The sequence below is a fragment of the Sorex araneus genome, chromosome 9, assembly GCF_027595985.1.
Source record: "Sorex araneus isolate mSorAra2 chromosome 9, mSorAra2.pri, whole genome shotgun sequence".
In the NCBI taxonomy this organism is placed as follows: Eukaryota; Metazoa; Chordata; class Mammalia; order Eulipotyphla; family Soricidae; genus Sorex; species Sorex araneus.
This window is the reverse complement of record NC_073310.1, coordinates 46,495,751-46,567,839: the sequence shown is the minus strand read 5'-3', so window position 1 is coordinate 46,567,839 and position 72,089 is coordinate 46,495,751.

Sequence of the window (72,089 nt, the reverse complement as noted above, 5' to 3'; positions counted from 1 at the left end):
TACAAAATGAAGTGTCACGAATAAAGGATTCTGTAGAAATTAAAAATGCAGTGGGTACCCTCAACAGTAGAATGGCTATAGCTGAAAACAGATCAGTGAGCTTGAAGTTGAGCTGCAGGAAGCTTACAGGCAACAACAAGCAACGGGAAAATACCTCAAAATAGCTCTTAGGTGAATCAGAGACCTAGGGGATGACTTCAAGAGGAACAACATTAGAATTATTGGAGTTTCAGAAGGACAGGGAGACAACCCCCAATGAAAAAGCCACAGTTAAAAATATCATTGCTGAAAAGTTCCTGGAGCTGGAGAAGGCAGGCATCCAGATCCAAGGAGCCCGAAGAGTGCCAGCTATAAGAGACCCAAGCAAAAAGACTCCAAGACATAGTCAGAATGATGGATGCCACGGATAAAGACACAATATTACAAACAGCAAAGTCAAAAAAGGAAATCACATATGAAGGGGCACCTTTAGATTTACAGCAGACCTATCAGAGGAAACCCTCCAAGCCTGAAGACAATGGTGGGATATAGTGAAAAAACTCAATGAAATGAACACCTCACCAAGAATACCTTATCTGGCTAAACTCTCACTCAAACTTGAAAGAACGATACACTATTTCATGGATAAACAACAGCTCAGAAACTTCATAATCTCAAAACCAAAGTTAAAAGGACTAAAGGGGCTACTGTAAGACAAGAAAAACCCCTACAAGCACAACAAACCTATACAGAAAGATGGCACAAAACCCCATGACAATAATCTCCCACAATATCAATGGTCTAAATGCACCAATTAAGAGACACAGAGTGGCAAAATGGATTTGAAAACTAAACCCAACATTCTGCTGCCTATAAGAAACACATCTGAACAGTCAGAGCAAACACAGACTCAAAGTCAAAGGATGGAAAACAATCCTGCAGGCAAACAATTCTCTCAAAAAAGCCGGGGTGGTCATACTAATTTCTAACAATATAGATTTCAGGTTGAAAAAGATTAGAAGGGACAGCGAAGGCCATTTTTTACTAATCAAGGGATATGTACAGCAGGAAGAAATCACACTCCTAAATGTGTACGCACCTAATGAGGTACCAGCTAAATACTTAAAATAACTGCTAACAGATTTTAACAAGGACATTGCTAGGAACACAGTAGTAGTTGGAGACTTCAACTCTGTCCTATCACCTCTAGAGAGATCAACAAGATTAAAACTTAGCAAGGAAACACTGGTTTTGAAGAAAGATATAGAAGAGAGAGGGCTAATAGGGCTTTGCATACCAAAAAGAAAGAATACACATTTTTTTCCAGTGCACACGGAACATTTTTCAAAATAGACCGCGTGCTAGGTCACAAAACATACGTCAATAGAATCTGCAAGGTAGAAATTGTACCAACATCTTTTCAGACCACGATGCACTGAAGATAGAAGTTAGTCACACACAGACACGGAGAACCAAATCAAACAACTGGAAATTAAACAATTCAATATTGAACAATGAGTGGGTCAGGAAGGAAATCAAGGAAGAAATCAAATGATACCGGGAACAAAATGAGAATGAGGACACGAGTTACCAGAATCTATGGGATACAGCTAAAGCCATGTTAAGGGGGAAATTTATAGCTCTGTAAGCATTCCTCAGGAAGGAAGTAAAGCTTACATAGTTAATTTGACGTCACAGCTCAAGATCTTAGAAAAGGACCAACAAAAGGAACCTAAACCAGGCAGAAGGAAAGAAATAACAAAACTTAGAGCAGAAATTAACGACCTAGAAACAAACAAAAAAATCAGAAATATCAATGAAACCAAGAGATTGTTCTTTAATAAAATAAACAAGATTGATAAACCACTAGCAAGGCTCACAAAGAAAGAGAGAGAGAGAGAACACTAATAAACTGAAACAGAAATGAAAAGGGAGACATCACAACAGAAACCAAAGAAATCCAAAAGATCATCAAAGACTACTTTGAATGGCTCTATGCCACAAAACAAGAGAACCTAGAATAAATGGATAAATTCCTGGATTTCTATCATCTCTCACAGTTGAATCGAGAAGATCTGGAATACCTGAATAGACCGATTAATATCAAAAAAATTGAAATAGTAATCAAAAGTCTTCCAAAAACCAAATGCCCAGGTCCAGATGGATTCACTAGTGAATTCTTCCAAACATTTAAAGAGGACCTATTGCCAGGTATTCTCAAGCTTTTCCAGGAAATTGAAGAAACAGAAACTCTCCCAAACAGTTTCTATGAGGCACATATCTCCCTAATACCAAAAGCAAATAATACACACACACAAAAAGAAAAAACTACAGGCCTATATCCCTGATGAACATGGATGTGAAGATCCTCAACAAAATATTAGCAAATAGAATCCAACAACTCATCAAAAAGATCATTACATCACAACCAAGTGGGGTTCATCCTGAGGATGCAAGGATGGATTAACATTCAGAAATCAATCAACATAATCCATCATATCAACAAAAGAAAAGATAAAAACCATACAATCATATCAATAGATTCAGAGAAAGTATTTGACAAGATCCAGCACCAATTTATGATGAAAACTCTTGCCAAAATGGGTATAGAAGGGACTTTCCTCAATATAGTCAAAGCCATCTACCACAAGCCTATGGCAAGTATCATCGTCAATGGGGAAAAAAGAGCCTTCCTTCTAAGATCAGGGATGAGGCAAAGATACTCACTCTCACCACTTCTTTTCAATATAGTACTGGAAGTACCTGCAATAGTGATTAAGCAAGAAAAAGATATTAAGGGCATTCAGGTAGAAACCAAACAAATTAAACTCTCACTATTCGCAGATGATATGATACTATATTTAGAGACCCTAAAACCTCTGCCAAGAAATGCCCAGAAACAATAGACTTCTATAGCAATGTTGCAGGCTATAAAATCAATACTCAAAAGTACATGGCCTTCTTATATGCAAATAACGAGAGAAGAAAGTGACATGAAAAAGCAATCCCATTTACAATTATGCCCCAGAAAAATCAAGTACCTCGGAATCAGCTTAACTAAGGAGGTACAAAGAAAACTACAAAAAGCTGCTTCAAGAAATAAAAGAGGACATGAGGAAATGGAAATATATCCCCTGCTCATGGATTGGGAGAATTCACATTGTCAAAATGGCAATACTCTCCAAAGCGTTATACAAATTCAATGCAATCCGTGTAAGGATACCCATGATACTCTTCAAAGAAATTGAGAAAACACTCCTGAAATTTGTATGGAACAATAAGCACACAAGAATTGCCAAAGCACTTCTGGGGTAAAAGAAGATGGGAGGCATCATCTTCCCCAACCTCAAACTCTACTACGAAGTGGTAATAATTAAAGCAGCATGGTACTGGTACAAAAGCAGAGCTGCAGACCAATGGAGCAGGATTGAATATCCTGACTCACACCCTCAAATATCTGATTATCTAATCTTTGATAAAGGAACAAGAAATGTGAAGTGGAGCAAGGAAATCCTCTTTAACAAATGGTGTTGGCAAAACTGGACAGCTACATGTAAAAAAATTTGCTCAGACCTCTACCCAACACCATGCACAAAAATCAGATCAAAATGGATTACAGACCTCAACATCAGATCAGAATCTATCAGGTTCATTGAAGACAAGGTTGGCGAAACCCTCCACGACATTGAAAATAAAGATATCTTTAAAGGTGTCATACCATTGACCGAGCAAGTGGAAACAGAGATAAACAAATGGGACTACCTTAAACTGAGAAGCTTTTGCACCTCAAAAGATACAGTGACAGAATACAAAGACGGAATGGGAAAGAATATTCACCCAATACCCATCTGATAGGGAGTTGATGTCAAGGATTTACAAGGCAATAGTTGAGCCCTACAGAAGAAAACATCCAACCCTATCAGAAAATGGGGCGAAGAAATGAACAGAAACTTTCTCAAAGAAGAAATCTGAATGACCAAAATACACATGAATAAATGCTCCTCATCAGTAACCATCAGGGAGATGCAGACAAAAACAGCAATGAGATACCTTCTTATACCACAGAGACTGGCTCACATCCAAAAGAACAAAAGCAACTGTGTTGGCATGGATGTGGGGAGAAAGGGACCCTTCTACACTGCTGGTGGGAATGCGACTGGTTCAGCCCTTTGGAAAACAGTATGAACGCTTCTCAAAAAATTAGAAATTGAGCTCCCATTTGACCCAACAGTACCACTTCTGGGAATGTGCCCCGAAGATGCAAAAAAATATAGTAGAAATGACATCTGTACTTATGTGTTCATTGCAGCACTGTTTATAATAGCCAGAATCTGGAAAAATCCTGAGTACCCAAGAACAGATGACTGTTTAAAGAAACTTTGGTACATCTACACAATGGAATACTATGCAGCTGTTAGAAATGATGAAGTCATGAAATTTGCATATAAGTGAATCAACATGGAAAGTATCATGTTAAGTCAAATGAGTCAGAAAGAGAGGGATAGACATAAAAAGATTGCATTCATCTGTGGAATATAAAGTAACAGAATGGGAGACTAACACCCAAGAACAGTAGAGATAAGTACCAGGAGGATTACTCCACAGCTTAGAAGCTGGCCTTGCATGCTGGGAGAAAAGGCAGCTCAGATAGGGAAGGGACCACCAAGTAAATGGTGCTAGGAGAGCCCATTTGGGATGGGAGATGCGGACTGGAAGTAGATTGTAGACTGAACATGATAGCCACTTAATACCTCTACTGCAAACCACAACACCCAAAAGGAGAGAGAGAACAAAGGAGAATGCCTTGCCACAGAGGAGAGGTGGGATGTGGGGAGGTCAAGGGGGTGGTGGGAGGGAGGATGGGACCATTGATGGTGGAAAACGGGCACTGGTGGGGAGGGATGGGCACCCCGAACACCATATGACTGAAATGTAGGCACGAAAGTTTGTAAGTCTGTAACTGTACCTCACGATGATTCACTAATACATTTTTTTCTTTAAAAAAGCTCTTTAATAACAAATTATTTTGTCCAGTAATACATTTATTGCTCTTAAAAAACAAAAATTGGGAACTAGAATGATAATTTAGTGGGCTTAGCATTTGTTTTACATGTAGAAGCGTCGGTTGAATTTCTAGCACTGCATGGTCCTAGAAGCACCACTGGAAGCGAACCTGATCACAGAGCAAAAGGTAGGCCTTGAACACAATTTGGTATAGCTCAAAAACCAAATTAAAAAGCCCAGACCCCAAATTTGTTCGGAAATAAAGCATTACACTCTTGAGATCTGGATTTAATCTCCAACACCCCATATTACTCTTACTAATGCTCACACTCTCAGTGACCACCAACGCAATTTCCTGTCATTCTATATCTTCCATCTTTATTTTCCTAAGAACCTCTGCTTCCTGTATTCTGGGGTGATGTGCCTTAACTCCAATATGTTTCTTTTCACTTGGGGGTGCTCGGTCTTTATTTGTGGCTCTCTACTCAGAGAAAGCCTCCTGACAGTGCTCAGGGAGCCATATTTTGTGCATGGGATCAAGCTCCTTGAGCACTGTTTGTAAGGCAAATGCCTTACCCCTGTACTATCTCTCTGGCCCTGTTTACTCTTTCTTATTTCCATTTCATCTATTATTTTTGTACAAGTTTAGACTGTTCTATTAAATGTCTTACAGTTTAATCTAACTTTAGAGTGTTTTCAGATTTCCCCCCTCCTTTCTTAAATATACATTAAAAAGAAATCCTTGCTTTTCCTCATTCTGTACTGAATAACTACTTCCTTTCCCATGTGTCTTCTTTTTTGGATGATTTCCTATCCATCTTCAATGCCTTCTCTTTGCTCAGAAAAGCTCTTAACAATGAGCGTTTCTGTTCTGTTTGGCTTATTGCAGTCATCCAGACCAGGTCTTGGCACTACCTCGTTTCTGTCACCTAGATTAGATTGATTTGGGAGGAAGGTGACTAGTTCCTCGTTTACTACCAGAGGCACTCTAAGAGGTTGGAACTAAATCTCTAACACTTTGATTTAATGCTTCAGAATGAACTTGAACCTTGGCCAAACTCCCCAATTATTTGGCTTAGATGCATAAACCTGAGCTGCATTTAGCTTTGTGCTATCCCAAGAGTCCTGGGGTAGAATTTTCTTTGTGGGTGAAAACCAGAGATCATTTGTGGTTGGGACTCGGTAGAGTTACTTTTTATGGTTCATGGTAGAGGGCAAAGGATAGGAGTAGGGGGCTGTGGAAGGTGAGCATTCTCTTCCTCTCTTCAGCTTTCACAAAAATCCTACTACTGCTTTTCTTCTTCAAGTCTATTCTTTCTTGAAAGAAAGGTCGTTTCATTTTGGGCTTTTTAACTATTGGAGGTTTCAAGCCAAACTTTTTAGTTTGCTGTAGACTTTTATTTGGCCATTATTTTTTTTTAAAAAAAAAAACAGTGCTAGAAAGAGCATTGAGCTTTCTGTGCTGGTTTGATAATATGTGTTCATTATAAAAATAATGAAATTATTCAAAACAAAAGTTATGTTTTCCTTACCACTCAATTAATTGTCCTGAAAACTCCATGACAGACCTAGCTTACATGTATTTAGATAATTTAAAGTTTTGTATCAATTCTCAGGTCTCAACACCCCTGACTTCAATTGCTGTCAAACTGTCTTCTACAATACTTATTTTTCTCCCATGAAAAATGTATTCTGATGACTCTCACTGTCAAAGGGGCTGTCTCAGAAGGCACATATCATGTCTGTGCAAACTCAGCGGGTTCGCCCTCTCACTGGTTCTTGTCTCACTACACAACTATTTGCTGCCAAATAAGTCAGCAGGGACATTCTGGCAGTTTGGAAGTGATATTTATGTAGAACTATACTAGAGATTCCCAGACACAATTGAATTAAACCAGGAACAGTATTAGACAATGTTGCCAAATTTTTATTAAAGTGAACAAGGTCACTGTTCATTCCTTTACGTTGTTTTGGTAAAATCTGATTTAAGACAAAAATCCGTTTAAAAAAATTTCCCCTTCTATTCCTTCTCCTACCTTTATTACCTTTATTTTAACAAAATTGTATTGATTTAGGATCTGGCAGGTTAATAAGGTGCTTTTTATGTTCAAATGAAAATAATCCTAAACTTATTATTATTGCTATTACAAAATATTGGTTTCGCTCTCTTGGGATGTTACATAACTACCTTCATTTTTAACTTTTAAATTGTTTAAAATGCAACTTATTTTAAATATTCATTTTATATTTATAATGCTTTTTAAAATTTCTTCTTTTTTTTGCTTTTTGGATCACACCCAGCAATGCACAGGGGTTATTACTGGCTCATGCACTCAGGAATTACTCCTGGCGGTGCTGAGAGGACCATATGTGCTATCACTCCAGCCCCTTAAAATTTCTTATTAATTTAAATTACTTATCTGTAATTTCAAGTTATTCATAATTGTCAATTATTCTCAAATGAAGATTAAAATTTTTGTGCAATTTTTAAAGTATGGTGACGTTATTAATTATATTACCCTATACATATGTTTAAGATAGCCAGGTTAATGTTGAATTGAAAAATGGTAGAAATTCCAGTTTTGTTCTTATTATCCTTTAGAATTTAGCCACCATCAATAATTCTTATTCATAAAACTTTTAAACTGTTTTAAAACTACTTATTTTATTTTCAAAATAGGTTATTAAAGTATCTGCAGCATTTACTAGTTTCAGTTGTTTATGTTTATGTTTATTTTATAGTATTTTGATGAGGTTTCAAATGCTTTTTGAATTGTTTCAATTATCTCAATTTTATTTGTTGCATTGTATGGTGATTTTATAGTGTTTATGAGATTTAAGATATACAATAAACAGGCTGTACCAAAATCATTTTGTATCTCTTTGGGAGGGGGCTACCTGAGATGCTGAGGGCTTATTGCTGGCTCTGTGTTCCGGGATATCTGCTGACCATACTTGGGTGACGATATGCAGTGCTGGTATCAAAATAGAGTAGGCTGTCTGGTGAGGAAAACACCTTAACTCCTGTCCTATATCTCTATCCCTCATTCAGTTTTCAGCTTGAGTTTGGGGAGGCTACTGTGATAGTCTCAAATCTGACCTGAAATCTCTATTAATGCTAATTCATTCAGAAAGTTTAGGAGTTTCACCTTTTCCCACACCTGAATTCTATGGCTGATTCGATGGTTTCCGTCTCTTATCGTGAAGACTCCCTTTGCACCAGCCCACATCCTCCTCAGGATCTTATTTGGACTATGATCATTGGTGTTCCAGTTTTATATGGAAATTTTGACCAACTTTTCCCCTCCTTTTCTTTGTTTTAATTGCTTTTTCATTCGGCTTATTAAACCCAAAGGTCTGGAGCCAATATGCTGATTCCTCAGAGTGACTGTGAATCTTTGACATCTTGAAAAGGGGGGGAAAGAGAGAACTTCTTTGAATTTTTAAGCTTTTATCAATTTTTGTTTTGTATTTATTCTCTTCACTTTTTTGTTGCTTGGCTATTATTAAGAATATTTAAAAATATTCCAACCACTTTTAGAACATTGTCTAAAGAAAGTTCTATTGTGTATGCTTCATGAAATGTAAGTCCCTCTGTAATAACAAAAGAAAAGCAGAAGATGATATACTCAGTCTTATAAGTTTTGTCTCTTACATTCCCATCTGTCAATAATCTTGAAATCATATATTTTCAATTTCCTTTATTTCTAATGAAAATATAATTTAATTGTTATGTTTTCTACATTTCTGTAAGGGTAGGGTTTGTGTGAGAAATAGAAACTCAGAACTTGATATATGATACATTTATGACATTATTCTATGGAGTTAAACCTCAGAAGCATTGAGAGAGAAGCAGTATAAAGCATAGGAATCCGAGGCCTGAACAGCAGTACATTCCACTAAAAGCTCCATCTGACTCTGGTATGAGTTCTAAAGATAGGATAAAACATCAGAGTTACCTTTAGTTGAATTGAGAGGATTGGGATTTTATACTCTTATAATCATTGCATGTCGATGTCATAAGAATGGGGATAAGATTGGGCAAGGAAGACTTCTGCAGTGGAGGCAATCTTCAGAGATATTTTGTGCTGGCAACCCTCCCAGAAGATAGAAAAGTAACATTTTTATGTAACTGAAAGGGGCTCTGGAGTCCTGAGCTAAGGAATCTTATATACTACACATGTTAATAACTGAATCACTGCCATCCTTGTTTCTGGCCTCATCTTCTTCCTCATGTTTGCCAATAGTCTTCCATGGCTCTTAACCTAACGGTGAATTTTCCTTATCACTTTTATTCATCCCAAGTTACCTTTTATTGTTTAATTTACTAATTCACAATCATGGTGAGCTTGTAAAAGGAAAATTATGGTTGACTTGACACATTAGAAATTCAGTAGTAGAAAAGATTTTTCTAGCCATCTGTAGCAGAAAACAAAAGTTAAATTATCATCATTCTATACACAAGTTTTATTTATACTGGATAATGCACATATTTATTTTAGAAAGATGCTTCAATTCTCTTATAGACTGCCAAAAACTGATTAAGAATAGAAATACTTTAAATTATATTGTTTAAATATTATCATCATTATCATTATCCCATTGATTGTCGAATTTCTCGAATATGTCTCAGTAATATCTCCATTCGTCCTAACCTGAGATTTTAGAAGCCATTCTTTATTCGTCCTTCCCAACGATGCTGTATTGGAGGCTCTTTCAGGATCAGGGGAATGAGACCCATCATTGTTACTGGTTTTGGCATATGAATACACCATGGGGAGTTTGTGAGGCTCTCCCATGTGGGCAGGAAACTCTCGGTAGCTTGTCAGGTTCTCCCATAGGGAAGACTAGGCTATAAGATGTCCGGGATCTTGGTTTTAAGTTTCTGGATGTTGGCCGTTGGTGGAATTACACTGCACCGGGGGCAGTCCCTGGGTGTGACCACCAAGCTACTGGAAAATGGGAAATCTGGGTGGAAGAGGCCCAGTCCTGATCCAAGCAGGCTTGGAGGTCTCAGCCCAGGGTCCCCACAGCTGGGTTCCTCTGCCAGTAGCTTCATGCGTGAGGCTCGTCCAAACATGTGGAGAGGGGCCTTGAGCATGGCTGTGGCTAGGTTCTGGAGGTCTTCGGCCTCGGGAGCTCTGCTTGAGGCAGGGAGGCAAGCTGAAGCCCACCCCTTCCGTGGGTCGCCCCCCCCGCCCAGGGAAGATAGCCAGGTGCGCAGTCAAGAGACTCTTAATAAATATATTAAACAAAATTTGTGAACAAAGGTTATTTGATTTAGAAAAATGAGTGAAAGATATTTTAGGATATTTAAAATAAATAAATAAATAAATAAATAAATAAATAAATAAATAAATAAATAAATAAATAAATAATCGGACTAAAAACTGCGTTAGAGGTACTCCATCCTTGAATCTCCTCTACTCCTCTATTCTGGGTATCAATTTCTCTTTACTATAATGCATGCTCCATTTCTGGGCGTGCATATTTCCCAAATTTGAGGTGTGTGATTCCTTTCTTTCACTTTACTGATTCTCTATTTTCTCCCTTCTTATACTTTCTAAATAAAACAAATTTAGAACTTTATGAAACAAAAAAAAATCACAAAAGAACAGGGGCAATAGATGAGCAGATATCTGCTCAAAAAGTCAGATGGCCAAAAGGTATACGGGAAAAATGCTCTGAATCACTTATCATCAGGGAAGTGAAAAAACAATGAGATATCCTCTCAAAGCAGTGATACTGGTACCGCATTGCGAAGAATGACATCAACTGGCGTGAACCAGCGTCATGAGGTTAGGGTGGTGGGGATGGGATTGAATGGTACCTGATGAAGGAAGAAAAGTAAAAGAGCACATTGGCTGCAGTACTGCAGAAGTCATTGCAAAGATAAAGATAATGTCTGTTTATTGTAGGGTAAGGATGGAACCAGCATTGGGAAAGAAAAAAAAAATCCCCCAATGGATTTAAAGAGACTGAGAATGAGTGTGAAAATGAAGCCCTCCAGGCCCTCTGTCACCAGATGATCTCATCAGACCCTTGTCTCTCCAATTTATAATTTAAGATTAGTGAAATAATCTTTCCCTTAAAGACTAAATCCTGGGACTAGCAAGCCATGTGTGGTCCCTTACAGAGCAGTTTCTCAGCTTGCTAGAGCCCTTTTGGTCCTGTGGAAACAGCTCTTTGTTTTCCAGAGTCATTTGTTTTGGAGGCTGGGCCTCAGGTGTTGGTCTTAAAAGTTGGGTGTTTTGATCTAGAACAAAAATCCATTGTTCATCAGGAAAAGAGAGACTCTCCTGTTTGTGAGTAACTGTTGAGGTGGGTTTCTGGTGAGTCTATTTCTCAGCCTCCCTTTCCACTTATTGGGGGCTTTTTGAATGAATACTGATATGAAAGAAGTTCCCCGTAGTTGTCATGTTTCCCCGGCCCCTCGCCACTACTCCAGGAAAAAATTTTTGCATATGTACCATAGATCAACTGTGTCTGTGGAAAAAATGTGTCCATTACATTCCTACCTGGCCATCTAATTCTTTTTAATTAAATCATCATTTGATACACAGTTACAAAGTTCTTCATGGTTTAGTCTCAGTCATACAATGTTTCAACACTCATACCATCACCAGTGCACATTTCCTATTACCACTGTCCCCAGTTTCCCTCTTGCCCACCTCCCCTTGCTCTACCCCTCACCCCTTACCCCACTTAGCTTGCCTTTAAGGCAGACAGTTCTCTCTGTCTCTGTCTCTGTCTCTCTCTCTTACTTTCCTTTTAGGCCTGCCTGCCTCTTGACCTGCCCTGTTTATCTTAAGTAGTTGCGTGTTTCTTCTTTTATTTTTTTAATTTAAATTTAATTTTTTTCTAATATAATTGTGAGATATAACAATTTTTACAAATTTTCTTTAACTGAAATAGTTTATGTAATACCATTTAACATTTTTTTTACTTTATTTATTTTTTTAATTAGTGAATCACTGTGAGGGTACAATTACAGATTTACACATTTTCGTGCTTGTGTTTCCCTCATACAATGTTCAAGAACCCATACCTCCACCGGTGCCCATTCTTTACCACCAATGAACTCAGTATCCCTCCCACCTCCAATGCTATCCCCCCAACACCACCCTGCCTCTTTGGCAGGGCATTCCCTTTTGTTCGCTCTCTCCTTTTGGGTGTTGTGGTTTGTAAAAGGGGCATTGAATGGCCATCGTGTTCAATCGATAGTCTACTTTCAGCACGCATCTCCCTTCCCGTACAGGTTCTCTAACCACATTTTACTTGGTGTTGCCTTCTCTATCTGAGCTGCCTTTTCCCCCAGCATGTGAAGCCGGCTTCCAAGCCATGGAGCTAACCTCCTGGTACTTTTTCCTACTATTTTTGGGTGTTAGTTTCTTACTCTGTTATTTTATATTCCACAGATGAGTGCAATCTTTCTATGTCTGTCTCTCTCTTTCTGACTCATTTCACTTATGATACTTTCCATGTTGATCCACTTACATGCAAAGTTCATGACTTTATCTTTCCTAACAGCTGCATAGTATCCCATTGTATAGATGTACCAGTTTCTTTGACCAGTCATCTGTTCTCGAGCACTCGGGCTTTTTCCAGATTCTGGCTATTGTAAACAGTGCTGCAATGAACGTATAAGTGCAGATATCATTTCGATTATACTTTTTTGCTTCTCCGGGATATATTCCCAGCAGTGGTATTTCTGGGTCAAATAGGAGCTCAATTTCTAATTTTTTGAGAAGTGTCCATATTGTTTTCCAAAAGGGCTGAGCCAGTCAGCATTCCCACCAGCAGTGTAGAAGGGTCCCTTTCTCCCCACATCCTCGCCAACATCGGTTGCTTTTGTTCTTTTGGATGTGAGCCAGTCTCTGTGGTGTGAGGTATCTCATGGTTGTTTTAATCTGCATCTTCCTGATGATTAGTGATGCAGAGCATTTTTTCATGTGCCTTTTGGCCATTTGTATCTCTTCCTTGGGAAAGTTTCTGTTCATTTCTTCGTCCCATTTTCTGATGGGGTTGGAAGTTTTCTGCTTGTAGAGTTCAACGCATGTTTCTTCTTCTAATAAACATACAGTAACAATCTTTCACACTTCCTTTTTCTATTTTTCTTTTCTTTTGGCTTTGGAGACACACATGGCTGTGATCAGGGATCACTATATATTGGGGACCTATATTTTGTGCTGGAGGAGAAACCTGCATCGGCTGCTGGAAGACAAGCATCTTACCTTTGGACTATTTCTCTGGCCCCCAATTCCTTTTCCTGAAAGCAGAAACTTGGCTTTTGTGACATATCAGTCTTTTTATTCCAAATCTCTTACCTTGCTTTCTCTATTATTTTCTGGCCATTACCTGCTACAGGCCATTATCTTCTACACTGAATCCAAGCCTAGTGCCATTATACATCTTCTTACTTTTCATTAATCTATCTTTAGGTGATTATATAATTGGTTAGTTTTAAAATTTGTGCAAAATTCATTAAAGCTTCTATATAATTTGCTTTTCATAAAATATGTCCATGTCCCAATTTATAGTATGAGTAGTAGTTTATATATATCTGCTAATATATATTTATTATGTTATTATGCATTTCATAGATACATAAAAATTTCTATATTAATATTAATTGACACTTGGATAACAATTTTGTCTTAAACTTGAACCACTGGAACTGTAACTAATTTAAATTATTCTTGGTTTTTATTATAATTTAGTGAAACATTTGCTCTTATAAATTTATTATCTAGAGAAGAAAAATTCTTATATTTTTCTTCAAGTTTCTTATTAAAATATGAATCAGAATTAAATTGAAGAAATCTAAAGAAATTTTATTTCATAAAGGTCATCATTACTTCATCAAGAAATATAGACTTAGCAATGTGTCATCAAATGCTGCTTTAGCCTCCTTGTCTTAACCATATCATTTCTCATAATGAAAAAAAGGTAAAATTTCCAGTGATATGTTATTAATCATTTAATGATTTTATAAAGCATTTAGGTTACTCTCTCTGAGTATCTCATTTTATTGTCCACACTTCATCACATAGATGGTTTCCTCTGTGGTTACAAATGACTGTAGCACATCATCTGGATAAAATAATTACTAGTGGCAGAAAATGGGCTTAGTTTTATATCTTTTGTGTCAGTAAGAAAAAACAATTCATGCTGAATAGATTTTCTCTTGTGGTTCATTGGCCTGCATTTGGTCACATTTTTATCCTTATACCAATCTTTGGCAAGAATATCCTTATGACCACTGGATTCCTTACATTCTTCCTGACCCACTGGATCTGATAGGTCAACTTTCTCAGAAACATATGTACAGGAAGACTGGAAATCTTAAAGCATATTGACTTACAACAATTACAGAAAATGCTGTGTAGCCAACAGGGTTTATTCCATTGCATTTATTGACCTATCTATGCTTTTACTAGTTACAATTGCCTATTGCTCATGATCATTTTCAATGACTAATTTTGTTCAGTTAGTAAGATGGCGTTGAGATCAGGTCACAGGGTCTCTGGTAGAGAGTTTGCTTTTTAGTGTATTTTGGTCAAACCTATGCTTATGTCACTCAAGGCTATTTTAAACTTGTTCACAGGGATCATTCTTGACAATGCTGCGGGGTGCATCTGGTACCTAGTACTGAAACCAGATCTCCTGCATGTTTCAGATGTAGCATAGCATGGAAATTCTGTGTATGATTCTCAGAAGATGCTAACTTTACAAACCTATATGAATTGGATTTGTTGTTTAACTATTCTATATCTGTTTCCATGAACATAAAATTTAAAGATAATTATAATGGTAATACTGTGGTAGTCAAGGGAGGGTCCCTTGTAAATGCATTTTAGGAAGTCATAAAACCAAGGTAAAATCTGAGAATTATTTATCCTTCCACATCTCAGACTTAGATGGCACAGCAAAATCCTAAGGTGTGATCTTATTAAGAGAGAATTCAGCAGAAACAAAGGTCCTGTTAAGACTATGAAAAAAGACCACCAGAATTCAGAGCCCTTGACGATACTCAAGCAACTAACTTTTGTAGGTACAGAAGGTGCTCAGGCAAAGGCAGCTCAGAAAAAGTTGGTATAATCAGCTCCATAAAGCAATCGCTGTGACTCCATTTTGAAGTCCCCTGCACCCACTGACACTCATTCGGGAATCACTACATTCCACTGGGTGGTGTGTAATTTCTCTTCCTTTGGCTTCATGGAACTCCATTTTGGAATCACCTGAACATACCAAAGCAGGGAGTATTATTTCTTTACTTCATAGGATTCTCTATTCTCATATTTACTATGAAATAAATACATTATTATCAAGAAATTATTTTATTAGTGATAATATAAGATTAATAAAATTATTCTGATTCATGATATATGTTCATTTGAATTACTTTTGCAAGACAAACAATGAATGTAAGAAAATCCAAATGCGGGTCAAGATTGACTTTTCCTTTTCCTGCAGAGTTTAATCTCATCTCCATCTAAGAACCAAGAATTTGTCATTGTTCAATACTATCTGTTCTTTTGTCTTGTTTCTTGCTATACCACTGGTGAATGACATTTGTGAAGAACAAATATTGAAACCCTTGTATGTCTATTCTTAGGAACATAAATCACTTCAGTGAATAAAATGAGTAATATTATAAATAAAACTTTGAGAGAGGTCTACTTGTTAGGTAATGGTATATAAGGTGAGCAAAAACTCATGAGTTTTAATCACTTGTATATTGTTATTTTCCATCTATGTACACATATTCAAATTATGAATACTAGATTGATAGCTCATATAAATGAGTCTGGTTGAAATTTTAAAATAAAATGTAAAAACATATTCATAGATAGTCATAAACTAAGTGAACAAATTCAAAGTATATAAAGAATGGATTGTCTATGAACTATGTACCTCTCAAAAAATTCAGTTTTGCTTTCTTGTCAACTCAAATTTTTATTATTTGGCAATAATGTAATTATTTTACTTTAATTTTGATAACTCTTTTCAAAAGGAACAGATATTTTTTAATAACCTGAAGAATTGGACTTTATCTGATTTTCTTTTATTCCATATATGTTGTCTTTTGAGGTGATTGTGGTAATGATCATCAAACAAATCTTAAATATTTAAAAAATTAGTTTGAATTGTTTTTAATTTTTATTGATTCCAGCTGAAACCTCTGTCTTGTTTCACTGCAACTATCTGTTAACATTTGTTCAAAATGCCCATGATGTTTTAAGCCAGCTGCAATCATGACAACTTCATAGCTATGTTGTATTTTTCACTCAAGAAACAGTGAAGAGTATACTCATTGTTAGCCTCAAAGTTCATTTCTAGCCTCTGAGTAATATGAGGCTAAAAATACAACTGTACATAGTCTTGGAATTATATGTCGTGCCTTCTGCACCTGCTGCCTTAGTGTCCAGGATAGTGGCAGCATCTTCCCAGTTACAAATTTACTGTGGGATTTCAGCACCCACATTGTTTGCCTCTCTCAGATGGTTCTGTTGACCTAAATTCTGTGATACGAATATTATATAAAAAGTTGCAATCTTTACCTGCTATATTATGCCCATTTGAAACTATATTTAGGGATATGCTTCAAGATATCATGAGAAAAATAACTAGCCTCCCTCCCCCATCCCCCCACGCGAGTTTTGGTATTTCTAGCTGGTTTTGTGGTATATAGGATTATCCTGTGGTGAGAAATAAAGCTGAACAGAGTTAACATTTGGTTGATCAGTTATGAAGTTGGCTTCTGGGATTAAACATTCTTTAAAATTCCATAAAAGGCACTGAAATAAGGACACAGTTTTCATACCAGTTTGTGATCTTCCACCTACTTTCTAAAAAATTATAAGTGTGATACTTAAAATTTTTTAGTAAGTGTGATACTACTTTGATATCAACATGTAAATTAGTCACAGACTTTTCAAATTATTCACAACAGACAAGATATTTTGCTTTCCCAATGTTTACAAGAAACCAAACATACATTTACAGTGGTTGCAACTAAGAACTGGAACTTTTTCAGAAATCATTTGGTGTAATAGTTTGACATTTAAAACACTTAAAATGTTATTTCTTCATAGCTACAATAAAGTATTGTTGTACCGTATTTAGCCTATGTGTGAGTTTTAACCTTTGAAGACATACCTCTGTGGAATGCGTACCCCATACTGAGAGAATGAATCAGCATTAGAGGATAACGTGGCATGTAGAATAAGCAAGGGGAATTTGAGTCCTGGCTATCATTATCACACTTTCTTGTTTTCTGATTTTTAAGTACATACTTAGTCCTCTGAGTTAATTCTCTGTTATACTTGAAGGAATGAATGAGACAATATATTTTGAAGTATGAAGTAATTTCCCTACCTATAGAAGGCACTAATGTAATCAATCCATTGCTATCTATAGTATTAGGCATTCGAAAATAGCCTTTTTGTTATACCCAGCTATTCAATGAAACTTTTATTTCTCCTCCCATAAGTAAACTGTTTGAAATTGATCATTATTTGAAAAAAAATTAGTTTCCATGTTGTAGACCAGTCTACTAAATTCAAGGTAGGGTAGCCATTTAGAAACCGATGGCATAAATATTTTGGATTTGAATTATATGGTTGCTTTCTCTGCAACTCCAACAGTTTCTAAGTGAAACATTTGTAGCAACATTTACCCATTTGTGGTACAGTAGAATCAGTCTCCTGCAAGAAGTTAAATTTTTGAGCTTGTGAAATTCCCCAGTAAGAACTGCTGACAGCTTGAGTGGACAAAGAAAAATCCTATCTGAAAAGGTGACTGTTTGGACCATGGCATCTTCCTTTTCTGGTAGTAGCTTGACAGACAAATGATGGTTGATCTGCTCTCATTTTTTGTTGGATCCTGTCTTACAACTGACGTGAAGTGACATCTCTAATCCTTGCACACTTTGGGTTACAGCCTCATATGTCAAAATAAAAGTCAGCAGGGGTGGTTAGGAAGTCTTACAAAACATCTTCACTCTGTGATCCTTCTTCCTGCAGACTGGCCATCCTTGCCTGGGGCAGCTACACTGAGAGGGCAAACAGCTGGTTACCAGCGCGTGCAAGTTGAGTTTGGGCTCATATGGATCCTTAATGAGCTGTCAAAAGTCACATGAGATCCAGCATAGGGGCACCATCTTCCCAGTTACAAACTTACTGTGATATTTCAGCAGCCACATTGTTTAGCTCTCTCAGATGGTTCTGATTATCTAAATTTTGTGATACTAATACTATAGTTAAAAGTTGCAGTTATTACCTGTCATACTGTTCCCATTTGAAACTATATTTAAAGATATGCTTCAAGATATCATGAGAAAAATAAATACTGCCCCCCCACCACTATACAGACATTTTGGCGTTTTTACTAGTTTTGTGATATCCAGGATTAACCTGTGGTGAGAAATAAAGTTAAACAGAGTTAACGTTTGGTTGATCAGTTATGAAGTTGGCTTCTGGGATTCAACATTCTTTTAAAATTCCAAAAATGGCATTGAAATAAGGACTTATCGTGGGTGATTTGAAAAGTTTGTGACAAATCTACATGTTGGTATCAGAGTAGACAGGATAACACTTATAATTTTTTTAGAAAGTTGTTGGAAGATCACAAATTGGAACGAAAACTGAGAGTAGATCGACCATCATTTGTCTGTCAAGACACTACCAGAAGGGAAGATGCCATGGTCCAAACAGTCACCTTTTCAGATAGGATTTCTCTTTGTCCACTCAAGCTGTCAGCAGTTCATACTGGGACATTTCACAAGCTACAAAATTTAACTTCTTGCAGGAGACTGATTCTACTGCACCACAAATGTGTGTGTGTGTGTGTGTGTGTGTGTGTGTGTGTGTGTGAGAGAGAGAGAGAGAGAGAGAGAGTGAAAATCATGTTCTGTGACTCAATATTGCAGCACCATATTGAAACTGCTATGACTTTCATTGGCAAATGGAGGAAAATTTCTTTTGATGTTTCTTGTATTCTTTGTTATCCACTTCCAGAAGAAATAATTCCAAAGAATAAAGGATACCTATGTCATTCTAATTAGCATTGACATTGTTGTTTGTGGTTTTCTTTGGCTGCAGATTTCTAGTTCAGGTGAGGCAAGATTATTTATTTTTTTTTAAGTTCCCATTTTCTTGAGTTTGACATAGGACTACCCAGGGCTGAAATATAAGAGGGAGAAAGCTAACTCTTCAAGAAGATTTGAAAGCTAATCTACATATAAATAATCAGTTAATAATAATACTGATGATGGGAAAATTATCAGAAACTCACGTCTTTTCATCATTCACTTTGTGCTGGGAATTTTTTATATATTTTGGGCTACACATGGCAGGTTATGACTCTGTGCTCAAGAATGACACCTAGAATTTAGGGAATAATATATGGTGCCAAGGATTGAACCAGGGATTGGATGCATGCAAACAAGTGCTTTACTTCTACTTCTATCTTTTCCAACCCTGTGCCCAGAATGTTTTTTGCTTGTATGGGGCCTGCATTCAGCCATACTTAGAGATCACTCTAGGCAATGCTCAAGAGACCGTATGAGGTGCTAAAGATCAAACTTAGATTGGATTTGTGCAAAGAAAGTGCCATATCCATTTTATTCTCTCTCTGGCTCTGTTACCTGATACTTTTAAAATGTTCATTGTTTTGTTATTGATAAAGAAGGCACAAGCACCTACTTTCAGAGATTTCTGTAGAGATAAAGTTAGCTCTGATAGAGCACCTAGAATAGTGCAGGACAAATAATCTGAGAGCTGCCACAATTGTGAATGAGTTCATTTATTCCTTATTTAACAACTCTGTGAAGTCGTTGCCATCATTGACATCATCTAAAGAATTAACTGAAATGCAGATGAAATATTGCTTGAGTCATAAGAGTAAATCACAAGAGTAAGTAGCAGAGTCAGGATTAGGTGCCAATAGTCTGGATCCTGACTAAACCTGCTCATGCTGTTTTGAGTTCCTTTGTTTCACTGGGTAAATCTTGTAATTCCAGGAATTAATGAACTAGAATTGTTTATACTACACATGATTAAGGTTCATGGAAATCTATGAATAACTGACTGGATTTGGTCAAATCACTCTAGATCATTGCATTTTAATCCTCATCTGCAAAATAAGGGGGATGAACTAAACTATCTCTAAGGCTTTTCCAGAAGTAGATGCACTTTAGAAGACTATGAAGTTTACATATACTCTCAAGCAATTCACAACTTTTCACTTGACCTCCAGACAAAGAGAATTGTACCAGAAGGATTTTTTAAAAATTTTTATTGAATCACTGTGAGGTAGTGACAAGCTTTCATGTTTGGGTTACAATCACACAATGATCAAACTCCTATCCCTCCACCAGTGCACATTCCCCACCACCAATATCCAAGGTATACTCTCCCTTTCCCACCCTCTCCCTGCCTCCTTGGCAGACAATATTTCCTATACTCTCTCTACTTTTGGGCATTATGGCTTGAAACACAGACACTGAGAGGTCATCATGTTTGGTCCATTATCTACTTTTGGCACACATCTTCCATCCCAACTGATTCTTCCAGCCATCATTTTCTTAGTGATCCCTTCTCTATTCCATCTGCCTTCTCTTCTCCGCTCGTGAAGCAGTCTTTCACCTATGGGGCAATCCTCCGGGCTCTTGTATCTTACTGTCCTTGGGTGTCAGCCTCATGTGATGTTATTCTATACTACACAAAGGAGTGCAGTCCTTCAATGTTTGTCCCTCTCTTTCTGACTCATTTCACTTACCATGATACTCTCCATGTCTATCCATTTATAAGCAAATTTCATGACTTCATCTCTCCTAACAGCTGCATAGTATTCCATTGTGTAGAAGTACCAAAGTTTCTTGAACCACTCATCTGTTCTAAGGCACTTGAGTGTTTCCAGATTTTGGAAACAGTTCACTATTGTGAACAGTGCTGCAATGAATATATAGGAACAGATGTTATTTCTACTGTGCTTTTTTGCATCCTCGGGATATATTCCCAAAAGTGGTATTGCAAAGTAATATGGAATTTCAATATCTAGGTTTTGAAGCACTGTCCATATTGTTTTCCAGAAAGGATGAACCAGTCGGCATTCCCACCAACAGTGAAAGAGCGTTTCATTTCCCCCACATCCACAACAGCAGTGGTTGCTTTTGCCCTGTTAAATCTGAGCCAGATCTCTGTGGTGTGAGATGATATCTCATTGTTGTTTTGATTTGCATCTCTCTGATAAATAGTGAAATGGAGCACTATTTCATGTGCCTTTTGGTCACTTGTATTTCTTTTTATTTTAATTAATTTATTTTTTGTTAGTGAATTACCATGAGGGTACAGTTACAGATTTATACATTTTTTGTGCTCATGTTTCCCTCATACAAAGTTCAAGAACCCATCCCTTCACCAGTGTCTATTCTCCAGCACAAATAAACTCAGCATCCCTCCCACCCACCCCCAATCCCATCTACTCCCACCCCACCCTGCCACTGCAGCAGAGTATTCCCTTTTGTTCTCTCTCTAATTAGGTGTTGTGGTTTGCAATAAAGGTGTTGAGTGGCCATTGTGTTCAGTATCTAGTCTACATTCAGCACACATCACCCTTCTCTCCTGTAGCCTCCAACCACATTTTACTTGGTGATCCCTTCTCTATCTGAGTTGCCCTCTCCCCAGAATGTGAGGCCAGCTTGCAAGCCATGGAGTCAACCTCCTGGTACTTATTTCTACTACTCTTGGATGTTAGTCTCCTACTCTGTTATTCTATATTTCACAGATGAGTGCAATCTTTCTATGTCTGTCTCTCTCTTTCTGACTCATTACACTTAGCATGATACTTTCCATGATGATCCACTTATATGCAAAGTTCATGACCTCATTTTTTCTAACAGCTGCATAGTATTCCATTTTATAGATGTACCAAAATTTCTTCAACCAGTCATCTGTTCTAGGACACTCGGGTTTTTTCCAGATTCTGGCTATTGTAAATACTGCTGCGATGAACGTATGTCATTTTGACTATGACATATGTGCAAATGTAATTTCTACTATACTTTTTTGCTTCTCCGGGATATATTCCCAGCAGGGGTATTGCTGGATCCAATGGGATCTCAATTTCTAATTCTTTGAGAAGTGTCCATATTGTTTTCCAAAAGGGCTGAGCCAGTCAGCATTCCCACCAGCAGTGTAGAAGGGTCCCTTTCTCCCCACATCCTCTCCAACAGTGGTTGCTTTTGTTCTTTTGGATGTGTGCTAGTCTCTGTGGTGTGAGGTGGTATCTCATGGTTGTTTTGATCTCCATCTCCCTGATGATTAGTGACGTAGAGCACTTTTTCATGTGCCTTTTGGCCATTCGTATCTCTTCCTTGGGAAAGTTTCTGTTCATTTCTTCGTCCCATTTTCTGATGGGGTTGGATGTTTTCTTCTTGTAGAGTTCAACAAGTGTTTTATATACCCTTGATATCAACCCCTTATCTGATGGATATTGGGTAAATATCCTTTCCCATTCTGTAGATTGTCTTTGTATTCTGGTCACTGTATCTTTTGCGGTGCAGAAGCTTTTTAGTTTAATGTAGTCCCATTTGTTGGTCTCTGTTTCCACTTGGTTGGCCAGTTGCATGTCATCTTTGAAGATACCTTTATCTTCAATATCGTGGAGGGTTTCGCCGACCTTGTCTTCAATGTACCTTATGGATTGTGGTCTGATGTTGAGGTCTTTAATCCATTTTGATCTGACTTTTGTGCATGGTGTCAGGTCGAAGTCTAAGCCCATTCTTTTGCATGTGGTTGTCCAGTTGTGCCAGCACCATTTGTTAAAGAGGCTTTCCTTGCTCCACTTCACATCTCTTGCTCCCTTATCAAAGATTAGATGATCATACATTTGGAGTTGTGTGTAGGAATATTCCACCCTGTTCCATTGGTCTGCGGCTCTGCCTTTGTTCCAGTACCATACTGTTTTAATTGTTACCGCTTTGTAGTAAAGTTTGAGGTTGGGGAGGGTGATGCCTCCCATACTCTTTTTCCCAAGAATTGTTTTAGTTATCCATGGATGTTTGTTGTTCCATATGAATTTTCGGATTGCTTGATCCGTTCCTTTGTAGAATGTCATGGGTATCCTGATAGGGATCACGTTGAATCTGTATAATGCTTTGGGGAGTATTGCCATTTTGACAATATTGATTCTCCCTATCCCTGAACAGGGTATATGTTTCCATTTTCTCATGTCCTCTTTTATTTCTTGGAGTAGCATTTTATAGTTTTCTTTGTAGAGGTCTTTTACTTCCTTGGTTAAGCTGATTCCGAGGTACTTGATTTTCTGGGGTACGATTGTGAATGGGATTGCTTTTTTCATGTCCCTTTCCTCTGTCTCATTGTTTGTATATAGGAAGGCTATGGATTTTTGGGTATTGATTTTGTAGCCTGCAACTTTACTGTATAAGTCTATTGTTTCTAAGAGTTTCTTATTAGAGGCTTTAGACTTCTCTAGATATAGTATCATATCTTCTGAAAATAGTGAGAGTTTGATTTCTTCCTTTCCTATCTGGATGCCCTTAATCTCTTTTTCTTGTCTAACAGCTATTGCAAGTTCTTCCAGTACTATATTGAAGAGAAGTGGTGAGAATGGGCATCCTTGTCTTGTGCCTGATCTTAGAGGAAAGGCCCTTAGTTTTTCCCCATTGAGGATAATGCTTGCCATAGGCTTGTGGTAGATGGCTTCGACTATCTTGAGGAAAGTTCCTCCAAAACCCATTTTGGTGAGGGTTTACATCATGAACGGATGTTAGATTTTGTCAAATGCTTTCTTTGCATCTGCTGATATGATCATACAGTTTTTATCTTTTCTTTTGTTGATATGATGGATTATGTTGATTGATTTCCAAATATTAAACCATCCTTGCATGCCTGGGATGAATCCCACTTGGTCATGGTGTATGATCTTTTTGATGAGTTGTTGGATCCTATTTGCTAATATTTTGTTGAGATCTTTGTATCGGTGTTCATCAGGGATATTGGTCTATAATTTTATTTCTTAGTGGTGTCTTTGTTTGCTTTTGGTATTAGGGAGATGTGTGCTTCATAGAAACTGTTTGGGAGAGGTCCTGTCTTTTTAATTTCCTGGAAAAGCTTGAGGAGAACTGGCACCAGGTCTTCTTTAAATGTTTGGAAGAATTCACCAGTGAATCCATCTGGACCTGGGCTTTTGTTTTGGGGGAGATTTTGATTACAGTTTCAATTTCCTTAATATTAATGGGTCTATACAGGTATTCCAAGTCGTCTTTGTTCAGTCTTGGGAGATTGTAGTAATCAAGGAATTCATCCGTTTCTTTTAGGTTCTCTTGTTTTGTGGCGTATAGACCTTCAAAGTAGTCTCTAATGATCTTTTGAATCTCACTGGTTTCTGTTATGATGTCCCCCTTTTCATTTCTGATTAGATTTATTAGGGTTCCCTCTCTTTCTTTGTGAGTCTTGCTAGTGGTTTATCAATCTTATTTATTTTCTTGAAGAACCAGCTCTTTGTTTCATTGATCTTTTGGATTGTTTTTTTGGTTTCCATGTCATTAATTTCTGCTATAATTTTTATTATTTCTTTCCTTCTATCTGATTTGGGTTCCCTTTTCTGGTCCTTTTCTAAGGTCTTGAGCCATGAAGTCAAACTATCTATGTGGGCCCTTTCTTCCTTCCTGAGAAATGCTTGGAGAGCTATAAATTTCCCCCTTAACACGGCTTTTGCTGCATCCCATAGGTTTTGGTAGCTCGTGTCTTCATTCTCATTTGTTTCTAAGTATCTTTTGATTTCTGCCTTGATTTCCTTCCTGACCCACTCATTGTTCAACAGTGAGTTGTTTAATTTCCAGGTGTTTGATTTGGTTCTCCGTGTCTGTGTGGGCCACTTGTATTTCTTTTTTTGAGGAAACTTCTGTTCATTTCTTCTCCCCATTTTTTGATGGGGTTGGAGATATTTTTCTTATACAATTCTACTAGTGTCTTGTATATCCTGGATATTAATCCATTATCAGATGGATATTGGGTAAATATTCTTTCCCATTCTGTGGGCTCTTTCTGTATTTTGGTCACTGTTTCTTTTGAAGTGCAGAAGCTTCTTAGTTTGATGTAGTCCCAATTGTTTATGTTTGCTTCCACTTGCATCGTCAGTGGTGTTTCATCCTTAAAGGTGCATCTAGCTTCAATGTCATGGAGAGTTCTGTCTACATTTCCTTCTTTGTACCTTATAGATTCATGTCTGATATCGAGGCCGTTAATCCACTTTGATCTGACTTTTGTGCCTGGTGTTAGACAGAGATCAGAGTTCATTTTTTTGCTGGTAGCTCTCCAGTTTTCCCAGCACCACTTGTTGAAGAGGCTTTCCTTGTTCCACTTCACATTTCTTGTTCCTCTGTCAAATATTAAGTGGCCATATATTTGGGGGTCTGTGACAGGATATTCAACTCTGTTCCATTGGTCTGCAGGTCTGTTTCTAGCCCAATATCATGCTGTTTTAATTACTACTGCTTTGTAGTAGAGTTTGAAGTTGGGGAAGGTGACGCCACCCATCTTCTTTTTCCCAAGGATTGCTTTAGCTATTTGTGGGGATTTATTGTTCCGTATGAATTTCAAGAGTGTTTTGTCTATTTCTTTAAAAATTGTCATGGGTATCCAGATAGGGACAGCATTAAATTTGTATAGTGCTTTGGGCAGTATTGCCATTTTGATAATGTTAATTCTCCCTGTACATGAGCAGGGGATGTGTCTCCATTTCCTAGTGTCCTCTTTTATTTCTTGAAGTAGTGTTTTACAATTTTTCTTGTATAGGTCCTTCACCTCTTTGGTTAAGCTGATTCCAAGTTACTTGATTTTCTGAGGTACTATTGTGAACGGGATTATTTTTTAATGTCTCTTTCTTCTCTTTCATTATTTGTATATAAGAAAGCCATGGACTTTTGGGTGTTGATTTTGTAGGCTGCAACTTTAGTATATCTAACCTATTGTTTCTAGGAGCTTTTCTGTAGAGTCTTTAGCGTTTTGTAAGTATAGTATAATATCATCTGCAAATAGTGATAACTTGACCTCTTCCTTTCCTATCTGTGACCAGAAGGATTTTAATTTTTATTAAGAGTATTTTACTGGTAATAAAGTAGTGAAACACCAAAGAGGGGAGCCTTGAAAGCTCCTTGCCTAAAGCACAATGGGAAGGTTGGCTCCACTACTAGGAAATGTCAGTGGATTCTTTCTGCCTAGAGGCTGAGCATAGACTAGGTTATAGATTTCTTGTAGCCCACTGGTTCTATTTTTCAATGATGTTCACTCCACAGTCACTGTTAGCATTTACACTCCTAGCTAAATAATTAGCCTCAGCATCAAGCTGGAAAATTAGTGTTGATGCTGAAAAATAAGCAAGTAGGGCTCACATTCTTCACTTCTAGAGAAGAGGCAGATTCTATAAATCAGAGTGCTTTGTGGACTGCAAAAAAAAGGAAGCATATCAGGAAAATCTTCTGTGACCTTGGGATAACTTGTGAAACACTCTGGGCTTCCTTCAGGACCCTCTAGGACATTGAATACTATTCTCTGTGCCTATGAACAAGAATTCCTCCCACAGTCCTGAGAGCATATCTTTGCTTTCCTTCCTTCCTATACCTATTCCCTTGGGTCCAACTCCAACAAGAAAAGCCCAGGGTGGTTTAAGGTGTATTATCTTTCAGGAAATACTAGTGTTTCATAGTTTCCTTGAATATGTAGTCCAGAAGGCTAAACTGAGGGGAGAATTTTAGACAAGAGATCATCTTGTATAAAGCAATTTTCTTGAGTAGGAGACTAATGACTATACAACAAACAAATAAGTGATTGATTTTAACTTAGGAAGTTGGATTTATTCTGTTGAGGTAGCTCTTTGTTATATTTAGCTCAAACAAAGTGACTTGAGGCAAACCCATAATAATGATCCTCTCCAGTCCTCTTACCACTATTAGCTTTGTTTTAGGGGAGAATTGCAGGGCTTCAACCACCTGTTTCTGTGGGATGCATGGACCATGCATGAGCTTCAGAATTTATTCACATCATACAAAAGCACAGACACTCTATAGAGTTTGTTTTTATCTAATACTCAGGAGTTAAAGAATACTTTCTTTTTTTCCTCCTTGTCATTTTGTAGTCTTGTTTTAATTAATTTCTCACACATTTTCCAATTCTTTCTACACCAAATGCATAAGCCGATAGACTTTGGCTGTGGCAAGAAAATCTAATGCCATTTGGACGGAACACTACGCTATTTCCTTTGAAAAGTTCATATATCTGAACACTCATTTAATTCAATCCTTAATTAGGCAAATGGTAGACGTTTATGTTATATAGGGACACATTAGATAACTTAAGACACACTTCAGAAATATACTTGTTGAAACAAGTAAGTTGACAAAATTCATTATCACGATCACTAAATCCCGTTGATCGTGGAATGGCTCGAGAAGTCTCAGTAACCTCTACATTCATCCTATCCCTGAGATTTTAGAAGCCTCTAAAGGATGCAGAGTCAGGGGAATGAGATTCAGCTAGTTACTGGCTTTGGCATATAGATACACCACGGGGACCTTGCAAGGCTGTCCCATGTGGGCAGGAAGCTCTCAGTAGGTTGCAAGTTTCTCCCAGAGGGAAAAGTAGGTTATAAGATATAGCGCCACGCTTCTGGGAGCTTGCTTTTAAGCCTCTGGATGTTGGCCATTGATGGAATTACACACACCTGGGTTCCTCTGCTGGTACCTTCATGCATGAGGCCTGTCCAAACGTGTGGAGAGGGGCCTTGAACATGGCTATGGATAGGTTCCGGTGGTCTTCTGTCGGGAGCTCTGCTTGGAGCAGGGAGGGAAGCTGGAGCCCATCCCCTCTGAGGGGTCCTGGGGAAGACAGCCAGCCATGCGGGCAAGTTGACAAAATTCATTATAGTTTTTTAAAAACATTTACTTAGTGCTACCAAAATCTTGCCATATTAGTTTGGCAAATTTACATCACATCATTATTTTCAAAAGAACAGCTCTAAGTACTAGATGGTGCATATAAAAGAAAAGTCTGAATTGTTTTCTTATCTACTGAAGAGAATTAATACTTATTTCAAAGAACATATTTTTACAAATCTTTGTAAGATTTAAGTAATGACATTTAATTATTTTTACTTTTCTTTTTTTTCAATATGAAGTGTTGTTCATATTATATATGTATAATTATTGATAGGAACTTATCCCTGGTAATGACTATTTCTAGAAATTTGCTTTTCTATAAGAAATGTTCAGGGAATAGGGAAACATTAAAATGTGAAAAATTGGGGGCCGCACGCATGTGCGGCCTCTCCACAGCTGCACGAGCGTGAATCCAGACCCAGCAAAACCTCTTTCGGTATGGGCAACTCCTCGAAGAATGTCTCCAGCCTGAGAACTAAGCCTCGGCCCCGTGCCCGTCCAGGAGGGGAAAGGTATTTCTCTCTCTCGCCTCTTTCTCTCCGGGGATGAAGGGCGCGGTGTCCGCCATATTATGATGACCACAGATTGGATTTTCAAGCCTGCAGTGATCCAATATCTGGAAGAAATCTCCCTGGACTTAGTTGTTAAAGTACGGAAATTCAAAACCGCGTGGCCACTAGTGTGGCCGCGCGACCTCATTTGTCTTCACTGTAGGTCTGAATCTAGTGGGGTACTCCTAACAACAATAGTGAGGTTTGTGTTGAAATACTGAATTTAACCAAAGTAAACAGAAAGTAAAATGGAACTTATCAGTTACAAGGGGGGGGGGCGGGATGGGAGGTGTGTGTGTGGGTTTTTGTTTTTTTTTTTTTTTGGTGGTGGTATATGGGTGCTGGTGAAGGGACTGTTGTTTCAGCATTGTATAACTGAGACCTAAGGCTGAAAGCATTGTAATCTTCCACATGGTGATTTAATAAAATAAAATTTTTATTTTAAAAAAATAAATAAAATGTGAAAAATTATTTTCTTTAAAATGAGGGAGGCAGAGGAAACAGTAGGCCCAAACTTCTACTCATTACCAAGTCTTCGTTTTGTTACTTTCAGAGGATCACAGTTTGTTGCCCTGAGTCCTTTTGCAAAAGGGTTTCCCAAGGTCACCCAGGAAACTAACCTTTAGTAAAGAGAGACAGAAGAGGGCAATTTGCTAATAGAGCAGATCCTGGTGAGGGCTAGAGGAGGGAAAAGACAAAGAGAGTCATGGGCCCTGACTCACTGGTTGAGTATGCCAAATTAAAGAAGAGAAAATTAATTAGCAGCAAATCTAGCAGGAGATTGAGCTGGATTCTGGAGTAATTAGCCTTTGCTCTAAATCCACTTTTCCTGTCACAGTTTGTCTCTGTTGTGCTGCTCGGCTAATGAATTCTCCTCACTTCCCGCCTCCTGCCTGATTTCCACTTTATTTCCAACAGACTCAGGAGCACCGTGCCATTTTCACATGGTACCCAAGCCTGTTGGTTTTTTCTTGAGCTACTGTAACTTTGAGCTGTTTAGTAGTTAAAGGGATAAACAGGCTTGAGAGACAGCTCTTAGTGTTAAAAGCCAAGCCTTTGCAGGGATCCTTATGCGAATACCCAAATTTGAAGGCTGAATGGCATTTAACTGGCACCAGGGGAAAAGAACAAGACAAATGAGGTTATGCTTCTTCGTTTTAAAATTTATCTATTGTGGGGGCCGGAGCGATAGCACAGCGGGTAGGGCGTTTGCCTTGCACGCGGCCGACCCGGGTTCGATCCCCAGCATCCCATATGGTCCCCCAAGCACCGCCAGGAGTAATTCCTGAGTGCAAAGCCAGGAGTTACCCCTGAGCATCGCTGGGTGTGACCCAAAAAGCAAAAAAAAAAAAAAAAAAATTATCTATTGTTTCAAGAGAAATAACCCAGGTTCGATTCCTCCGGCCCTCTCGGAGAGCCCAGCAAGCTACCAAGAGTATCTTGCCTGCATGGCAGAGCCTGGCAAGATACCCGTGGTGTATTCGATATGCCAAAAACAATAACAAGAAGTCTCACTTGGAGACATTACTGGTGCCTGCTCGAGCAAATTGATGAGCAATGGAATTTCAGTGATACAGTGATGCTTTTTTAAATTTAATTTTTTTATTGAGGCATGAGACTTTCCAACAGTATTGAAACCATTGATTTACTTTTAGTGCTACTACACAGTCTCTCTACCACTGTGTCTCACACTACCTTCGCACTGCTACGCTCCTAAACTCGTCCATTTGTAGTTCTACTGAAAATGTCTCAGCTCTGCTGCCATTGAGAATTGCCTAATTCTTTTCTTTGATTTTGCATATTATACATGAAGAAGATCATTTGGCGTTTACCTTTATTTCCCACTCACTTCAATTAGCATAGCACCCTTCAATTCCATTCAAGCTGCAGAAAACTTCAGCTTTTTATGTTTTCTGATAGCTAAAGTAGTATTCTATTATGTGTATATATTATAATTTTCTCATCCACTCTTGATGTTGGGCACTTATCTTGTTTCTAGATCTTGGCTATTTGCAAGATCTAGTTGAGCATATAAACTGTGATGAGCATAGATATGCATATGTTCTTTCAGATTTATTCTTAAGTGTGTTCTTAGGGTAGATGCTTAGGAATAGCATCACTGTGTTCCACTAGGTCATATGAATATTGGGTCAAAAAGTCACCAGGTCATATAAAAATTCTATTCATTGTTCTAAGACATTTTCCAAACCATTTTCCAAAGACTCTGAACCATTAAATAATCCCACAAACAGTGAATGAGAGATCGTTTTTTCTAACTATGGTTGTATTATTACCTTTTTACTATTACCGACTAGTACATGGGAAGCTATGGATTGTGTGCCTGTGGGTATATGTGTGTGTGGAGGGGATAATGTGCGTGTGTGTATGTGTGCACGCACGCGTGTGTGTATGCATGTGTGTGTGTGTGTGTGTGTATGTGTGTGTGTCAGGGGCTTCCAGGGACAGTGGAGATAGTCATTCTACTGATAAAATGGTTCAGAGATTTCTGACTAAATTTGTTTAGACAGTTATGATTTAGATATAAGATAGGTCTTGTAAATTATTTCAGACAACTTGAAATAACCACAAATAACTTAAAATATATAATCAGAAAGTCAAGCAATGTAGTATATCTTCCTATATAAAATCAATGAAACAGAAACATTTAAAAGAAATAATCCCATTCACAATTGTGCCTCAAATATTTAAATGTCTGGTAATATTCACCTTAACAACAGAGGTGAAAGACTTGCATAATAAAAGTTGTATTTCACTGTTAAAAGAAATATAAAAAAAGACATAAGAAAATGAAAACATATCCTTGCTCATGGATTGGAAGGATTAATATTGTCAAAATGACAATCCTACCCAAAGAAATATGCATATTAATTTCAGTTCCTAAGATATACCCATGATATTTTTAAAGACACAGACTAGATGTTATTCTGGAGTAACAACCCCCACCCTCATAGCCAAAGCAGTCCTAGGAAAAAGGAAGTTCTTTCCCCTACTTAAAATGATATTATAAAACCAAAGAGTAAGAGCCCAGAGATATGCCTTTAAATATATTGTCATGTAATCTTTGGCAAATAATCTAAAAATTTGAACATAAACCCTTTCAGCAAATAGTGTTGGGAAAACCAGTTAGTCACATTAAAAAAAAATCTCAGACCCTTTTCTCACCACACACACAAAACTTAACTCAAAATGAATTAAAGAACTAGACTAAAGTCTGTAAAATATACTAATTAACATATATTTTGCAGATGTAGGCAGAGCCCTTCATGACATTAAATCTAAAAGAATCTTCAGTGAACCAAAGCCACTGGCCAAGCAATGGAAGCAAAGAAAAACAAATGGCACTAAATCAATAGAAGCTTCTGCAACACAAAATTAATGATGACTAGAAAACAAAGGACTGGAGCGATAACACAGCAGGTAGGGCATTTGCCTTCCATGTTGCCAACCCATGTTCTATTCCTCTGCCCCTCTTGGACAGCTCGGCAGGCTACTGAGAGTATCTCACCCGCATTGCAGAGCCTGGAAAGCTACCCGTGGTATATTCGATATTCCAAAAACAGTAACAAGTCTCACAATGGAGACATTATTGGTGCCCGCTCAAGCAAATCAATGAACAACAGGATGACAGTGCTATAGTACTACAGTGCTAGAATACAAAAACACCCATAGACTGGGAGAAAAGATTTGGCCACAAATCATCTACCCATGATATATTAAAACACTGACAAATGCTTAGTTTTGGGGCCACATCTGGTGTTGCTCAGGGCTTCCTCCTGTCTCTGATCAGAGAAGGGTTTGATAACCATATGGAGTGATAGTGATAGGGATAGGACATCAGTAAACATCACGTAAAGCAAGTATCACAGCCACTGTACTATCGCTTTAGCCTCAGCACTTGTAAATATTAACAAAAAACAATCAACCCCATTAAAACATGTGGAGAAGATATGAATAGAAAATTCCTCAAAGATGAGATGCGAATGGTCAATAAGCATATGAAAAAAATGCTCTTCAAAACTTATCAGCAGGAAGTGCAAATCAAAACAATGTGATATCACCTTACACCAGTGATACTGTCACCTATCACAAAGAGGAAAAACAACCAGTGTTGGCCTGGATGTGGAAAAGAAGAAATTGTCATTCACTACTGGTACTGGTGAGATTGTTGACTGCTTCAACATTTTTGGAAAACAATGTGGACACTTTTTCAAAAAGAGTTGAACTTCCATATGTCTCAGCAATTTGACTTCTTGGTATCTCCCCCAGAAGCCCAAAAATTCCATTCAGAAAAGACATTTGTGCTCTTTTGTTCTTTGAGACTTAATAGCCCAAATATGGAAGCCCAAGTGTTCAAGGAAAGATGACTGAATATAGATACCATGGAATACATGCAGAGTGGTATACTACTTGAATATAGGAAAACACTCAATTTGCTGCTATGTGGATGGAGTTTGAAGGTCTCGTGCTAAGTGAAGTCAGCCAGGAGAGAGAAACAGAATAATATCTCTTATATGGAAAATAAAGGAACATAGAAGGGGAATACCAAATAGACAAAGGAATCTATAGAACTTTTCAATAGAACTGAGCTTACCATGGCAGTAAGATGTGTGGTGTGGGGAGGTAGGTGTTGAGACTGGGGGAAGGGGAGAGAAAGTGAGATGGAGGAAAATGGACACTCTGATGGGGCATGTGGCACTAGAATGTTGTATTCATGAAATCTTATCATTGACAATATTGCAAAATGGCAACTTATGGTAATTATAAAATAAAATTAAGTCTAATTAAAAATTCTTCATAGTATCATTGACTGAAGTACTTCCATGTTGTTCTAGCTTGATGCGTTACTAAAGCAATCGTGTCTTAAAATATCAGATATTTCAAGTGTGTAATGTGCCAGCTCCGGCTGATTGATTTTAGAATCATGCAGTAACTCTCTTCTTTCCTCTCATGAAAGTAGAATGTTTTTTTCCATGAATGCCTCAGAAAATGTCTAATTTTCTCAAATCATATCATAGAATTCTTGAAACAAAATCATTAGAATGTGTTAAATTATAAAATCAGTATTTTTCTGGTGTTAGACAACTTTAAAAGAAGTCTGAAATATGACAATGTCCAAAGGGCTAATGAAGAAGACAGGCAGGCAAGGAGCTGGCAGTAAGTTCCAGGTGGATTTCAAAAAGTTCATCTTAAATCCAGCAAGGACTCATTAATGGATGATTAAACAGGCCATCCTCAACAAGACCTTCACAAAGGACCCCATGACAGGGCATCTTGAAGTTTTGTATAAAATACATACAAAACCAATTTTGGAGAAGTGGTGAAGTACGTACCATCTTATCTCATAGTTACCCACACCTGTCTAATCTGGTATGCTACGTCATAAATCTCATGAACCACAAAGCCATATTTACTGTGTAACTCCACAGAAGATCTCTGACTCCTGATTGTTGGTGAATTAATGAAAATATGTTAGTTTGCATCAATTATATGGTTTATTGTTCCTTGTGAATTAAACTACATAATTGTTGTTGTTGTTGTTGTTGTTGTTGTTGTTTTGGGGTCACAATTAGCTGTGCCCAGGCCTTACTGCGCTCAAGGATCACTTCTGCCAGTGCTTAAGGGAGCATAAGTGATGGCAAGAATAGAACCTGGGTCAGGTGTGTGCAAAGCAAGCACCCTACCCACTGTACTAGCTCTCTAGCTCCAAGCTAAATTATCTTAAAACATTCAAAGAATAGAAGGAATAATAGCTTTCCAAAAAGTAGAATTCCTTATCTAATGCTCCCCTTCCCCCTTCAGAATTTGGTGGTACATGGACTAGACTAAAATTCTTTTTTCATTTTTTTTATTATAATATATCTTGCTGATAGTTTAAAGCCTTTGATGATAGGGATGATTTCAATAGAATTCCAATTTTTCACTTTCATTTGTTTGCCAAATAAACACAGTTTAAGAACTAGATTAAGCTGACTTAGTTGATCAGAGGTAGATTTTGTAGCTTACCACTATGAAATTCCTCACTGGTGTGAAATATCTCTGGAGAGTCTTTGTCTAGAGATTTTCTTTTAAATGGCAAACTTTTTCACATGCTACCACTAGATTTAAGAAAATATTGATAAATCCAGGCCATAAAGTAGTTGGTGGACTTTTACTCAATATATTAATTAAAGTTTTTGTTGACTGGCAGGACACAAGGTCAACAGTATGTAGCATCTGTTTGACTACATAAATTCTCCATTCCTCTTACGTTGGCACAACACAGTGCTGTAAGATCACTATTATCAACCTAAGGCCTGAGTCTATGTCAGTTACTTCCAGTTTAGGCTTTAGTCATATTACTTCACTATTTTGTGCCTCACTTTGCCTCATCTGTACAAAACAATGATTATAGCGCCAACTCATATGTAAAAGTCAAGAGGTTACAATAGAATATACAAAATGTGAAATATTACTATGATTAGCTTTTAAAAGGAATATCAGAACCAAATAAGAGTCTTTTAAAAGTAATTGTATAGCTCCTTGAACAAATACTTTTTCATTTTTCTATAGAGATTATAAATGAATTCACACTTATGGGTAATAAAGAGCTCAAATGCAAGACTTTCTTTTTTTCTGTAGGCAGAACAATTCTCTCACTCTGTAGGTTTAGGAAATTTCTACAAAGAATCATGTACGAAGTTTATGTTTTATGTACACTCTCTCAGCTCAGGCAGCACCTGGCACATTTTCCCTAAGTTCACAAAGGAGATTGATTCCCTGACAGAAACGGGAAGTCAAACAAGTCAAAACATTGCCTCAAAAGCTTGGTTGAGGTTATCCTGTTGTCAGACATACATGTTTTTACCTGTATCATCTCCCCCCAAAATATGCAGGGTGATACATTTAACCAAGGTCTTGGATAAGGTAAGATAGAATGGCAGTTCAGTCCAACAGATTCAAAGAACCAATATTGCAGTGTATACTTTTTTTCCAGGGTTTCTTTTTTTTCTTCAAATATCTTTATCACAGTGTAACACAACATTTTACTGTGAAATCAGAAAGGCAAGTGTTAAAAGGGTCAAAGTATGGCACCTAGAGAGAATGAAAAATGTGAAACAGAAGTCTTCCTGTTGGAACCTGCAAAGACACACCTTGAAGCATTACTTAACGCCATCTCTCAAAGGATTTTATTTTCTCAAAGGAGTTTTCATGATCGAATGTAAGTTCTATGGCTACAGTATCAGGTGAATGGATCTCAAATTTAAATATATAACAATGAAGCATCTAGCTAGGAAAATGAATGGCTGGTTGGAATGCAAAACCAGTTTTGAAGATCAATTTTAAGGGAAATAATCCCCTTCCTCCACAAAGTTTTTGAAGGCCTACTTCCTGTCGCTTTTGTTTCTCCCTTTATATTACAGTGAGTTTCTTTCCTCACAGTGGGGTTTTAAATTAATTTATAATTATACACACTTGCATGGGATGAGAGAGAAATGACCTAATTATAGACCAAATGGATACCCTCTGGCTATCCTGCAATTAAAGCTACCGGGGCAGTAGCTGGGCTTTATCCTGCTTTGAGTGGATTCAGTGGTTAACGGGCAGTGAATGTGGAATTCGCTTCTCATAGACCTCATAGACCGGGACTCTGTCAAATTGGGGCGAATTATTTGGAAGAGAAAAAAAATAAACATAAAACTAAACTTGAAAAACGTTTGTAGAACTGAAACTTCTCTTGCTCAGAACAGATAGAAGCACAAACTGTGACCATCAAGAGAGGAAGAAAAAATAAGCAAAAGAGTTTAATGCTCCCTCTGTATTGAACTAGATTCTAATTAGTTTCAATTAAGCTGCCAGGGAATAACAGCTACAGTGACATTGAAAAAGAAAATGCCCACTTCTAACATAATTCCCATCATTTCTTTAGATTTCTCTCTCTCTCTCTCTCTCTTTCTCTCTCTCTCTCTCTCTCTCTCTCCCTCTCTCTCTCTCTCTCTTCTCTCTGAGATTTAGTTAGAAACCATAGAGGAAGCAAGAGGTCTTAACAGGTATCTGACACAGTCATTGAAGCAGCAAATTCCTTTTTAGTAATTCTTCGGCCTTCTTACTTTCTTCTCTGTACACTCTATAGCAAGGGGAATAATTGCTTTTATACTGTCTACACAATTCTTTCCCCCTCCTAGCCAAGAGTGCATTTCCCTGCCTGTATTTTTTTTCTTTACCAATCCCAAACACTATATCTAACCTATAATTTTAAAAGAGCCATGTTCTTTGTCTAGTTAACAAAAATATTTGGGTTTGTATAGCATTCCTGAAGCCCATAAAAAAACTAGAAAGTTATATGAATGATTTGTCATTGAGTGGAAAGACAAAAAAAGCAGTAATGTATCTTTTTATGGGTTATGAGAAAATTACCAGAGAAGAATATTGTCTTGGCTATGCAGATTATAGCAGTGAGGTGATCAAATGTGGCCTAGGATATGAATACAGAAATGGATCGTATGTGTTTGACTATAGACTGCATAAGGCAATTTTATTGAGTAACAATTGATTAATTATTTGTTGCCCCTCCTTTTTTTATTGAATCACCATGAGATAGCCCACTACAAAGCTGTTCATGACTGTGTTTCAGTCATATAGTGTTCCTACATCCATCCCTCCACCAGAGTACATTTCCTAACACCAATGTCCCCAGTTTCCCTCCCTTCCCCCCTACCCCACTCCCTCCTTCCTGCCTCTTTGGCAGGCACTTTTCTTCTCTCTCACTCTCTCTCCACTTCCATTCCCCAACCTTGTTTTGGGTGCTGTGAATTTTTCCAATATAGATACTGAAATGTTATCATGTATATCCTTTTACCTACTTTCAATACTCAGTTCTTGTCCAGTGTTATCATTCACAATTATCATTGTCATACTGGTCCCTTCTCTGTCTTACCTACCCTCTGTCCCCACACACTTGTGGTAGATTACAACCATTGACCAGTCCTGGCCCTTGTTTTCCTTCGCCTTGTATATTAGTCTCATAACATATTCTTAATGTGCCATAATGAATGCAGTCACTTTATATCTGTCTCTCTCCTTCGGACTCATTTCGCTCAGCATGATACTCTCTATACCCATTATTTATAGGTAAATTTCATGACTTCATTTTTCTTAATAACTGCATAGTATTCCATATTATGGATGTACCATATTTTCTTTCCAATGTTCTTTTTTTTTTTGTTCTCTTCTCTGACCTATGAAAACATTTAAAGCTATGGTATAGTCAGTACTTAAGTGTTAAATGTTTTTAATGACATCATTTATTTGATTTTATTTTAAACAAAATGCTGAAAACTTAAAACAATAAAATACACATTTTAGTAGAAATTATTGACTTAAATAAGGTGTATCTATAGTTAGTGGTATTTTCTGCATTGTTATATCTTTTCGAATAGCAAAACAAATTTTCAAATATTTTGTGACTTGAGATCATCAGATATTCTTTTTGTTTTTATGTTTCTTTTTTTCCTCAGGGACTACTCGAGAAAGTGCTCAGGGATTACTCCTGGCTATGTGCTCAAAAATCACTCCTGGTGAGGCTTGGGGGATCTTATAGAGTGTCAGGGATTTAAGTTGGGTTGGCCTTGTGCAAGGCAAGTACACTACCCTCTGTACTGTTCTCCAGTACTTAGATATTTCACTTTGTCAGATTCTTTAGTAACGAAGAATAAAATTGTAAGGTACTAGAGAGATAATGCAGTGGTTAAGGTGATGTTTCTGTCTCCCACCGCCCCTGGTTTGAATCCTCCACCTCATACATGGTCTCCTGAGTATGTATGGGGACATTAGGGGACAGTCCTGAGCATAGAACCAGAACCAGAAATAGTTCCTGAGCATCGCTGGGTATACTAAGAACAAAATGATAAGTAATCCATTATATTCTAATTATTTTAGATGAAAGTTTATTTCATTGTTTTGAGGAAACATTGGTTTATAGAATCGCGTAATTTTATTTCACACTTCTCCAAATTGTATTACCAACTTGCACCCACTGCCAAAATATCTCTCTACTGTGGTCCTTTAGACCTCTTTCCTTCTGTCCTACTCTCACAAACATAGTTCTGTGGTCAGACTTCAAGAATATTTTTCCTCTTGAGTTTTGTTGTTGGTTTTGTGTTTTTCCTTGTATTGCTTCTTTGTATCCCACATTTGAGTGAGATGCTCTTCTATATATCTTTTTCCCTTTTTCAAACTTAAGTTTTAAAAATTGAGGTAACATTGGTCTGCAGGAGTGTGAATGTTTGTGTGTTTTAGCACATAACAATGTTACCACATCATAGATGCCACAAAAGTGCCTATATGGCACTACTCTAGTGCATATCGTTCTTCCAGTCCAGGCCTCCCACCCTCTATTATAACCTCATTTCTGTGGTCAGAGAATAAGGGTCTCCTTCTGACTTATTTTCCTTGGCATGGAGGTTTGTTTATTATTTTATTCTTTGCATACATTTCCCCTCTTCAATTATCCATGGATAAAGTGTTCCAAAAAATTCCCAGTGGATGCCTAAAATCTTGGATGATATACCATACATATGCTTTACCACATTATGCTTTTCCTATACACAACTCTCTGATAAAGTTTAGTTTTGGTATGGCAAAACATTAGTAAGAGTAACAAATATTAAAATTGTAAAAAGTATAACAATCTATTATAATAAAAGTTATGTGAATTTAGTTTCTCTTTATTTTTATCCCTCTCAATCTGAACATCTCTTACTGTGTATAAAATTCCAGGTTGTGTGGGGGATAACTGAAACTGCAAAGTCAAACAAGAAATTAGGATAAGCTACTATATTTAGTATGTTGTTAGATGGGTAGAACAGCAGGGATGTAGTCAGAGAAGAAATTTTCATGTGGCCTGAGAAAATAAAACTATTTCAGTCATTTGCAGTCTAGGTCTGTAGACTCAATATTCTACTCTCATTATTGAGCTTTGTAAATAAAGTTTTACTAGTAATAGTCACATCTATTCCTTTAATTATAGTACATGACTGTTTTCCTGCTGCTATGACAGAGAAATTTCTATGTAACAGATTTGGCTCTCATTGTTTAAAATTTTTATGATCTAGACTTATACAGAAAATCATTACCAATCTCTCTCTGACATACTGCATGTTTTTCCTTGAGTTATTAAGATAAAACTTAATAAACTTTAAAGATATCTTTAAAGAAGGGGCATTCCTAGTTGTTGAGAGAGATATGAAAAGAATCATGGAGACATGTGTATGGTTTAATACATGTTATTAAGTCCTTCTTGTGTGTGTGTGTGTGTGTGTGTGTGTGTATGTGAGACAGCGGGAAAACACAGATGTTTTTAGGGCTTATTTCTAGTCCCGTGCTCAGGGATCACTCTTGGTGATGTGTAGGGAACAGTTTGTGATGCCATGGATTGAACCCAGATTTACTGTATGTAAGGCATGTGCTCTACCTCTGTAATCTCTCTGGTCCAGGTCTTTCAACTTTTGAGAAAGGATGAAATATACAAATAAATTGACTCTGTAATATTTTGATTAGTTTCCATTCAACAGATTCCCAGAGTTGACAATTTTGTGGAAAGTTTGATATGCTTGTGACTCCCGTTTTCTCTTTTAAGCCTTTCCCTCTTGTTTAAATTCTTTTTTCATATACCCAGTTGAGTACAAGGCAATTATTTTTGGATAACTAGTAGCCATGTCTAGCTTTTTAATGCTAAAAAAAAGAGTCAAAAAAGCAAAAGCAAAAATAGCACTGTTGTCCCATTGTTCATCGATTTGCTTGAGTGGGCACCAGTAACGTCTCCATTGTGAGACTTGTTGTTACTGTTTTTGTCATATCGAATTCAAAATGGGGAGCTTGCCAGGCTCTGACGTGTGGGCAGGATACCCTAAATAGCTTGCTGAGCTCTCCAAGAGGGACGGAGGAATCGAACCGGGTTGGACGTGTGTAAAACACCCTGCCTGCTGTGCTATTGCTCTGGCCAACCCTTCTTTTGTTCCCCTTTTTCACAATTTCTTGTTCTAGTCTTCCCTAACTTGGGAAATGTTCTACAGTCCACCTAAGTTTTAGATACCCATCTTTGAATAGTTAATCACCACTAACTCCTTTTGTTTTTGCATCCAAACCCAATCCTTGTCGTAGTCTTCACCATTAATACATATTCTAGGTTTTACAAATTCTCATCAGCTACTTTGTTACTACCTTATTTAAACTCATAATCATCTGTCAACAGGGTCATATTTCTTTCACTGATGTTTTAGCAGATCATGTTCACACTCCCTGTGACGTGGAGCTTGAAGTCACAGTGACATGGACCTTAATCTTGTCAATGAACTACTTTGAACTTCCTGTTACTTCTTAAATAGAATCACTATTTCCTGCTTAATTGTAACCCCTGCAGGCCACTTTCTTAGTTTCCTTGTAGCATGAACTCCACCTATTATCCATATATCATTGTTTCTATAGCTAGAATATTTTTCTTCATGAAACTTATAACTGGCATTCATTGAAGATTTTGTACTATATTATTTGTGTATTTTATACTTTTGGTACTATATGCTACAATCTATTTCCAACAGGAAAATTTCCCTAATATCTGTTAAATGCTACCATCTAAAATGGAGTTATATAGTTAACAGAAATGTACATGCTTGAAGATTGTCTAAAAAATAAGGATTTCTTACGAATGGCCAAAAGGCACATGAAAAAGTGCTCTGCATCACTAATCATCAGAGAGATGCAGATCAAAACAACCATGAGATACCACCTCACACCACAGAGACTGGCACACATCCAAAAGAACAAAAGCAACCGCTGTTGGAGAGGATGTGGGGAGAAAGGGACCCTTCTACACTGCTGGTGGGAATGCCGAATGGTCCAGCCCTTCTGGAAAACAATTTGGACGACTCTCAAAAAATTAGATATTGAATTCCCATTTGACCCAGCAATACCACTGCTGGGAATATATCACAGAGAGGCAAAAAAGTACAATCGAAACAACATCTGCACATGTATGTTCATCGCAGCACTGTTTACAATAGCCAGAATCTGGAAAAAACCCGAATGCCCCAAAACGGATGACTGGTTGAGGAAACTTTGGTACATCTATACAATGGAATACTATGCAGCTGTTAGAAAAAAGGAAGTCAAGAATTTTGTAGTTAAGTGGATGGGCATGAAAAGTTTCATGCTGAGTGAAATGAGTCAGAAAGAGAGAGACAGACATAGAAAGACTGCACTCATCTATGGTATATAGAATATCAGAGTGGGAGACTAATACCCAAGAACTGTAGAAATAAGTACCAGGAGGTTGACCCCATGGCTTCGCGGCTGGCCTCACGTTCCGGGGAAAGGGCAACTCAGAGAAGCGATCACCAACTACATTGTAGTTGAAGGCCATGTGGGGGAAGGGAGTTGCGGGCTGAATGAGGGCTAGAGACTGAGCACAGCGGCCACTCAACACCTTTATTGCAAACCACAACAGCTAATTAGAGAGAGAGAACAGAAGGGAATGCCCTGCCACAGTGGCAGGGTGGGGTGGGGGGGAGATGGGATTGGGGAGGGTGGGAGGGACGCCGGGTTTATGGGTGGTGGAGAATGGGCACTGGTGAAGGGATGGGTTCCCGAACTTTGTATGAGGGAATTATAAGCACAAAAGTGTATAAATCTGTAACTGTACCCTCACGGTGATTCTCTAATTAAAAATAAATAAATTATAAAAAAAAATAAATAAATAAGGATTTCTTTGGGGCTGGAGCCATAGTACAGCAGGTAGGGCATTGCATGCAGTCAACCTGGGTTTTGATTCCCAGAATCCTATATGGTACCCGAGCACTACCAGGAGTAAAACCTGAGTGCAGAGCCAGGAGTAATCCCTGTGCATTGCCAGGTGTGACCCAAAAAGCAAAAAAAAAAGAGTATTTCCAATAATTGAGTTATACACTTTATTTGTAGCACTGTAGCTCTGTTATCCCATTGTTCATCGATTTGCTCGAATGGGCACCAGTAACATCTCCATTGTGAAACTTGTTACTGTTTTTGGCATATCGACTACACCTCAGGTAGCTTGCCAGGCTCTGCCTAACATAGGAAAAATCAAGCTACATCATTCCTTGCTCCTCTTTTCCCTTATGCTTCACAAAAATACAACAGCTTTTTCCATTTAACTACTAGAATTGTTTTATGCAAGGTATTTTGATGCTACTTGAATTGATAGATTTTCTTAAAATAGTCAAAGATTTAAGAGAGAAATAAATTTCCATTCAGTTTATTTATTTAATGCAGACATAATCACTAATCACTGTATCACTGTCATCCCATTATTCATTGATTTACTTGAGTGGGTGCCAGTAACGTCTCCATTTGTCCCAGTCCTGAGATTTTAGCAGCTTCTCCTTATTCTTCTTTCCTAATGCTGCCATATTGGAGGCTCTTTCAGGGTCATGGGAAAGGGACCCATTATTGTTACTGTTTTTGGCATATAGAATTCGCCATGGGGAGCTTACTAGGCTCTGCTACAGGAACTTCCTAGACTTGAGAATTACACACACTGAGATGTAGGAGACCAAAGGGTGCCATCAGAGAGACCCAACTAGGAAAACTCCAAACCACATTGTACTTAAAATAAGAAATTCCAAAGACAGAGACAGAATATTAAAAACACTAAGATCAATAAAGAATTTACAAAGAGAATTCCATAAGATTTACAGTAGATCTATCAAATTAGAGTTTGTAAGTCAGAAGAAGGGAACAGAGGGATGTAGTATAAAAACAAATGAAATAAATACATCACCAAGAATAGTCTATTCAGCTAGATTGTCATTCAGATTTGAAGGAACAATATACAGTTTCAGGGATAGACAATAGTGTAGGAAATTCATAAACTTGAATTTTACAAGATGCATTAAAGGAGCATCTTTAAAGGACAAGACAAACTTCTCAGCCCGTGGCACTGACTATGGCACTCTCTCATGGTACTTATGGTTGCCATCAACTAGAGTAAGGAAGGTATACTTCTAACTTGCTAACAGATTTCATATATTTTCAATACTGACTTAACATCTCATTTATACTGAATGTTCTGTCTTATCACTTTTCAATATATCCTTTCTAAAACACCTTTACAAGTCTATTTAGATTTTCCCCTTTAAATTTTCTTAGTTCTCTTCACTCTTGCTAAATTTTACGGTTGTAGGTCTCACCTATTCCAAGTAAACTGTAAAATTTATTATTGAAGGGGCAGGAGAGATAAGACTGCAGGCAAGGTGCTTGCCTTGAGTGCACTCAATCTTGGTTCAATCCCCAGTATCCCATATGGTACCCAGAGCATGGTGACATTTTCTAATAGTTTTAATTAATGCAGGGAAGACAGAATTATTACCATAAGATAACCAAAATGGAAGCTAATGAAATATATCTTAGATACCAGAATTGAAAACTTACCTATGTAAATGAGAGTAGGCATTAATTATACCATAGAAAAGGATTTTAATTTATTTGCTTAGGTTTAAATCATATAGCATCACAAACTAACTTTTATTGATTTATTTTCTGACAAATGCATTTGCTATTCCTTTAATTTTTCTTGGAGCAAGCATTATGAAATAAATTTGTTACAAGCTTGCTAAGGGGACAGTCTGGAGCTAGAGGACTTTTTTTTTCCAGTTTTAACCACAGTATTTATATTTTTATTTATGCTTATTAAAAACACTGTGGTGATTTACTAAGTTATTCATAATACAGTCGTTTCAGGCATACAATGTTCCAACTCCAATCCCACCACCAAAGTGACCTTCCCTCCAAAATTGTCTCTAGCAGACATAATATACTATACAAAGTCTGCTTAAATGTAAAAGTAGTCACAAACAGCCAAGCTAGCTTTATGGAGAATCATTTTGAGCACTACGTGAAACTTTATATTGCATCTAATCTATGTATTGATTGTCCTGGATCATTAATTCCTCAAGGTAAATGCAGTTGCTCCATGTTACAATTAAAAAATATAATTAACCAAATTCCTTAAACTGATAGGCAGTTATTGTTTCTACTAAAATAATTCTAAAATTCAGATGATTTATCTTTCAAATGTTATTCCATTAAGTTACACATTCAAATTTACTATTGATTCTATTCATGCCATCCTAAACATGACTGGGAGTAGAAAAATATATTGCTCCGTGTGACTTCTTACTTATGTTTAGACAAATCTTGATTTTGTGCTTCTACAATGGCAACAGTTTTATAAAATGGCCATGGAAACACTTTAGCAACATTTTAATTTTCCTTTAACTTTTGCCCAAATTGTTTTTGTCTCTAAAAAGCTGACACTACAATCACCTTAAAGTTCCTGTAAGAATGGATTGTTGTAGTTTGAATTTATATTTTCTTTGAATACTATTTATTTACTTTGTTGATATGGTGATTATTCTCAAATATGAATATCTATTATTGCCTTGAATATTACTAAATTTGTAGATGCTTGATATTCTCTCTCAATTTAATAGCTATTAAATAATGACATAACATCTTTATGTTCAGATTTTGTTTGAATAACCACAGTTTTTTTGATAGTATCTAAAGCAAATATTCTGAAGAATGGTAACAAAATCAAAGCAGGAACATAATGACTTCAGGGAGAGGGATAACTGTCGACATTGCTATGACAGTACTAACTGTAACACTGTGGAGTGACCTGAATATTGAAAGAGTCCTAAGAGAGGGAAAGTATTCAAGGAACTCAGCAAATCAAAAGAAACATTGACAAAAACTGTGGATATCTCAAATAACCAGATAGATAAACTTGGTGGTCACCCGTTTACTCAATTTTTATGATTATTTCTTATGTTCAGGTTGTGTGGTGAAAAGACAGAACATGTATCTGAGAGTCCAGAGGAGGAATCAGCCTACATTCGGGGGTGGGGAAGGTGGCATTTAAATTACAAGAAAATAAACTGTTTCTGACTCTATTCTTACATTGCTGAGTAAAAACGTAATTAGGTTTAAAGACAGAAAATTCAGTCTTGCAAATCTGAGAGTGCTGGTTAGCTTACCCTATTCTTTCTCCTATCTCTATCACCTATGAGCTGCTTAGTCATCACCTATGTTTATTCATCACTATGAATTGCTTATGAATTCAGAGGACTCTCAAGTTTTATTCTGCACCATTCTCTTCTCTTTGTAGTGGGTAGAATAATGGTAGCAACTTATCTGTCCTAATATAAATATACAGAATATATATAAAACCTTTGGGGACTATACTTGTCTTTTTGTCTTTCTGTTTTGTTTTGGAGCCACACGTGGCATTGCTCAGTGGTTCTGCGCTCAGGAATTACTCCTGGCAGTGCTTTAGGGACCGTATGGGATGCTGTGGATTGAAACTGGGTCACTAGTATATAAGACAAGAGACTTATCTGCTGTAAAATCTCTCTGAACCCTGTTTTTAGAAATTTTAATAAATGTTGGATATTACTATTATTATCATTATTACTATGAAAAAGGTGAATTGATTGGGAAATAATACTGGTTGAAATGCTTAGTAAATATTTTAAATAACTGAATACTTTGAATTAATGAATATAGAAAAATATAATAAAAAACTATCATTGTATCACTGTTATCTCATTGCTCATCAATTTGCTTGAGTGGGCACCAGTAACGTCCCCATTTTGAGACTTGTTGTTACTGTTTATGGCATATAGAATACACCATGGATAGCTCACCAGACTTTGCCCTGTGGGCGAGATACTCGGATAGCTCACCAGACTCTGCCCTGTGAGTGAGATGCTCTTGGTAGCTTGCGGGGCTCTCCGAGAGGGGTGGAGGAATCGAACCTGGGTCTGCCGAGTGCAAGGTGAATGCCCTACCATTGTGCTATCGCTCCAGCCCACAATAAAAAGTAAGACATTTTTTAAAATTTATTTTATTTTTATTATACTTATTTATTTATTTGTTTGTTTGCTTATTGATGGATGGATGGATTGCTTGCTTTGAATCGCCAGGAGATACACCATGACCAAGTTGTTCGTGACTGGGTTTCAGTCATACAGTGTTCCAAGAAAGCCCTCCTGGCCTCTGCCTGTCCCGTGCAGCTTTCTACATCCATTTTCATAAGGTAAAACAATGTCTGCTACTGGAGAGATATTACTGTGGAAAAGATGCTTGCTTTGCATCACTATAGTCCCATGAGTCCCATGGGCACTCCTGCGCATGGTCCAACGCCCCTAACCCCTAAAAATAGTAAAATGTAAAACCATATGAAAACATCAAAGTAAATTTAAATGGAGTACATTATTCTGTAAAAAGAATGGAAATATATTGTTTCTAAGGCATAGCTCTTTACTTAAGGATTTAAAATGTCGTATTGAAGATATAGAATAGATCATACTAGCTCATGCAAGTAAAATATGACAGAAAATTTTTGAGCACTATTAACATCAGAACATCAGACAAAAGAGAAGCTAACAAAACATTAACATATTAAAAAACGCTATGTTAAGACAAAATATATGATTTAATTGAAGATAAGTAGACATATACTACTATGAATTTAAAATTTGGTAGCAAATTTAAAGAAAAAATAACTGATACAAATATGAGAAATATAAGATCTTACAGCAAATATATGTAAAAAGAATTTTATATATATCAAGTAACTCAAAATAATTAGTAGTTATTCTTATAGTTTAAAAAAATTCTCCTTTTTTATAAATATAAAAGTTTCTCATGCTGCATTGTAGAAGTAGTATAGCAGTAAGGTGCTTTCTTTGCATTTGGTTGACCCCAATTTGATCCCTGGGGATCATACAGTCCCCTGAGCATCACCAGGACCAATGAATGAGCAAAGAGCCAGGAGTAAGCCCTGAGCCCATTTAGATGTGATCTTAAAGCCAAAAGTGAGTTTCAACCCCAAATATTATTTAAGGTGTTAGAATAATGCAATTATTGTTAAAACAAATAAATTAGTCACACATATTTCTTTTCAAACTAAAGATGCTTTTAAACTTAAAATACCAGGCAGAGTAAGGTATTTTTTATCACAGTTGAAACAATACTGTTCCATAGTATCTGAATAATAGTGTCAATAAAACTCACTTAATAAACATATAGATACCTTACTGTGTTAACCACATGAAATTTAAAAATATTTATAAGCAGTTATAAAATTGGTAATAAGGAGAGCATGATGACATTTTTTAATCAATAGTTGAAAATATCTGAGACTGCTGTTCTCACAAGTCACAAAAATTAACTATTGATAATATCATAAAGATAAATCTAATGAAAAGTGCACTGGTTTCCATCACGCTACAACAGAGCTGTAAATTCACAACTAAAGGTTAAACCCAATGGCAATATTTTAGTTTGGAAAATATTTTTAAATACTCTAAATATGTTTCTTCCTTCAACTCGAAAAAAAAGAAACTAACATTGTAAGTCCTTTGGGAATACATAGTAATGGGAACAATGTTGACATTTAGTTTTGTCCTTGACCTTGGTTTTCATCTTACTGACTACAGCTTTTCATCTACCTCATATCTATTTTTATCAGCACATCTTTGTCATTCTCCTCTTATATTAAAGTTCTTGATAACAATACTTTTGGATAGAGGATACCACTGTTAAAAAGAACAATGCCCAAACTGGAAGAATAATTCGCTAATTTAATGATAAAAATAAACATAAGGTGATTTAATTAATAAAATGTACACTATTATAATTATTATAACACTATTACAATACTACTATAACTAAAATCTAGAATTTAATAAGTAAAATACAGCCAAGTGAAAATTTACTTTCTAACATTGAGTTTATAAATAGACAATAAATGTTAATTTAAATATTGGATTAAAATATATGCTTTTGCTGAGAGTATAAAATGTTCCTTATTAGAAGTGAGTAATAAATTTAAAAAAAACTGCCAAGCAAAACATATTGCAACAAAATAAAACATTCCTTAGAAGAATGAACATTATAAAATGATAGAAATCATGAAGAAAACTACCTCCACATAATTTTAATTTTAAAAAGTTAAGCTTTGTTAGAACTGGAGCGATAGCACAGTGGGTAGGGCATTTGCCTTGCATGTGGCTGACTTAGGTTTGATTCCTCTGCCTCTCTGGGAGAGCCTGGCAAGCTACCGAGAGTATCTCACCCTCAAGGCAGAGTCTGGCAAGCTACCCGTGGTGTATTCGTATGCCAAAAACAGTAACAACAAGTCTCACAATGGAGATGCTACTGGTGCCCGCTCAAGAAAATCGATGACCACCGGGATGACAGTGACAATGGCAATGAATCTTTCTTAGGCCTTCTAGGAATAGACCACTCCTATGCTATTAGGATAATATTGGAAGATATTCTATTTCTTGAGACTTGAAACTTAAAACATTGCTGATAGCATAGATAACTTTAAAGTTAAACTATCTTTCTATATATAAATATTGATAAAACATTTCTAAAACATAATTTGCATGTTCAACCAGATAATGTGCTATCACTGTCACTGTCACTGTCATCCCGTTGCTCATCGATTTGTTTGAGTGGAAACCAGTAACGTCTCTCATTATGACTTATTGGATATGCCAAAAGTGTTTTTGGCATATCCAATATGCCACGGGTAGCTTGCCAGGCTCTGCTGTGCAGGGGCAATACTCTCGGTAGCTTGCTGGGGTCTTCGAGAGGGGCGGAGGAATCGAATGCCCTACTGCTATGCTATCGCTCGTGCTAGAAGAATAATATAGAGTGCAGTTCAGGGTAGTTGTTTGTTTGGTGGTACATAGACACAGGTATAGACATGGGATCATTAGAAATTCCCCTCCCCCAAAAGGTTGGGAATTTCTAGATGGATCTACAAAGTTACATTTTATGACTTTCTATTATACAATTGCATTCTTTTAATGTTACACATAGGGATTTGAGTCAAAGTAGTCAGATAACAAAGAAAACATTTACATATGGGAGTTAGTTGAAGAACTAAGGTTTATAATCAGATATAATTTAACATCCAAACTTGTGAGAAAAAAACCAGAAAATTCATGGAGACTAAGACCAGTTATTTTTGTGAGAAAATGTTTTATTTGGACTAATGGCAGATGTCATGTCTGCAGGAAGGTATGCTCATGAGCTTCAGGCTAAGGACACATGCAAATGCCAATGTCTGCTTTACATATATTGATCAATGGTGTTATGAAGTCTAAGTACTTAAAAAAGAGATTTATCATGGTTTCTATATATTACTATGGTATGGTATATATAATAGCCGAACGAGCCACACACATGAAGGGACCAGCAGAGGAACTCAGGTGTGCGGAACTCAGGGCTGAGATCTTCAAGCCTGCTCGGATTGGGACTGGGCCTTCTCCATCCAGACCCCCCATTTTCTAGTAGCTTGGCAGCCACACTCACAAACTGCCCCAGACACCGTGTAATCCCACCAATGGCCAACATTCAGAGACTACAAGACCAAGACATCTAATAGCCTTATTCTCCTTCTTGGACAACCTGACAAGCTACCAAGAGTCTATTGCCCACACAGAAGAACCTTGCAAGCTCCCCATGGTGTAGTCATATCGCAAATATAGTAAAAGATATATACATACCTCTCAGAGAGCCTGGCAAGCTACCGAGACTAATCCACCTGCATAGCAGAGCCTGGCAAGCTACCAGTGACATATTCGGTATGACAAAAACATATATATAAAACTTCTGCCTGTTGTCCGTCATCTACAAGTTGTTCACTTGAGTCATCCTGAATAGAATAGGCAGAACACTAGACGAAGGACAACCATGCAAGCAAGCTGGGTTCCGAAAAAGATTCAGCACAATAGACCATATCCACACAGTGACCAAGCTCATTGAAGTTTTGTGAGAGTTCAAGATGCCGCTATGTCTAACGTTCATCGATTTAAAGAAGACCTTTGATTCTGTTGAGACTGAAGCAGTTATCGAAGCCCTAGCCAAACAGGGCATTAGGGCATTCAAACTCAGTACATCAAGATCCTCCGCAAGATGTATTAAGGATTCACCACCAAAATCTCAGCATTCTACAAGGAAGTGATCATTGATGTAAAGAGAGGGGTGCGGCAAGGTGATGCCATTTCACTGAAACTCTTCAGTGCCACCCTAGAGAACATCATGAGACAATTGGAATGGGAAGAAATGGGAGTGACGATAGACGGTTGGCAACTACACCAAATCTGCTTCGCTGATGACATCATTCTCATAACATCAAACATTTGCCAAGCGGCACAAATGCTGGCCGACTTCTACCACGAGTATGGAAAGGTCAGACTGCAGCTGACTCTCAGCAAAACAATATTCATGAAAAACAAACTAGTCCTTGACATTCCATTTGCTCTCAACGGAACAAACATCTCCGAATGCAGCACTATGTGTACCTGGGTTGAGAACTCAACATGAGGAATGACTTAGCGCCAGAACTGTGAAGGAGGAAGAGAGCAGCGTGGAACACCTTCAAGAGCATCGAAGAAGTGGTTAAGAGGACGAAGAAACTCCGTCTCTGGGCACATCTTTTCAACTCCACTGTTCTTCCTGCACTAACATATGCCTGAGAGACCTGGGCCCTACAAAAACAGAATGAGAACGCTATTTGGGTATCCCAAAGAGGAATTGAAAGAGCTATGCTTGAAATATCACATTTCACTCAAGTGAGAGAAGGAATCTGGAGTTCCGACCTCCATCAATGATCAAGAATCAGGGATGCTGTCTCATTTGCCAAGGCGTCAAAAATCAGATGGGATTTTACGTAATACAATTTAGAGATGACCCCTGGACTAGAGTTACTGACTGGGATTCCATGGGACATCAAAAGACCATGTGGCCATCCACCTATGAGATGGTCAGACTTCTTCATCAAAACCTGAATGATTTGAGGCTCTTCATGTTCCTGGAACGAGCAGATACCATTGGGCTACATTAACACTCGACAGGGAAGAATGGAGATATTACTGGCGCCCACCAAGAGCAAATTGAGGATCAATGGGATGACAAGAGATACAAGTGATACACAATGGAATACTGCCCAACTATAAGCAAAGATCAAGTCATGAAATTTGTGTCCATGCCAGGCTGAGCAAAGTCAGAAGGAGGAGGACAAATACAGAGTTATGTCTCTCATATGTGAAAAAAGAGTATAGGAATAGAATTGACCAATGACAAAAGGCCCTGAGAGTTGATATCCCAGAGCTAAGTGTACCAAGTGAAATGGGGTAGATGGTGCATAGAAGAAGTTTGTAATATTGGTGGATTGACTCTGACACAGTGGTTTTGGAGGGGATGTTGGAACACTGTGTGCATGAAAGCCTATTATCAACAGTATTGTAAATTAGGGTGCTTAAAAAAACCTTTTTCTTACCTTTTTCTTAAAGAGAGTAAGAATATATATGAGGTACTCATTTTGGAAGGGTGTTGTAATTAGCTACAATTTTTGATATTGTAGAAAATGCCAGATAATCAATTGAAATATTAATATTCAATTGGATTAAAAAATCACACACAAGTTAGAAGATACAATAGAAAACCAGACATTTATGGTCAAAGACAATGTAACATAATAAATGTACATAAAACACATAATTATCAAAGTATGTTGAATAAATGAAGTGGTACACTGTTCTTTCCTGAAAGAATAAAAGAATTACATGAATAAATATCTAAAATAATGTATGGGAACTTACAGTGGGAGAAACATGGAGGAGGCTTTTTCCTACTTTCAGCAGTGCTCAGAGGATGCTATGTGGTGTAGGGAACCATACATGATGCAGAGGATTGAAGCACAGTTGGCCATGTTCAAGACAAGCATTTTAATTCCTATACTATAGCAGAGTGGGTAGGGCATTGGCCTTGCACGCGGCCGACCTGGGTTCAATTCCTCCATCCTTCTCGGAGAGCCCGGCAAGCTGCTGAGATTATCCCACCTGCACAGCAGAGCCTGGCAAGCTACCCATGGCATATTCAATATGCCCAAAACAGTAACAACAAGTCTCACAATGGAGACGTTACTGATATCTGCTCGAGCAAATCAATGAACAATGGGATGACAGTGCAACAGTGCTACTATATCTCTGGCTCCTATAACTGCAAAGTAATTCTACTCAACCAGTAATTCTGTTCATTTAAATTTAGAATCTAAGTGTAATTTAATTATTTTGAAAATAACTCTTACTTGTGAGAAACAAGATTTTTTTCTATCACATTTCAATATATTTTGAAATTATATAATAAACATAAGGATTTTAGGTTTAGAATTTGCTCGAGTGGGCACCAGTAACGTTTCCATTGTGAGACTTTTTTGTTACTGTTTTTGGCATATTGAATACACCACGGATAGCTTGCCTGGCTCTGCCATGTGGGCAGGATACCCTTGGTAGCTTGCCTGGCTCTCCGAGAGGGATGGAGGAATCGAACCCGGGTCAGCCACATACAAGGCAAAACGCGCTACCCGCTGTGCTATCGCTCCAGTCCCAGCTTTAGAATAGGTTGGTTAAAAAAAATTAGACCACTGGCTGGAGAAACAGTGCTGGCTTTGAAGGACTTGCCTTACACAGAGTCAATTCTGATTTGATTCCCCAACACCACTTCTGGTCCCCTGAGCACAATTAAGAGTAATCCCTGAGCACGGATCCAGGAGTAAGCTTGTACACAGCTGAAAGTACCTTCCCTCCCCACCTCCACAAATAAGACCATAAGACTAAGTCAGTGAAGAGTAATTTAAATAAAAACATACTATGACACTGAACCACAGCATTATTAAAATGTATATAACCAACCCCCAATATTAAGTCCTTTAAATAAAATTAGACTATTTAATGAAACTGCAAAATATTCATATTTTATTGACAAGCTTGAATTGCCATATCATATTTTAACTCTATTAATTTTAACTAAATTGAATTTAATTAAATTTAATTAATTTGACTAAATTAATTGCCACTCCCCCAAATCAATAATTTGTTAGCTGCAAATTGATTTTTTATAAACTAAAAATTATATTGATTTTTCCTGTGGGAACAATCTTTTCTATGCATGGAGAAGTCATGAAAAAAATGTTCATAGATTGGCAAAATAATAACAAAAAATTAAATAAAACAAAGGAAGATAAAATATTACAGAATGAAATAAAACCTCTGTAAATATTATTTAAAATCAAATAATAACTCTATAAAAGAGGCAGAAAACTAATTTTCAATTTGTACTTATATATATATTCAGGCAAATATTTTCATGTTGATTTTTCCCCTCCTAGTCAGTAAAACAAAAATACAGGATTCTTGTACTTTTGAGCAGTTTCAGTTCTTTATTAATCACAGATTTTATTTTTCAGCTTGGCTATCAACCTCATTTCCATTTCTTCCCCCAACGTTAAATTTTTCTTTCTGTTCCCAACATTTGTCTTCTCCATCTCCTGACATTTCATTTCGGTCAGGCTCTGTGTGGGTTTGGAGAAATGCTTCTCCAACCTCAGATTTCTCTTCGTGTGGTCCCGCATCTCCCTGTTTCCAGGTTGGAAGCTACCATGGTGTATTGACAAGTGAGAATGGATGGAGCCCTGGTGTCTGACACAGATAAAGCTATCAAAAACACCCTGCAGGGCCAAGCCCCAGGTCCAAATAGGTCTTGTTAGATCTGTGTAGACACTTTCGAGTTCCTCTCTCTGAACATACATTTAATCATTGTACAGATGCCAGCCGTTTTCCCTTTGCCCCTAAACTCTGGATCCTGAGATCACAAATCTGTACCTCCTGCAGGCATATATCTTTTATTAATGGAAACATCAAAATTCTGATGCAGCTTTGGCAACTCAGTTTGCTGAGAATTATTATGCTCTTTTGAGTGCTCCAGAAAAATAAGATGCATATCTGGTTTTAAAAAGTCTTGCAGAAATGGAAATTGAATCACTTGTGCTTCAGATGAAGGAATACATTTTCTTTGCATTTATAATTAGTGAAAGTAGTTAATAGAAGCAAATTATATCTTTATGGGATGATCAGATATTATATCAGTTAATAGCTACTGGGGACCTAGAATCTTATGACACTAGACAGAAGTTTATTTTCTCCTTTTTTTTTCTTTAATCACTTTAGCTCTATCCAAAATACATTAGATAAAGTAAAAGCAAAATGTTAAAGCAAAGTGGAAAACCTTAAGTTTTGGTGTAAATGGAGACAGAGTATAACTGCTAAAATTTATATAAAAATAACCATCACTGACATTTATGGATTCAGGTTTTCTTGATACAACTGGAAATTTGACATAGGACACATATTCTCGTAATCAGGCTTCTGTAGGGAGATCCTTTCTTCAGATTATTCCTATCTAGTGGTATTATCCAGGGCAGGCTTTCCTTTGACATGCATTAGATTTTCAAATAAATCTTGATTTGATTTTCATAATAGCAAATATGATTTTTCCCCACTTATACACTTACTGAACCCACAAGGCATCTTTTTTTCTTAACTCTTAATTAATTCATTAACAAATTCACCAATTCATATCTCTGAAAATATTTTGTGACATTTCTAAAAGTACTTAGAAATATATAGTACTACTTTGCTAAAGTCATAATGACCCCATTCTATTTCATTCATTCTGAGAACTCTTGTTTTATTCATATCATATCATCTCCTTAGAGAGCTTCTTTATTTTCTTCATCTCTTTTTTTGGATTGGGGCTATACCCAGTGATGCTCAGGATTTACTCTTAACTCTTCACTCAGAGATCAGTCCTTGTGGGCTCAGGGGCCCATCTGGGTTACTGGGCACTTGGGTTGGCCATGAGCAAAGCAAGTGCCCTATTCGCTATTCTTTATCTCCAGCCAGGGAGTGCTTCTTATGGTTCATCAACTCTTGCCACCTACGGTGTCCAGGAAAATTCATATGGTAATTGTCATTGTCTGTGAAGATTCAAATATAGTTATTATTCTTGATGACATACTGGACAACCAAATTCCCCCAAAAAGCTTATATGCCACTTAGAGGCAATTAAAAGTAACATGGATCTTAATAACTGGCTATCTTACTTTTGTTGATACTTTCCTAAAGGTCAATAAATTATAAGTACCATCATATAGAGAATGATTCCAGCTTCTAATATAATCACTGGAAGGCATTAGTTACTGTCAAAACTATAATATTTTAAAATAGGAAAAATTATTATGTTTTAAAATAAGACTGAAAAACAAGATATAAGATCCTGAGTATTTTGCAATAGAAAGTTATTAATATAAAGGAATGGATATTTTTATAATAAAGATGTAATAGCAACTTCATTTATCAAATAATTAGGCTTTTCAAAGCCAATATCCTTTCTGATGTAGTTAGGAATTAGAAATATGCAATATCACTTATGTGGCATTTACCAAAAAATTTAACCTGAATATAAGCAAAAAGAAAACTCAGACAAATACATAATAGAAAGCATTCTATATGAAGTCATTCAGAAGTAAAGGTGAGATCAATTTAGGTTATTGGATAAAAGGGGTCATTTGAAAGGGTCAATTGAAAGATTGGTGGTGAAATTAGCAAACTCTACATTATAATATGCTGTCTTCTAATGATGCCTAATACACCTGAACTCTATTGTAGGATTACATAGCCTCAGGTAGTTTAGGTTTATTGGGTTACTCCCATCACAGTGCTCCCATTCCTCTGTGTTTATTTGTAGCTTCTTTCTTAGTGTTCTGTTGACTTGTAAATATTGTTTTTCTCTTCTCCTTGAGTCCTTTGCATAGTTTATTCAGAGCAATGTCCTTTTTGTATGGCCACAGGAATACTTACCAAATGCTATGCTTTTGTAACCTGGGAGTCATTTGACTCTACATGATATTTTCCTCTTAGGCATCTGTTCTCTAGACCTAAGCCTCAGCTTCCCTTACTTCTTAGCACCCCCAAAAGCAGGGTCCCGACGAGAGGCCAGATGAAGCCAGGGCAAGCGTTGAGTTGTGTGCTACCTTGGCATCGAGATGGGCCTGGCCAAGGTGCCTAATGCTTAAATATAAGTTAAGAGCTTGGTCATGGACAAATGCTGTCATGATCCAAACAGTGATAACTAGATTTGGACCCTGCTAGGGTGAGGAATGATTAATCTGGCCTGAGTGCTGTGGTCTGACTCTGTGGCAAGATGTTGCCAAGAGAGCAGCCTTGCAAGCCTCAATGTATCTCTTGCTATGTCCATACAAAAATAACTAGTATTAAGATGTTAATGAGTGTTTGGAATAAGGAGAGGAGAAAAAACCTTTAAGAGGTATTTTGCCTACTGGCAGTCAGGAAGGGCTTTGGAATGCCCCTAAATTGTGTTCCCTTTGAACCAGATGGCCCTCAGGAAGGGCTTTCTTATGTTGATTTTGCTACCTGGCAGTGTGTAACCTAGGGGCAAGGGTGAGAGAGGAAAAAGGGAGGAGAGAGATGAGAATCCAGGCAGCAGTAGATCCAGAGAGAGGATGGAGCTAGGAGTGTGGGAGATGAGAAAGATGGAAGATTGAATAAATGGTAACTAATTAGTAACCAGCCAACAGCCATCTGGATCCAGCCCATACACAGCAGTTCCAGAGCACCGAACTCGAGCCACCCGGAGAGCCCGTGAGTGCACACGCCCCTCGGCGTGCTTTAGGTTTTTAAACTCTATTATATTGTTTAAAAAATATTTCAATAATGTTGTTTAGCAAGTGTACTTGTAACAATTTACATTATTTACATTTTAATTTTAATGTAAAATAATGAATAGTTATCATCAACAAGATATATAGTGCTAAAAGAACTTTTAATAAAATCAATTATAGCACGGTAGCACTGTAGCACTGTCTTCCGGTTGTTCATTAATTTGCTCGAGCAGGCACCAGTAACGTCTCTATTGTGAGACTTGTTGTTACTGCTTTTGGCATATCGAATGTGTCATGGGTAACTTGCCAAGCCCTGCCGGGATACTCTTGGCAGCTTGCCACAAGTTTTGAGAGGGGCAGAGGAATCAAACCCAGGTCAGCCGCGTGCAAGGCAAATGCCCTACCCACTGTGATATCACTCCAGTCCAAAATTAATTATAGGTCAAATAAAATAAAAGTAATGAGAGTATTGTTTGGTATCTTGGTTGAATTATTTCTTAGTGACACATGAATGCATCTATATATTTAGTTACATGATGGCACCTTACATTAATTTTTTTTTTTGCTTTTTGGGTCACACCCTGCAATGCTCAGGGGTTACTCCTGACTTTGCACTCAGGAATTATTCCTGGTGGTGCTCAGGGGACCATATGGGATGCTGGGAATCGAACCTGGGTCAGCCACGTAGAAGGCAAACACCCTACCCGCTGTGCTATCGCTCCAACTTCTAGATTGAAAAATATTATGATGACTTTAATATACTTTTATTCTCAGTAATACTGTTATATTTAATCATTACTTCATAATATCATAATAAAATATTTTTCAGAATGAACTGAGGTGTTAGTCTGATAAAAACATCAATTGCAGAGTTGTGATTATATTCTAATAATCATCTTTGTGCAAGGAAATGTTGATTTTGTTTTTAAATAAATACAATAAGCATAAGCAACATAAAAACAGACAGAATCATAATAACAAAGCCTGATACTTCTTACACTTATCGTTTTATTTTGAACATTTTAAAGCATGTATATTTAAAGACTCAGTTGAACTCCAAGTACAGTTTCCAGATTTGTAAGTACTTTGATTTGTCTAATGCTCACCTTCTCTTGGGTCAAGAAAGTGACATACTTAGAGAATTGGGGTTCAAAGATTTCATGAAGCTCTTTTAGGACTACAAATTTTAAATTTGTTCTTAGTGGATGTTAAACACAAACAAATGTATCCACTATATATATATATATTAAAAAAAATATATATATATATAAAATTGTCTCTGGATTGGAGTGATAGCACAGTGGGTAGGGCATTTGCCTTACATGCGGCTTATCCGGGTTGGATTTCTCAGTCCCTCTTGGAGAGCCCACACCGCAGAGCCTGGCAAGCTACCCGTGGCGTATTTGATATGCCAAAAGCAGTAACAGCAAGTCTCACAATGGATGAACAATAGGACAACAGTGCTACAGTGCTAGTTGTCTCCAAAATATGTTTCTATATAGATGATATACACAAATAAATAAATGCAAACACATACACACTTACTTTTAACATATTAAAGTTCCTCTAACCAAAAACAATGAAGGTAACTCAGAAAAAATATTCAATAGTTAAAACAAAAATATATGAAAAGTAAAAACTTTTGAAATTATATTTGAAAACCTGAAACAAATGCAGCTTATTATTTCACTGGCTTGAAAATTTATAACTATATGAATATAGTCATCATACAGTTGAAGACATAGTATGTTAAACTAATTTGCCAGGTTTCATGTATCACTCCCACTCTCAATGTCTATTGTGCTTTCCATTAATATTTCCATAATTCAATATTAATTATCTGGATTGGGTGTAGAAGCTCCTCAAAAGTGCTCAGGATTATGGGGATTGCTCCTGGTGATACTCAGTTCTCTATGCCAGGCCTGATGATTCTGATGGTTAGATGCTTCGAATGTGGTACTGCTCGAGCCCAGCAGAAGTAGGGTGTACCAGGGCCACATCAGGTGGTGCTGGAGAGTGGGGGCTTCTGCAGTGCTGGGGATCAAACTCTAAATCTCAAGCCTGCAAGACATGGCCCCAATCATTTCGCTCTTTCTTCTCTACCCCATTAGTCTCTCACTTTCCCTCACACATATTCTCTATGTTCACCTTTGTCTTGTGTTCTATGCTCTCTCTGGATAGTATACATTCTTTTGTCCCAACAGGGTTATTGATTTAGATATAGCTGGAAGTCACCAGTAAAAGTCTGTTTGAAAGCTATTTTTATTCAGATTAAAGAATTTTGGAATTCAACAAGTCAATAGCATATGGAGGATGTCAGACTGATTCACTCCCTGAGTAGTCTCTTCATATACCCTGGGGTATGGGATAAACTATGTATAGATTATTCAAGTCTGACTGCACAGCATTCTATTTTAATTCCATTTTGCGCTAATAGCTATGCAGAATGTCTAAGAGCAGCAAATCAATTGAACTACAAGGGAGATATTGAATCATTGATTTTAAACACAGCAGTTATAGCGCTTTGCAAAATATAAAATATTGACTTAAAAAAACTAAGGCAAATTTTCTATCTTATTCATTTAAAGTCATTTAACATTTTTATGAAAAGTTTTATGAAAACATGCAAAAATTATAAGAAATATTTTAGAGTATTTTGAGAAGTTTTTGCTGCCCATCAATAAGAACCTAAATTTTGATCAATGCTACAAAATGACTTTGTTGAAAGTTTAGCTTTCTATTAATGATTGTGAATAAATTATTTTCACATTGAAATTTATTTGACTGTGATTCTTGGCAGAAAGTGGGGATCTCTTAACACAAATGGTGTTTTAGAAACTCACATACAATTTATAAATGACAGTTTTTTGACAGTTTCACAGTATCCTGGAAGACTTATCATTAGCAATCTTCACATCTTAATGAAGATGCCTGTTCATTGGATAGTCTTAAACTGAACTAAAATCCTGAAAGTAAGCATACATTACCCAAATAATTCAAAATGTTGTAGATAAGTTAAATAAAGGTTAAAAGCTCCCAAATCATTTCAGAAATAAATGATAGTTTCCTTTTGACCCAATTAGGGAACCTGAACTGGGTTATGTTGTTGTGGTTCTTAGGACACTAATTGCACATAAAATCTCCTTCCAAATCATAACACATGTGCTATTTCTAAGTCTCTTTCCATCCTAAACAAAAGCCGAATTATTAAAATGTGGTGAGATTTCATGCAGAATTGGCAGTCAGCTTAGAAGGCAATAATTTAACACTTGCACCATGAAATTAAAATTTACCTCCGCTCAGTATAATTCCACTGACCAGCAGCAGGCAGTTGTATTTTTATTTTATTTTACTTTTATGAGAGCAGAGAGATTTAATTACGTTAGTTTAAACAGAATGGCTTGCCACTGCCTGTTGACAGGGTCTCTGGAGCAGGCAAATTATGGCAGATAATGTTACTGTTCCAAAGTGCTTCCTGAGGGGCGCCCTGGTCCCTGTGCTCCGGGGTGAGAAGAACAGAGGGTCTGCAGTAGCCACTCCGGGTTCCCGCCAAACACCTTTCTGGTTGCTAAGAAGACAGTAGTACATCAAGGATCAGACTGGCTGCTCAAAGCTGCTGCCTCTATTCTCTCGCGCTCTTATTTCTAGAAATTCTTATTTTTTTAAATTGAATCACCGTGAATTACAAAGCTACAAAGGCACTCATAATTGAGTTTCAGGCTCAACTCTTTCTCTTATCTGAAGACAAAGGCTTGTCCCTTTTCTAGGCGAAGAGTAATAAGTATAATTTCCTCTTAATGAAGACGTAGGGACAGATAATTAGGCATTTTTTATTATTGGAAATAAACCATAGCTTAGCTTTACTGAAGACAGGAATGGCCGATCCCCTACTCCCAAACAAACAAACAGATGTGCAGTGTGGTATTTTAAACATCCCCTCCCCCCCAGTGCCTGCTCTTTAAGCTGTGAACACCGTCGGGTTTCCCAGTGGAGCAAGAAGTTCGCATGTTATTTCTGTTGAATTGATGTACAATTCAGATGACTGTCTCTGAGCAGAAAAATGTGGAAAGAATTACACTGACAGTAAGCATTTGTCATACAACCGCACACTAAAAAAACAAATATTCCACAACTTTAAAATGTACAGAATGCTTATGTCTGTATTTAAATTTGCAATGCATGGCACTGTCATAGACAACTCCTTATGAGGGACATTGTTTTCCTCCAGCTGAGGCAATGACATTTCATTGCTTCTTAATGATTCAGTTATTTAAAAGGTCTGCAGGGTCAGCTTCATGGGTGTGTGGCCTGGGCAGTGACACAGAACGCTGCATTAAGAACCTCTCTCACTGGGTTTTATGCTTTGCTGGCCTTGTCTGGAGAGTCTTAATACTTTTTGGACAAGGGGCCCTTCATTTTTATTTTTTACCAAATCTTGCATAATTCTGTACAGGATCTCCCAAACTGTGGATAAACCAATGCTATAGCTCACGGGCTTATTTTTTTCTCTTCTCCTTTCTCTAAGCATGCTGTATGGTTCTTGTCTGGGTTATAGGGTTTAGCCTATTTTTACCTTTCTGAACTGCTTCTTATGTTCCATTTTCACGGTGTTTAGATTTTAGCAGACACGAACTTCCTGTGTCTCAGCATCGGTCATGAATCAGACGAGGAGCTGGGACCACAGGGCTGTCAAGGAGCTGCCTGGTTCCAGCTTTAAAATAACAACTGCTTGACAGCTTACTCTACATAACTGCAAAATTGTGGCTACATTCTATAATGCAGTTACATGTGACATAATAACTAGGGACTTAATTTATTTAGACTTTTTCCTTGCAATTTAATTTTCAATAAATAAATCTCTCATGAGCAGGAAGGCATGGCATTTCACAATGCTCACATTTTCCTCCCTGATTTTGGAACTGCTTTCCTTTCTTCGTTGTACAAAATGAGCACTGCACCTCATAATTTTACTTTTACCCCACATGCAACAGCTTAAGTGCAGGACTTATGAGAATGTATGGAGTGCTCATGGAGTATATGAGAACAACTTTTATTTCATTTTAAATGCTTTCTTTCTCTCAACAGTTTTTTTCCCCTTAAGCATTTAAAGCAGCACTAAAGATGGTCTGCCAGAGTACTAGAAATCAGAATGTTTTTATGTTCCTCTAACAATGCAGAAAATTCGGTTTCATTTGTACCTGTATGCTTTTCAGTTATTTTTAAAATTGAAGTTTTAGGTTAAATGTGTAAATGAAAAGAGGAAGGTAAAAGTAAATAGTAGAAAACATCCTCTTCCCTTCAGAGGAAAGAATAGTCATTGTCTTGTTATTATTTGATATTTATGTAAGGGCAGATATATCTAGGGCCAAGCACAATGAATGAAATTGTGCCAAAGATGAATACAATCCCTGTCTTGAGGTGCTTTCTGCCTAGGGCTGGGTCAAGAGTGCATTCACAGGAAGGAAGGAAGCTGAAGAATCTAGACTTCTGCTGTGTGGTTAGTGCCAAACCACCTGTGGGCATGGAACAATATCTTTGGATGGGAAACGTTAAGAAATTCTGAAATATAAAAAATAAAGTTACGATAAGACCAAAAAGTTCACAATTGTGATGTCTGCACATATGAGCAAGTGATTGAGGATAATGTTAATTTTTCCGAGTATTGACTATTTAGTTCAGAAGTTTATAAGGAAAGAAATTTCCATGGAGAACCGCTAAGATATTGGGAAGAAACCTAATAAAGTTGACTTCAAATAGCAATATTTCAATTGCCAATCTAAGGGGTTCATCAGAGAAAATATCAACACATATTCCAGAATTTAACTGTGAATGAAAATTGAGGGATTGATTGAATGTGAAATAAGTTTTGCTAGATTTCATTAAATTTGCTCTTTCTTTCTATATTTATAAGTTACATAGTTGGTAAAAAATTTAATGATGGGAGAGAAGTAAATATAAGGGTAATTTAAATTTTGTATAGACTCTGTCATGTGTGTCTTATTTTCACCTGAGAACCTCAGAGTCAGTTACAGGAGGCATTAAAACGCAGAACAAAGTAGTAGGTAAATGACAGAGAAGAGTTAGAGATTTTTTTGAGGTCCATTTTTTGAGTGTATAACTGTCCATGGAAAAAAATCTAAAGCAATACCAGAAGAGAAATTACATCTTTGATTCAAAGATTGGACACCTAGAATCTTTGGTGGGTTTCAAGAAAAAAAAAAAAAAGAAAGGTTTCCTTTAAGTGACAATCTGTGGATAGTATCCTCTGATCCTATTCCAAATACATTGCTCAGTAGGTAATAGATACCCTCTTCTACCCATGTTGATACATCTGCATATTTTATTATTTATTTATTGTGAAGCAGGAATGTTATTTCTTTCTTTAAACTTATTTAAAGAAACTTGTAAGGGGAGAGAAAGGGAATAGTACAGGTTCAAGAGTAAATACAGGCTTCTCCAGAGTTGAAAAAGGCAAGCAAAGAAACAGAGACAAGCAGGCAAGATACATGTTCCAGGGAGAAAATGGGTTTGAAGAGCAAAGCCATCTTTGTGGTTTAAATTCTAGTTGCCCTGTGTTTTATTTTCTCTCAACACAGTGTATACTATCAAACTATGTAGTTTTTGAATACATAGGAAACAATAAAACATGTTGTAGGTAGAACAAAATCCTTAAGTACAAACTCTTGATTCTATCTTTGAATGATTCTCAGGGAGGGTACCAGGAAGGATCATTCAATGAGAAAGGGGGGTGTTTTAAATGAATGATAAAGGAAGCCTTGTTTTCTACATCACTGTCACTGTCATCCCTTTGTTCATCGATTTACTCGAGCAGGTGCCTGTAATGTCTCCATTCGTCCCAGCCCTGAGATTTTAGCAGCCTCTCCTTACTCATCCTTCCCAACGGTGCCGTATTGGAGGCTCTTTCAGGATCAGGGGAATGAGACCTGTTATGGTTACTGTGAGAGGATAAAATTTAACTCTTACTTTATGTATGAAAATAATATACTGAGTCATATATCTAAGTATAAAAACTAAAAACTATTTTAAAAACTTGAACATGTTATAGAGAATTATAATGATTGTACAATATTGCAAGTGCATTTACTGCCACCAGCTTTTAAATTTAAAAATGGTTGAACTAATATAAAAATAATAAAAACGGATGCATAGAAAATGTTTCTTTGAGAGATTTCTTTTTTCTTGCTTTGTAGATAAAGCTTATCTATCCATTTTATTGTTGTGAGTAGAAAATCAGAGCTGCATATTGATCATGAGACTACCCTACCTGCTGTAACCATATTGATTTTATTGACTAACTTTCTAATCAATACTTACATTAAAAATAAGTGAATCCTGTTAAATAATTAATTAGGGCATTTATACATAGCCTGCAGATCTTGACTACAGTTTGAGGCCCAATTAAACCTGAATAGCTTTTAAAACCGAACAATATGTTGCTCTTATCTCCCTTTAAAAGTAAATTGAATATAAAATCCTAGAGAACAGGTAGATATCAAGATAGAGGAGAGATCCATGTACTGTGCATTTTGAATTTGTGGCTGTACATGCCAGATCACACCAAGTAGACTTTAATATCCTCGAAAGGGCCTCTGGCAACATCTTATATTCTTCACAAACTCTAGTATAAAAATTGAAGTTATTAAATGTTCATCATTCATTATTCATCATGACTCTCTGCTATTTACCAAAAACAATTTTTTATGTCCAAGGTGTTAGAAGCAAGTCAGAAAAATATTAAAAGGCAAAACAGAAAACAAAACAAAAACAAATGTTCTTGCTTTAGTAATAGAAACCATCATTGTCCAACTGGTATATTAATCAGAAGGTGAAGTCAGAGTACCTTGTTCAACCCAGAATACCTGGGTAATAGTTTTCTTGGAAAAGTTGAGTAAATAATGCTCAAATTTAAAAGGAACAGTAAGAATAGCCAGACAAAGGAGTGTAAGGAAATGGAACTAAAGAAAAGCTTTGCTAGTGAGGTCATGGCAGAAGACTGGCTGAGAGCTAAAATGACATCACTTACCCTCTACTGGTGCTTTCTGTGATAAATGGGATTTATCAAAAGCATATTTTGACAAATAGTGATGAATCCTAACTTCTGCACATTGCTGACACATATTGTACAAGAAAGCAAGTTATAAAACTCACCATCAAAAGTCATTAAGTCAAAATTGACAAGAGTATTCACTTTGACTTCTCTCCCATGTTTTTTAATTTTGTTTTTAATATGTTTTCTAAGCTTAAAAATGTTACTTGGTTGCATGTGGCAATCAGAATAGGGAAAGAAGGAAACGTAAATGTAAATAATTATTTATCAACTCATAATTCACCAGAATATTGATTTGAATGTGATTCATAATATTCTTTGTATGCCCAATGCAAGCAGAGATTCAATAACCTAGGTTGTTCTTTGCAAATTTTTGGAACTACTGTGTATTTACAAAATGGCCATATTGTTTTCTTCTCTATACATGAAAGAGCTAGTTAATGATGAATTTGAAAGATAAATTTTACTTAGTAATATGCAAACACCACTAAACATTACTTCAGAAAGGTCCCCAATAATCAACATTTTACCACTAAAAATGTTGTTAATTTACCACTAAAAAGAGATTTTACCACTCAAATCTTAGATAAATCATTTAAATCAATTTGAGCTATGAGTAGGCTCTACCTTTTAAACAGGCTAGTATGTATGAATAAATGTATAAATGTATAGTTCCAAGAACAAATGCAAAATTTATATATAATTGTTTTATTAATTAATTTATTGTCACATCCATTTATTTATTTATTGTCACATCCATGTATTTATTGACACATTATTTTGTGTCACATCCAACTATGTTCAGGGGTTACTCCTGGCTTTGCTCTCAGAAATTACTTCTGGCAGTGCTCAGGGGTCATATGGGATGCCAGGAATTGAACCCAGGTCGGCTGCCTGCATGGCAAATGCCCTACCTGCTGTACTATTGCTCTGACCCCTATAACTGTTTTAAAGATGATATTTAGTTTGGAAATGAACTGATTGGGCTGAAAAATCATATGAATTTAATCTGGTCACCAAATCAGATCTCAATGTTTCCAGCTCAAAACATTTAAATTATTCAGTACATGAGAGCTGAATCTTGTCCTGTTGCTGAGAAAACAAAAGTGTGTGATCATAGTATAGTATGGGGAGAGACAAAGGGTACCAAAGCAGCTACTATGTTGTGTCCTGAGTGAGACCAAGTGCTTATAAAAAAAAACATTAATTCAGTATGTAAAGCAGAAGAGATTTTTCCATGGGAGGGTGGGAGTTACTGCATTGTTTAAGGTAGCTGGTTTGATCCCCAAAGGCACATGGCCTCTTGAGCATTGCTGGGTGGAGTCCTGGAAGCCCTAACACTGATGGTTATTTGAGGGACTGCCCAGGTTGGGGGATGTGTTGGGGGATCGGAGTAGACCAAGGACCAAACACAATGACTTCTTAGTATCTGTGTTGCAAATCACAATGCCCAAAATTAGAGAGAGAGTAAGAAGGACTGTACCTGCTACAGAAGCAGGGAGTGGGGTAAGGTGGGGTGGTGGGTGGGAAACTGGGAACAATGGTAGAGGAAAATGTGCACTGGTGGAGGGATGGGTACTCGAGCACTGTTCGAATAATAAAAAATATTGTAGTTAGGAAAGAGAGTCTCTTGCCCATGCGCCTGCCCCTCGAAGGGGATGGGCTCCTGCTTCCCTCCCTACCCTGAGCAGAGCTCCCGCAGCCAAAGACCTCCGGAGCCTTAACCACAGCCATGCTCAAGGCCCCTCTCCACACGTTCAGATGAGCCTCATGCATGAAGGTACCGGCAGAAGAACCCAGGTGTGTGGGACCTGGGACTGAGACCTCCAAGTCTGCTTGGATCAGGACTGGGCCTCTTCTACCCAGATTTCCCATTTTCCAGAAACTAGGAGGTCACACCCAGGGACTGGCCCTGGCACTGTGTAATCCCACCAACGACCAGCATCCAGAGACTTAAAGTAAGCATGTGGCAGCTTCATGGCCGCATGGTATCTTATAGCCTACTTCTCCCTCTGGGAGAAACTGGCAAGCTACTGAGAATTTCCTGCCCACAGGGGAAAGCCTTGCAAACTCCCCATGGTGTATTCATATGCCAAAACCAGTAACAATGCTGGGTCTCATTCCCCTGATCCTAAAAAATCCTCCCTTGTTGGGAAGGACGAGTAAAAAGAGCTTCTAAAATCTCAGGGCTAGGATGAATGGAGACGTTACTGAGACCTCTCAAGAAATTTGACGATCAACGGGATGATGACGATGATGATGACGATGATGATGATGATGATGATGTAGTTAGGGATAAAGTGGGTTTTAGAGTTAGTGTGAAGAAACTGCAGCCACTTATGACTAAATGATTAAGTGATGCTAATGAACAATGTTAATGAACTATTTAATGGTGATAATACCAATGAACTCAAATAAATATATAATACACATATACATTTATGTATTACTTTATATTTCTTTATTTTTCATTTTTTATAAGTTTACATTGAATAAAACTTATTTAGAAAGATGTGAAAGGAAAGAAACAGATGAAATACATGTTCAAGACAAACATTGACTTGAAAAGCAAACCTATGTTCTCTTTCAAAAATCCTCACAATTCTCTGAATTAGATTCTTGTTTCAGTTTTCAATTGTAGTCTAGCCCACACCTTGGTGGCTATTAGCTTTGCATCTCTTCTAAACCTTTTTTCAAATTTTGTGTTAGAAAATTTTTATAGTAGAATCTTAGATTCTGTGATTTTGAACTACTATGTGATTTTTTTTTTGGTGGGGGGGAAGAACCCAATGGTGGACAGGGCTTATTACTGACTCTGCACTTGAGGATTTCTCCTGGAAAGTTCAGGAGAACATATGGGGATCTGGGGCTTGAGCTAGGGTCAGTCGTGAGCAAGATAAGTATCCAACCCACTGTACTATGACTGGTGAATGATCAGATTTGAAACTAGATCATAAGCTTGAATTTGATGTGTCCTAATTGTATGCTCTTGAGAAACTTCTAGAATGCACTCATCTTAATTTTTCTAAAATGATAAAAGATGTTGACTTCGAATTAATAAAATTGCATATTAAACACATGTAAGAATTATAGTAATAAGGATATATAATTGTGCATTGTGTGGTATAGTAAGCATTTCACAGATAAGTACTTTAGTAAATAGTCTTAAATTTTAATAAAAAATATGCTTGGAATCCTTTAAGATGTAAAATGTTTTCTCTCAAAATAAATCTTAACTGATTGATTACTTAAAAAGTTATTGAGTGGTCATGTACAGTTTTACTAAACACTTTATTTGTTGATTGATTTCAGGGTGAGAAAGTATGTTACTTAACTTACATTGATTTATTTTAGACAACAGAATAGATAGTAATTTGGAATGCTAAGAATTTAGGAGAGGGCTGGAGTGATCGTAGGTAGGATGTTTGCCTTGCACTCGGCCAAACTGGGTTCTATTCCCAGCATCCCATATGGTCCCCCGAGCACCGCTAGGAGTGATTCCTGAGAGTATGAGCCAGGAGTAACCCTTGTGCATCGCTAGGTGTGACCCAAAAAGAAAAAAAAATAATAAAAGAAGAATTTAGGAGAAATATACCTTTTGAAGAACCATTATATGCCAAGATGAAGTATGAAAGTACATTTAACAGAATTCTATCCTTATCCATTTAATAAAGAAATAAAAAAAATAAAAAAAAACAGATACTAAAGAAGTATTCAGTCAGCCACTAACAGGAACAATATACTGACACATGTCAATACCATGGATGAATCTTGAGGACATTGCACTAAATGAGAGCAGATAGTCATCTAAGACTACTAACTTTCTCGTTCTATTTGTATAAAATGTCCAGAATATAAAATATACAGAGATTACGTGATCTTTGGTTTTCTAAGACTGAGAGTAGGAAGAAGGGATGAGAGATAAAAGAACCAGAGCTAAAGTTATGTTATTCCCTTTTCTTTTTAAATTTATTTCTTTTGGGGGGAACAAACTGGCTGTGCTGAGGGTTATGCACTCAGAAATCACTCGTATTTGGCTCAGGGTTCTAGATGCAGTCTCTGGAGGTTGAACTAGATCAGCCACATGCAAGGGAAGTACCTTACTCACTATACTACGTCTCTAGCTTCAATGGCATTTCTTTAAGTGATAAGAAATGTTATAAATTTTACTACGATGATAGCTTCATACATCTATGCATATGTGCATATGTGGTAAAAACAATTGTAACAGAATAAATGGCTTAATCTTGAAATTTGTAACCTACATTAAGAAAGCTCTATCCAGAAGTCTGTTAACGATCATATGTAGCTATGGAGAGGAAAATTATAAAAATGTAAATGTTTATAATTTTTAATTCAGATTCTTTCCTAAAAATATATTCTTACTAGTAAAATACTTTACTGTGAAACTTACATCTAAAAGTAGCATTAAAATAAGGCTTCCCCCTTTTATTTAACAAATTTTTTTAGCTCTATCTATTCTTCTAAATTTTTTTTTTTTTTTGCTTTTTGGGTCACACCCAGCAATGCACAGGGGTCACTCCTGGCTCATGCACTCAGGAATCACCCCTGGTGGTGCTCAGGGGACCATATGGGATGCTGGGATTAGAACCGGGGTCGGCCGCGTGCAAGGCAAACGCCCTACCAGCTGTGCTATCACTCCAGCCCCCATTCTTCTAATTTTTTATCAATTGAATAAATCAAGATTATTTAGAGCTTGAAAAGTCTAGATTTTATAGAATTGTAAGTCTCCTTTGTAAATATGTTCACCTGCATTCCTTAAAATAGAAACATAGGAGAAAGAAAATTAAATTAAAATAAAAAACTCAAATCATAATAATTTCTGATCTGTAGTCAGACGCAAATTATTATTGCTCCACGAGGTCATAGCATAGCAAGCAGGTAGGGCGTTTGCCTTGCACTCGACTGACCCTGGTTCGATTCGTCCCTCTCGGAGAGCCCAGCAAGCTACCAAGAGTATCCAGCCCCCACGGCAAAGCCTGGCAAGGTGCCCATGGTATTTTCGATATGCCCAAAACAGTAACAACAAACCTCATAACGGAGATGTTACTGGTGCCGGCTCAAGCAAAATCGATGAGCGACAAGATGACAGTGACAGTGACATAATAATTTACATTTTTAAAAAAATCATAGCATTTTCCTATGTAATCTAATCATCAGTGTGACCATTGTTTTTGATTCAAACTAAACTGAAATTTTTAGTTTCACTACTTTTCCCTATCATGACAAAAGCATGAAACAAAGATAAACAAGGAAACTGTGAGAGAACTAACCTTGAGCAAAGGTAAAACTAAATATGGCAAATTTATTAAATTATCCTCCAAAAAGGAAGTGGAAACCTAAGAGGGAAGAAGGAACAGAGTTTCTGCAAAATTCATCAGCATTAAATACTGAGTCCACAAATATCACAGAATCTCTACCCTGGGCAGTCAGTTTGGTCTCAAGTGTTTCCCTTGGTAAAGCTTTTCAATGTTTGCTGAATGACATCAACGCAAAGTTTCCCTAAACTTCCTGGAAATTTTACAAGCAATTCACTGGAGATACAAAAAGTATCAGGGGTCTTGGCCAATAGCATTCCTCTATGAATGCTGGATCTCAGTTTGCTTTTTATTTCTCTTAATTGGGGTTATGTAAAGGTAAGGAATGACAAGTAAAATACAAAACTTAGAGAAGCTACAAATATGAAAATAATTCCCTCTTAACCAACTGTGCTCACATATCTAATATATATGCATATTTAATGCAGAAACAGTCTGGATTGTTCTGCATAAGCATCATTTTCATTCTCTGTATTATGTAATAAATTGCCAGAGTAAATATTATTGAGGCTTATTGTGTGAATATTTTCATCTATCGAATGAGAAAAACATCCTTAACATTATCGTTAATGGAGAGGGAAAAAAACGGACAAAAGAAATGTCTGTCTACTTTTTCTTCCAAATTCTTTTATTATCAGTATTTTATTCATGTATGTGTGTGTTGTGTGTGTATTTGTGTTTTCTAATTCTATTGTCTGGACATGTCTTAGCTTGAGTATTAAATATGAGATCCACTAGGCATTTGCTGTACCTCAGACAAAATCTTATTCCAGGTTATTAGACAGTGTCTGATGATGCCGACTTCTCGCCAGTTTAGCAAGCACAGACATCCCGAGAAGCTTTTTAGCGGGTATGGGGGGGCATGGGGGGAGCGGGGAGATAGCTCAGGAAAAATGCGTGTCCTTGCCAAGTCGTTCCAGGTTGGGTGTCCCTGAAAGTATATGGGGGTGGTGTCCCTTTAAGCACAAGGAAAGGGCAGGTCCTGCTGTTAGCCCTGACCCTCTGACAAAATAGTCGGGCGCTGTTTGTAAAAGAACCAAGTAATTAAAAGTATCCCAGGGTTATGGTGAAATAGGGCAAGTAAAATACGCTCCTGGATACCAGCTCTTTCAGGACCAGTTCTTTTGTATTTTCTCTCTATTTTGTTTTCTTCTTTATTTCAATTTTTTCATGGCACAGTTTCCTCTCTCCTACATTGTTCTTCTCTGCCTGTCAGTTGCTAAAACGTTAAGTACCATTATTACTGCTTATCTAACTTGAGGTTGATGTGGAGCTATTTGCTTCTAACCCCAGGTATCTCCCCCTTCCCCAACTGCCACACACACACACACACACACACACACACACACACACACACTCACACACAAAACTAAGCTGTATGTTTCTTAATTTAAGAAGAAACTGCTAATATTAAAGATAATATGGGCATGTATAGTAACTCAATTGCACAGGGAAAGGATGAGATACTTCTCATCATTTGATATATACTTACTCTATGAGGATAATCCTAACAGAGGGTGTTCTGCTTTTCTTTGGTTCTTTTTTCCCTCTAAGT